The 59,349-nt window shown below is 41.3% G+C and overlaps 4 protein-coding genes across 5 annotated transcripts; 2 read left to right on the top strand and 2 right to left on the bottom strand.

The window, feature by feature from the left end:
• The first annotated feature begins 17,609 nt into the window (after positions 1–17,609).
• On the top strand, positions 17,610–23,366 carry LOC124690321 (BAG-associated GRAM protein 1-like). Its single transcript, XM_047223716.1, has 17 exons — positions 17,610–17,879; positions 17,982–18,041; positions 18,161–18,334; positions 19,522–19,650; positions 19,773–19,819; positions 19,901–20,021; positions 20,104–20,220; positions 20,630–20,659; positions 20,750–20,849; positions 21,264–21,370; positions 21,445–21,591; positions 21,677–21,781; positions 21,897–22,043; positions 22,137–22,190; positions 22,558–22,621; positions 22,730–22,791; positions 23,259–23,366. Exons 1-17 carry the CDS (start codon positions 17,610–17,612, stop codon positions 23,364–23,366), a joined length of 1,842 nt encoding a protein of 613 aa, XP_047079672.1.
• A 259-nt stretch (positions 23,367–23,625) lies between these two features.
• Positions 23,626–25,864, bottom strand: LOC124687740 (TNF receptor-associated factor family protein DDB_G0267744-like). The gene is made up of 2 exons (XM_047221489.1): positions 24,881–25,864; positions 23,626–24,082 (listed from the first exon to the last, which is right to left on the bottom strand). The coding sequence occupies exons 1-2, from the start codon at positions 25,799–25,801 to the stop codon at positions 23,924–23,926; spliced, it is 1,080 nt and encodes a 359-aa protein (XP_047077445.1). The 5' UTR covers positions 25,802–25,864; the 3' UTR covers positions 23,626–23,923.
• Positions 25,865–26,853: 989 nt separating this feature from the next.
• Positions 26,854–31,185, top strand: LOC124687741 (putative RNA-binding protein Luc7-like 2). 2 transcript variants are annotated; one of them, XM_047221490.1, is made up of 13 exons: positions 26,854–27,000; positions 27,107–27,159; positions 28,102–28,270; positions 28,375–28,438; positions 28,592–28,671; positions 28,788–28,947; positions 29,041–29,102; positions 29,266–29,319; positions 29,514–29,572; positions 29,881–29,962; positions 30,139–30,188; positions 30,294–30,536; positions 30,861–31,185. In XM_047221490.1, the coding sequence occupies exons 1-13, from the start codon at positions 26,854–26,856 to the stop codon at positions 30,886–30,888; spliced, it is 1,251 nt and encodes a 416-aa protein (XP_047077446.1). In that variant the 3' UTR covers positions 30,889–31,185. The 2 variants fall into 2 exon arrangements, with proteins under 2 accessions (XP_047077446.1, XP_047077447.1); XM_047221491.1 differs by lacking the exons at positions 30,139–30,188; positions 30,294–30,536; positions 30,861–31,185 and adding an exon at positions 29,695–29,740 and having other exon boundaries at positions 29,881–29,963.
• Positions 31,186–31,400: 215 nt separating this feature from the next.
• LOC124690322 lies at positions 31,401–34,102 on the bottom strand. Its single transcript, XM_047223718.1, has 5 exons — positions 34,082–34,102; positions 32,254–33,802; positions 32,059–32,152; positions 31,895–31,951; positions 31,401–31,582 (listed from the first exon to the last, which is right to left on the bottom strand). Exons 1-4 carry the CDS (start codon positions 34,100–34,102, stop codon positions 31,918–31,920), a joined length of 1,698 nt encoding a protein of 565 aa, XP_047079674.1. The 3' UTR covers positions 31,401–31,582; positions 31,895–31,917.
• Between the last annotated feature and the right edge of the window lie 25,247 nt (positions 34,103–59,349).

Here is a 59,349-nt window from a genome sequence, read left to right on the forward strand (position 1 = left end):
ATCTATTCCAAAGATAAAGAAGAACATGCCAAGCATTTGAAGATAGTTCTGCAGATTTTAAGGGAACATCAGCTATATGCAAAGTTCAGCAAGTGCCGATTTTGGTTAGACAAGTGTTGAATTTCTTGGACATGTCATAACCAAAGAGGGAATAGCAGTGAATCCAAGCAAGGTTCGATCGGTATTGGAATGGAAGTCACCTAAGAATGCTAAGGAGATCGGAGGATTCCTTGGTATGGCGGGCTATTATCGGAGGTTCATTGAAGGATTTTCGAAGATTGCGGGACCAATGACCAAGTTACTCAAGAAAAATACTCCATTTGTGTGGACGGAGGAGTGTGAAGCCGGTTTCCAAACACTCAAAGATAAGTTAACCACGAGCACCGGTGTTAGCAGTTCTCGAACTCGGAAAGGATTACACGGTGTATTGTGATGCTTCCAAGAATGGACTTGGATGTGTTCTTATGCAAGATCGGAAGGTAATAGCTTATGGATCAAGACAGTTGAAACCACATGAACACAACTACCCGAGTACATGATCTCGAGTTAGCGGCGATTGTGTATGCTTTGAAGAGTTGGAGACAATTTCTATATGGATCCAAGTGTGAGTTATACACTCGATCACAAAAGTTTGAAGTATTTCTTCACCCGAAAAGAATTAAACATGAGACGAAAGAGATGGTTGGAGTTGATTAAGGATTACGACCTTAAGATCAACTATACACCAGAGCAAGGCTAATGTAGTAGCAGATGCCCTAAGTAGGAAAAGTACGGAGAATCAACCTACGGAATGGGAGATTCCAAAGGAACTTCGGAAGGAGTTAGAAGATGCTCGAGATCTTGTTTATTCAAGGTGATATCAAAGGAAGTATAGCAACCATGAGGATTATGGATGAGATGTACTCGGACTTGAAATATGAGATTATCCGAAAGCAAGCGGATGATTTGTTCATTCAAGAGGAAATCAAGAGGATTGGCGAAGGAAAACCATCGGAATTCCACCTAGGGGATTTTGATTCATTATACTTCCAGAAAAGGATCTGTATACCGGATGATCCAGGAGTGAAGTCAATCATATTAAAAGAAGCACATGAAACCCCTTATTCCATACATCCGGGAAGTACCAAGATGTATATGGATTTGAAGGAGATGTTCGGTGGAACAACATGAAAAGAGAAATAGCACAATATGTCTCGGAATGTCATACATGTCAACGAGTGAAGGCGGAACATCAGAGTCCTGCGGGATTACTCAAACCACTAGAGATACCGGAATGGAAATGGGATGAAATCGGAATGGATTTTGTTACTGGTTTACCAATGACTAGTAAGAGAAAGGATATGATATGGGTAATAGTGGATAGACTTACCAAGAGCGCTCACTTCATAGCCGTAAACACAAAGGATACTGCAGAAAAACTTGTGGATATATATGTAAAGGAGATTGTGAGTAAGCATGGAGTACCAAAGAAGATAGTCTCAGATAGAGGTTCAATTTTCACATCGGCATTCTGGAAACAACTACAAGAATCTTTGGGATCCAAGCTGGATTTCAATACAGCATATCATCCACAAACCGGAGGACAAACCGAAAGAACCAATCAGATACTTGAAGACATGCTTAGAGCTTGTGCTCTGAACTTTGGAGGTTCGTGGGAGGATCATTTACCTTTAGCGGAGTTCTCATATAACAATAGTTATCAGAGTAGTATTCAGATGGCACCGTACGAGGCATTGTACGGAAGGAAGTGTAGATCACCAATTTGTTGGTTTGAAACCGGAGAAAACAAGGAGTTTACACCGGATTACATCAAGGAGAGACAAGACGTCATCGAGGTAATCAGGGATAGACTCAAAATAGCTCAGAGTCGTCAGAAGAGTTACGCCGACTTAAAGAGAAGAGATTGGGAACCGAAAGTGGGAGACATGGTATATTTGAAGGTTAGCCCAATAAAAGGACTCAAAAGGTTCGGAGTAAAAGGAAAACTAAGTCCTCGATACATAGGACCATTCAAGATACTCAGTCAGAATCGAGAAACAGCTTTTGAGTTGGAACTACCGGAACGGCTCGGTCTAATTCACAATGTTTTTCATGTATCACAACTCGGAAAATGTTTGAAGGCACTGATGATCCTATTACACATGAAGAAATAGAGCTACAATCGGACTTAACTTATGTGGAGAAGCCCGAAAAGATTCCGGAAGTACGAGTGGAAGAAGTTAAGGAATAGAGCAATCAAATACCGCAAGATACAATGGCAACATCATCACGAACGAGAAGCAACCTCGGGAGACCGAAGAAGAGCTCGGAAGTCCTACCCCGAGTTATTCGGGTACCAATCTTAACTTCGGGACGAAGTTTACGTTAAGGGGAGAGGTCTGTAATAACCCGAACATAGGAACAACGAAGGGTAGATTTAGAAATGGGATGTGCATTTCATCGCAAAACGGGGGAAATTTTCGCGCCTTATTGCAACTAAACCTAAGAGGGATCGAGGTTCTCTCTCATTTTGCACTTAGGGTTAGGCAATGTGAGTTAGGGAAATTTCGACATGATCTCTTTTGTATCTTGTTGATTTGGGAAATTGATTTTATTTGACAAGTGTTAAACATTAAACAATAATCATTACACAACATAAATATGAATTTACAATTCAAACACAATATATTATTCAAATCCTTTTGGATTTCAAAGTGAGTATCAAATACAATATTTAATCAAGATTATACACTTTACATAATGCAAAAGCTCATAAACAAAAACTTGAGCTTTATTGATAACACAACACAAATTACATTGTCTTTACGGAATTCTTGATACAAGAATTGATGAATAATAAACAGAAATAAAAATAAAGATTACAAATAGTTCCTAAACTAAAATTTAGACTATGTGCCTTGAAGTATCTCTTCATGGCCATGTCCATGATTCAAAACCTGCAAAACATAAAAACCAATACTAGACGAGAATGTTAAGTGTAGAAATTCGGTTTGGACGATTAGTGTGACAGATTCGGTTTGGACGAGTTAACCAAGTGTCATAGACACTTGTGCTTGTCCAAAACCCGGACAACACCGAGGATAAGAAGGAGCGGACCAAAGCCGAGCAACCATCGGGGCTCAAGTTTCGGCATATGAGCACACTCGCTCATGTGTGCTGTGCACACAACGACAAAGGCGATGCACTAGCCTAGTCATCAAGCAAACCAGGCTTGTGTGTCAAGGCCGGAGAGGAAGTAGAGACCATATAAATAGCACACAAACCCTAGAACCATGACGATCGACCACATATGCAAATCACCGGGTAAGGGTGAAGCGGAACAAGCTCGAGTTCATCCAGTTCTTGAGCAAGAACAGAACCAAACCATACAAAACCACTCAGCCACCGAGGAATCATGGTGACTTGAGAAGATCATCCAAGACCTGGAGGTGGAGAGCTGTACACAAAACCCAAGTCTGCATCAACCAAATATTTCTTTCTAGGAGCTGGAACAAGGTATACCTAGTTCCTGGAAAAGATCCCATGGATCTAATCCATCATATGCATGAGCATGGGATGAGCAGATGCTCATATGGGTAGATCATCACTTGGTTTTCACCAAGGATTACTCGCCGATCAAAAGCCACTAAAATATAAAGCATCTAGGTACGGATCCTATGCACAAGAAACTAGCACATATGTACGGATGCACACACTAGCCGATTTGATGCATAGGTAGCACCGAGTAGATGGCAAGGATTAGCAGCCATGACTACACAATAAATCCTAAGCATACAACCATCGAAACCCTAGATTTCTTCACGAGGCAAGTATATTGGCATTCATAGTTTCTATGATTCCCAAATATACAAGCAAAGATGAGTAGCCAACAAGATCCAACCAACCAGGTGAGCAACCGGTCGGTAGCAAGGCTACCGAGGTCACTTCACACTTAGCACCAATTGAGAGAAAGCCAAATACAAAGCATCACTATCCGGAAATGGATTCAGACTTTAATTGCTTGATAAATAATCATGAACAGCAAATTCATATCAAGCAAGTCATTTAAAATCATCACTGCATAAGCAGTTCTTCATAATCAAATTAATACAAGCATGAATTTATTACAGATCCATGCTTAGTACTGACAGTAGCACACTATTGAGCAGCATAGTTAATTTATAGCCACAGTATTAACCAGTAAGCCATCACTGGCAATCAATTGATCAAATGGATCAATTATAGCAAGCCAAGTTACACAGAGAGGTTAGCCAACAAGCAAGGAATGATCCAATGGATCATTGGCTTACGAGAGTAGCACTAAATCATATCACGAGCACCTCGGCACACACACAAGTGTCACGAGATGCAAAACAAGTACACCTAGACAAGCAAGCACGGTAGAGCATGGCAAGTATAGAGCATGCTAGGAGCAGCAGAGAAGCAAGAACAACATGAACGAGCATGTCGAGCAGCGAGTGCCGGTACCGATAATGGTAATTGGACCATGTGCTTGCAATCAATCCAAACATAGACGAATTGCATCGGAATAGCAAGGCTGCGGGTGATCACGGGATCACCGGAGAGCAGCGAGAGCTTGAGGAGGAAGAAGAACAGCACCAAGAGGAGGCGCACGAGAGAAGAGGTGGATGCAACACTTACTTGCGCTGGAAGCAGAGGCTAGGGCATGGCGAGGCAGTGCTCGCGCGGCCCTAACGGCTGCAAGTCCAGGGTAGGCGCCGGCGTTACGCCGACGAGCACAAACACCACCACAGCACGGCACAGAGACGACGGCACAAGTACTGCAAGCAGCACCTGCGCCAGGTCAGTCTCGGAGGCGCACCCGTCGTCGGCGAGGACGAGATCTCGCCGGAGTTCGTCGCGGCGATTCTACCCGAGATCCAGATCGGAGGCGATTCGCCAGGAGAGGAAGAGAAGGAGAAAACCACGCGGACAGATCGATAGATCTGCTCGCGGCGGTTCTGATTCGGTAGGTGGCTACGGCGGAGGAGCTCGGAGTCGGCCGGAGCGCGGCGGCGGCCATGGCGGCGACGCCATCGCCACGGGCGTCGCGAGAGAGGAGCTAGGGTTAGGAAAAAGTGAGAGAGGGCCGAGTGAGTGAGAGCGGTGGGCCGTTCGGCTCCACCGAGCCGCTATGGGCACGCCTTAGTGGGCTGTCCCATGGGCTTAGGTTAGTGGGCTGGGCCCAATATGGGTCCAGGGGGTATTTTAGTATTTTCACAATTTAGAAAAGGCCATTATTTCACCAAATTTTAATAAATAAAATACAACTCTAAAAATCCATTAAAAATTGGATTGGTGAATGAAAAATTATTCTTAATAAGAATAAAATATGAAATAAAATTTGATGAACAAATTTAAATTTGTGAATTTTATGAATTTAAAATAAACATTTGGAATTTCAAATTATATTTCCTTGAATTAATAAATCAAGGAAAAATCCCAAATAAGTTCAAATACTTATTTTTAAACATTTCAAAATGAGATTCTATTATTCCAAATCATTTCTATTTGAAAAAGGTATTTTCCAAAGGAAGATATTCTATTCCTTTTTATTCTCAAAAATATAGAGACAACTCTATTATTTCAAATTATTTTGGAATAAATAATAAATCACCAACATAAAGTAGTTTACTTTGAATTATGTTACCTTGTGTGAATTAAAGTGTTTTATACATTAAAACAATTGCAAATTATCGCCAAAGGCATAAATCTTAACTCAACCCTAAATTGTAATAACTCATCGGGATAAAGGGATTCAACAAAAAATAATACATCCATGCATGCATCATTTGGATTTTATAACATTGTCCTTACCGGACAATGATGCTTCTTTACAGAACCCGAGGTCCAGGTTCCATCCAACGCATTGAACTGCACTATCTCGCAGTCCACAGGCAAGTTCACCCTTGCTCATGTCAAATTTGAGTATTTTCTATTAATTTAATGCAAAGCTATATGACTTATCATTCCTGCATTGAAAATGAAATGTTACTTTTCCAATTATGAATATGACTATGTGGTTGGCAATGGAACCAAGGTATGTGTTGATTGGTGGAGGTTCCATTGCATGGGTACTATTCATCTAGGACTAAGTACCAATGCCGTCCAGTGATTCTAGCGCCGTACATATCGCGTTGACCATAAGATCTATAATGGCCTGCGGGAAGCCAGCTGTATCTTTTCCCTCTCGCATGCCAACGGATTGGTAATAAGGGTTGCCCGGATCAGTCTATCTTTGGTAAAGGTGGGGACCTGTGGTCCTGCACAGTCTACCATTAGATACAGGAGAGGGTAGACTTATTATTGGTCTATGAAGGATTGTAAGGGTTGTCCGGATCAGTCTATCTATGGTGTATAGAACAGGGCATATAAGTTGTTCGGCTCAGTCTACCTTAATGGTATAGGAGAGAACAAGTGCCTGGGTTAGTCTACCCATAAATATAGGAGAGGACAGACTTACAAAAGGGTGGGTCTGCGAGGTCGCGGAGAAGGCGGTGTGGGCTTGGATCTTTATACCTGGCCTCACACCAAGGAAGTGTGAACGGGGGCAAGTCCTCGCGGATGGCAAAAAGGGTGAGATCTCTTATGGGAAAAGTAACGCACCTCTGCAGAGTGTATTAAATTGTGGCTGTCACTCCCTGTTCGGGAAGGGAACTGCGAACGCGGCGAGGAAAGGAACTCCGTGAAGTTCTAGTCAACTCCGTGAAGACCGACGGGCATAGTTTTCAGAATAAAATAAACCTTTTGAAGAAATGATTTCGAAACATGCATTGACCTAAGATTTTCCGATCGAAGGTCGTAGCTAGTGCATCAAACACCTTTTACTCTTTTGAACTTGCCGAGTACCCCTGTACTCACTTTATTTCGACACCCTTGCTAGACCGTGATACGGAAGTGGAGGCCATGACCGATGGAGCACCGGGAGGAAGCTACGAGCTGGTCTACGAGGAACCTGATCTTTCCGGGGGAGTTGAAGGCGTAGACTATGGGATAGTCTACGGACCCGATGACATGGAGGTGGAGGAGTAGTGATATACCCGAGTAGCATAGAGCCGAGCAGCGTAGTGGCATACTTAAATAAGTTGCTGAGCTCTTTTCATATCTAGTTGGTTTGTACTAAGTACCTTATGTTGTAGGGTGTTCTCATCGGACTCGTGAGAATACCAACTTGTTAAGACCATGATTGTAATATATTATCGAGTGTTATGACCTGCAATGTTTCTGTTGTACCACTCTGAGGGATGTGATATTTGTGAAGAAGTCCCTTCATGAAGATCATATCAACGACTTGTATACTACAACATGCAGTGGTATGCTGGGTCACCGCAGCTTTAGTCTCGTCCAATTCTAAGAATATTTCCTGTACCACTTTTCTGAAATACAAAAACAGCAGAAAACATGGAACTGGCACTGTGACATCTTGTTAATAGGTTAGTGCCGGAAATCATATAAAAGTGCATTGAAGTGTAAGCAAAACATATATGAATTGGTGTAACACAAGCATGTGGCATCAAAAATTATAGATACATTTGAGATGTATCAAGCATCCCTAATCTTAACTCCTACTCGTCCTCGAGTAGGTAAGTGATAACAAAATAATTTTTGAGGTGACATGAATCCAACACAATCTTTATCAAGCATGTAAAGCATTGTGAGTTGGGATCAAAGTACTCTAAACATAGTCATGATAGATATAATTCAGTAGAACTTAGCAACTATGTTATAACATGAAGAGTAACGCAAACAAAGGATCATGAATAATAGTGCATTGAAAGCAACTCTTTGTTTATGAGCATAGAGTAAACATAACCAAGTGGTACTCAACATGTCCTTTATCGAGTAGCAAAACATAAATGTTAGGACATCTTTAAAGTTCAGAGGGTGACTAGATACAAGTAATTTAAGAACAAGCAATAGCACTATCATGAATCATTCAATAATAATTATGGGACTATGCACATTGCACTAAGAATGACAACTATGATCTCTTAATCGATGCATAAAGTAGAAGATGAAGACTCAACATAAAAGTAAAAGAGAGACTCTTTGCAGAGTAAACAAGATAAACAAGTTTTATAAACCTTCCAAAAAGTATAGTACTTATTAGCTTTGAGCTCTCATTGCCCCTATCATAAGCATGTTGAATGGTTAAAGTTAATGTGAGTCAAATATGAGCTATATGCTTGCAAATCACAAGTTGAAAATCTCATGTCCCTTGAATGCGACTACCTAAACCTCATGCTACTCAACTTAGGTCCCAAATAAGTTCTTGTCATTGTAAGTATACATGTATCATTGAGAACCGCCAACGGGGTACCTCTTTCCCGATGATATGGAGGCACTCTTGTAGGAGCAATCCCATGCCAAAGTGACAAGACAAATAGACAATGAGCATCTCAACAATTTTTTTTATTTACTATGAGTATAGCTTTTTATTGCAAATGCTTAGAATGCTCACTATGGTTTAGCTGTAAATTTCCACCATGAATGATGCATGGCTTAGATTAGCGGCCCAGGTGTTTCTCTAAATCATATACAAACTCCATGGACTTACAAGTTTCCATTTTATTTCGCACCGCTAGGCATCCATAAACAAAAGAACATGACATCAACTAAATATAAGTGCAATGTCGAAAGTGTTCCCCATGAAAGCATGGTTATACTAAGAGAGAAGTCCATATTACCCCCCTAAACTTGTCATCTGGTTCAGTTTACAACCCCAAACTTTAAGTTGGTTCGAATTTCACCCTCAAACTTGAAAAACCGATCGGATTTACCCCTTCCTTTAATTTAACCCGTTTTTTCCTGCCAATACAGCTTTTATTAATCCCAGAACATAACGTACTGTACATGTGTGTCTCCAGAGCACACGTTCCTTGGCGTACGTATGTCGTTCGTCTTCGTTGCCGTTCGTGGGCGCCAACGCTAGAGCCGGACCTTACTAGCACGCTGCCCTCCCTGCTCATGAGCCACCTTCCAGCGGCCGACGGCGCTGCCGCCAATTCAGTGCACAGGCTGCATCTATCCATTGCCCAGGCCGCCATACAGATACCTGAATATCTTCTCCAGGTGTACTAGACGGTGGTAAAAAAAACTGAGAAAACAGTGTATATAATCAGGATGCAACGCCAATAGCCATGGTGGTAGTTGCAAGCAGAATATTCATTTGTAATACATCCAAGGAAGTGAACTGAAACAAGAATTTTTAATACATCTAGACGTGGTTCAACAGAAGAACAACCAAATAAAATCAGCCACACACATTCTCGTGGTGCAGCCTCAAATGACGATGAATTTCTTCAATCTCACATTTCTCACGGAGAATCATAGACATAGCATCTTCCCCACCGACATATTCCAAAGTCCGGCCGTCATTGAAAAATTTTCCGTCGAAGTGGAACCGAACAGACAAATAATCCTTCTGAGACATCTACAACCTATCAAACATATACAAACAGATGTTATGCCAAACATAGAAGAGCATTACTACATGATCCACATATGCTACTAGGCAACACTACAATGTTCATGTTTCTGCCTTGTACTCGCTGATCAATCTTAGTACATGGGCCGATCAACAATGTATTGATCTAGTGGAGTCACTATATTAATTGAACTGATCCATGCATGCTACTACACAACGGAGTTCAGACGCGAGCTAGTTCATACGTACGTTTCTTCCTAATCTCTTTAGCATTCACCTAGCCAGCGTAGAACGGAAAGGACTACAACATACCAGATCTTGGGCGACGTAATACCAGCCCTAGCGGCAGCAGCCTGGGGAAGGGCGGACGACTGCCTACGTCGACAGCCTGGTAGGAGTGGGCGGCGGCCTAAGCAGGGCGGCCTGTACGGCGGACGGCGGCCTTGGTAGGATCCGGCGGCGCCGTGATCTGGCTGGCGTGCCGTGGAGACGGCGGCCCAATCGATACTGGAATCGCGTTAACACAGAAGAGTAGACTAGGGCGATCTCCTCACAGCTTTTCTACCGTATGCATGTACGAGTACAAGGGATGTACGCAAATACATGTACATTTTTTTGAAGGAAAAACCGGGTTAAATTGAAGGAAGGGGTAAATCCGATCGGTTTTTCAAGTTTGAGGGTGAAATTTGAACCAACTTAAAGTTTGGGGTTGTAAACTGAACCGGATGACAAGTTTAGGGGGGTAATATGGACTTCTCCCTTATACTAACTCCCAATTTGCAATTTGCAAACATACAAACTTCATAAGATAGGCATAATGATCAAATTTATTAAGTGCAAGAAAATAAATGTGCCATCAAGTTCGTGGGAGCTTTACTGACTAATTTTCTCATGCCAAAATTTAATTTGGAAGATAAATAAAAACATGATGAATTACTTCAAATAACAATAATGCTACTAGGCAGATATGGTGGACACAATTGGAAAACTTTGGTCTTTGTGGTGGTTGGATGGACGCCTAGATTTCATACTCAGGACAGGCGAAAGCTAGCAAAAGACTGGAAGCCACCAACTAAGAGAGCAATAATGGTCATAATCATGCATAGCGACAAAACATTATCAATAAAAGAATAAAGTGATATTACAAGTCAAAAACTAAATGATCATAGATGCTTTAGTTGACTGGTTATAGTCATAACATGGTATAAGCATGCGCCAAGTCAACCCAATAAAGCATCAAAGGAGAATACCACAATATTATGCTTTTATGATGGAAACAACACATTATTATTTCAATGACACATTATGCACTCTCAACCATTTGACATAAGTCATGCTACAACAATAAATACTAAGCATATGACAAGAATAACATCCAACATGACATCCCAAAATCTATGCCACAATCTAGACAAGCTTCCTTTTGCATCACTATTGTCATGAAATATTTTACTCGTATCCAACACAAATCAACTTATTTGAAATAGCTCTCGGAGATGAAATACATTATGTAATAGAGATATAATAATAAATAAATAATAATAATGATCTCTAAACAAAATTCAAGTGAAAGAACAAGAGCTAAACGCAGTACTAGAAAACTAGAACACTCACAGAACAATAACAACGAAAACTAGAGTGTTCTATGCAATTAAAACAGAGCGGGTCTTTCTCCAAAACAAATGTGCCGGGATCCAACATATGATACAACAAACAAAACAAAATAAAACAAAAAAAACAAAAGTGAAGCTCCAAGAATAACACATAGCGTATGAAACAATAAAAATATAGTGCATAGAGAGATGACATGTTGCTTTGTTGATGAAGAGGGGATGCCTTGGGCATCCCCAAGCTTTGACGCTTGTACCTCTTGGATATTTCTTGGGGTGCAGGGGCATCCCCAAGCTTGAGCTTTTGTCCATACTTCATCTCATCACATCATTCTTCTCTTCCTACACTTGAAAACTTCCTTCATACAAAACTTCGCAAAATTCTTTATTAGCGGCATTAGTACAATTAAAATAAATAAATCCACTTGGGTTCAGTTCTAACATATATCAAACATCTATTAATGCATTAGATACTGTATAAACCTTTCAAAAAGCTCTTTGATCAAAAGAACTAAAAAAGAAAGAGATTTAAGTGGTAAATGCAAATAGTGCAGAAATCTATCAAAACAGAACAACAGGTAAAAATCGATTTTTTTCTAAAATCCTCTGTTGCTCATCTTGAAAAGTGATAAACTAACGAAAGTTAGATAATAACCTGGGGAATATGCATAAACAATTGCAGATCAAAATTTCGCTCTGGCTATTTTTATGTTTTTTTGTGGTAACAGCACAGAATCTATTTTCATGACAACAACGTCTGCAAATCTTAATTTCTTTCTATTAGAGGCTATTCTTGGCACAAAAACGAAATACAAATGATAAGAAGAGGTTATTACAGTTGTAATCTAAGACTCAACAAAAAGAAAAATTACAGTAAATAAACATGGGTTATCTCCCAAAAGTGATTTCCTTTAACGCCTTTCAGCTAGGCGCAGAAAAAGAGCGAGCATCAAGTATTATCAAGTGAAGAAGCATCAAGAAGAAAATTCAAAACACATTTAAGTCTAACCCACTTCATATGCATAGGAATCTTATACACAAATAAATTCACAAAAAAAAGTGACAAGCATAAGAAGATAAAACAAGAGTAGCTTCAAAACTTTCAGCATATAGAGAGGTGTTTTAGTACCATGAAAACTTCTAAAACCATATTTTCCTCTATCATAATAATTTTTAGTAGCATCGTGAATAAAATCAACAATATAGCTATCACATAAAATATTCTTATCATGAGTCACATGAATAAAATAATTATTACTCTCCACATAAGCATAGTCATTCTTATTAATTGTAGTGGGAGCAAATTCAACAAAATAGCTATCATTATTATTCTCATCACCATAATCATCAGATATAAGGAGACATATTGCAATCATAATTAATTATCTCCTCAATAGTAGGTGGACTGAAAATATCATATTCATCATTGTAATCATCATAGCAAATTTTCTCCTCTAAAGCGGGGGAAGTAAAAAGAACATTTACATGAAAACTAGCTTCCTCAAGCTTAGAATTTTTCGTAGCATTAGCAATAATGGCGTTCAAAGAATTCGTACTAATAACATTGCCATTAGCATGCAAATAAAGTTCCATAGGTTTTTTAATTTTCTCTTCGAACACTTCATGTCATAACTCAAGATAAATAGTATAAAGCTCTCTAATTTTTATTAATTTTCCATTAAGTCTAACTAGTGAAAATAAAAACAAGAAACATCAACATGGTAAGTGAGCATGGAATAAACTAAGCAAAACTATAACAAAGTAAAGAGATTGGAGATGAGAGAATTCCCTTGCAGAAATTCTCTTTCTCCCCAGCAACGGTGCCAGAAAATCTTGATGGTCTCTGGTGATGGCGCTAGCCAATCTTGTTGAGCGTTGTTGTGGAAGCGGTTGGAAAATCCCAAGAGGAATGTGTGATGAGCACAGTAGAAATTTTTCCCTCAGTACGAAACCAAAGTTTAATCGACCAGTTGGAGAAAAGCGTGACTTCTGAAGGTGTTGCTAGCTGACTAGTGGCAGGGCGCACTACCGGCGTCAGCAACAACATGGAACCTGCATATAACACAACCAAAGTACTTTTCCCCAAATTACAGTGAGGTTGTCAATCTCACCGGTTTGCTCAACACAAAGGATTAGATGTATCGAGTAGAAAGAGATGTTTGCAGTAATTAAAGAGAACATAAATTGCAGTAAGTAAACAAAACATGATGATTGTATCAGTGTAAAAGAAATGACCGGGGTCCACAGTTCACTAGAGGTGTCTCTCCATAAAGATAAATAACATGTTGGGTGAAAAATTACAGCTGTGCAATTGACAGAATATCGACCATACATGACAAGATGATTACTATGAGATTTGATTGAGCATTACAACATAATACATAGACCGTAATCCAACTGCGTCTATGACTAATAACCCACTTTCCGGTTATCGTCCAAACCCCTTTCAGTATTAAGTTGCAAGCAACAGATTATCGCATTAAGCAATGTGTGTAAAGTAAACAATAGAATTACCCTCGGATAAAACATTGTTGTTTTCTCCCTAGTAGCACCAACACATCTACAATCTTAGAAGTTGTTGTCACTCTCCCAGATTACTAGAGGCATGAACCTACTATCGAGCATAAATACCCCCTCTTGGAGTCACAAGCGTCTACTTTGCCAGAGTATCTAGAAGCAACGGAGATCATGCAAGGTGACAAATAACATATGACATGAATATATAATCGACCTTAACATAGTATACAATATTCATCGTATCCCGGCAAACACAACATGTAAGAATACATAAAGATGATCTTGATCATGTAGGGCAGCTCACAAGATCTATACATGAAGCACAAATTGGAGAAGACAACCATCTAGCTACTGCTATGGACCCATAGTCCAGGGATGAACTATTCACGCATCACTTCGGAGGCGTGCATGGTGATGCAGATGCCTTCGGTGATGATTTCCCCCTCCGGCAGGGTGCTGGGAAGAGCTTCAGAACCCCCCGAGATGGGTTCTGCGATGGCGGCCGTGATGGAACTTTTCGTGGATGGAGGCTCGGGTATCCAGGGTTTTCCCGAGATCGTGAATAAATAGGCGGAGGAGGCAAGGTCGGTGGCCGTCTGGGGGGCCCACACCACCCCTAGGCGCGGGCCACACCTAGGCCGCGCCTAGGGTAGGTGTGGCCGCCCTGTGGTGCCACTTCGTCCCCCCTTCGGACTCTATCTTTGTTACGGTAAAATATTGACTTCGGCTTTTGTTTCGTCCAATTCCAAGAATATTTCCTGTACAACTTTTATGAAATTCAAAAACAACAGAAAACAGGGACCTGTCACTGTGGCATCTTGTTAATAGGTTAGTGCCGGAAATCATACAAAAGTGCATCAAAGTGTAAGCAAAACATATATGAATTCGTGTAAAACAAGCATGGAGCATCAAAAATTATAGATACGTTTGAAACGTATCAGTTCTCATCTCTCTTTTCCCTGAATGGAGCAAGAATCATGGGGGAGACTCGCCTGGGGGCCTGGAGACCATGGACCCCTATACTGTGAGCAAGGCACACTTCGAAACAAAGAAAAACAGGTTTCAATTGGAGTCTTCGGCCCCCCAAGACCGGAGTCTCTGACCCTAGGAAAGACAGAAATAGCTGATACCAAAACGGTCATAACTAGAGCATCCAGACTCTGATTTTGATAATTTTGGGCTTATTTTGAAGATAGAAAAAAGCTCTAATTATCATGCATAGAACCATAATAGTCCAACAAGGGAGGGTAAAACTAAAAATGAAGACAGGTTTAACATATCGATAAGAGACAAATCAGTAAAACCTCTAATATGGAAAACACAATAAGTTGAGTTAGGAAACTCTGATTTAGGTGAAACCAATTTTGTTGGAAATAGGATGACAAGAGATACCCCACAAAGAATGAAAAACTTAAGTAAAAGTGGATTATATTTTTCCACCAATTTAGATGTGAAACCTCTCAACGCGAAGAACTGGGAAAAACTCCAATATCAAAAACGCAACAAGTATTTTATGTGAAATCCGTTTTCGATAAACTAGAGCTTGTCATGAGAATAAGAACAAGCAATAAAAACCCATATGGATAAGATACAAATAATCAACCAATACATGTGATGCAATAATGCAAAGGTTTGAGCTCTCTCCGAACGATATGATTGAGTTACTCACTCGAGAGCCCTCTGATAGTATGGCAACTAACTTATAAGCCGGCCTCCTAACTAAACCACGGGACCGGTAAGAAAGAAAACCTATCAAGAATAAATCTTAACCTTGCGCATTCCACTTGAGCTAGATGATGATGATCTTGACCGCAATAAGATGGAATGCCCTTCTTGATTGTTCTTGCTTGATGGAGTCTTGTGGATTGCTCCCCATACTCCACTATGGGAGATCTCCTTCTTTGTCGCATATTCACATATCCATGATCACCATATGGATGGCAAGCTTCAAGCTCATGATCCCTTCGGGATGGCTCATCTTGAACTTGCACACAGTTTCTTACTTCTTCATCTTGTTGATGTCTTGAAGATACACATGAGAGCTCACTCAATCTTCTTATTCAAGACATACTTGTCACTTGATCTTCTTCTTGCAACCTCAAAGCGAACATATGCTTCAAGCATTGCCTATAGATAAAACCTACAAATATAACTCAAAGAAAATATTAGTGCACATGGATTGTCATTAATTACCAAAACCACACATAGGTGCTCCTTGCGCTTTCGAAAGCGCCGCTGGCCACCGTGCCACCGGTCGCCAATGTCGAAGGTAGGTTACCGTTGCACAACATCTCCACCTCGCCACAGCGCGATGAAACGGCACATGGAGCCATACTCGATGGATGAGCGCGCGGGACATGGTCCAATGCACGCTCCTCTGATCAGCACCGCCACCACATAGACATACAAGACGGAGCACGTCATCACCTTCGATTTCGCCTCTCTCACTCACAAACTCAGCTTAATCGCGGGAGGTGGAGGGGGAGAATGTCGCTAGGGTTTTGATCAGCCGACTAGTTTTGTTCGGGCTGTAGTTGTTCTCGGTCGTCCGATCGATCAGGCGGTCCAGATCGCTGCGGGGAGGTTTCCCGGGCCGTGTGGTTTACTGGGCCTTTTCTGAGGGTGGGATACGACCCATGTTTCGTCATTCCGGCAACTTTTGGGATGCCGGGACAAGTGGTTTACAGAAAATCATTTCCTAAAATATGATCACGAAGCATATTATTGTTCTGGACAGAAATGAACCAAAAAGATTTTTTTTGCTTAGAATATTTAGTATATTTTAAATGTTGTACGGTCAATTTAAACATCAAATATGTTGTTCCTTAAATGTTTTAATGTTATGTTTATTTTGAGAATGTTATGTTTGCGAATTAATTCTAACCAACGTTGTATTAATTCTGCATGTTCAACCCTCTAATGTTTATGATGAAATCTAGAAATCGATCACTGATCCAATTTAACTACCTCTATGGGATAGACCTCAACACAAAACTTTTGAGTTTCTACTCGTGGAAGTGATGTTTTGGCACATGGGAGCGTATGCTCCCTTTATTTTGAAATACATGTTAGGCACATTTTAAAATGTCAAAAAAATTGAAACAAAAATTTCCCACGTACATCTTCATGTGCTACGCGCTCACAAAGTCGTTTCATGAAAAATCGACATATCATGTGATGTGTGTAAAAAAGACAAAATTCGGTGCTGAAACAAAGACATTGTCACAAGATAATTTTTCTCTTTTTCGCTTAGACTACAAAAAATATCATTTTTTCGTGAAACTTGACGAATACACATATATTATGGAGATGTACATGTAAATTTTTTTGTCAAAATTTTTTGACACTTGGAAATATGTTTTTATGGTAGAGGGATCATACGGACCCGGGAGCCGAATTGAGTTTCTACTCGTAGAAATTATTGACTCTAGAGATATAGTAATGTGGACAAGACAAAATTGTCACATGTATGAAAAAACAAACTATCGTAACTGCATTGGGCATGTCCGCCCCCCCCCCCCCCACCATTGTTGTTTAGAACGATGTAATGGTTTTGCTACTCCTCTGTACATGTTCAATTGACTGAAGGTATGTCCGTGCATAAGCTACTTTGTCTGCACAATTCGTATCAATTTAATCCAAACGGATGCAGTATATGATTCTGAGTTTCATGATGTCAATTGCGAAATTATCAGTTTTTTTTTGTTCTTTTAGGATTTTTTTATTTATTTTCAATGTTGACGCGAGCCATCGTAAGACCTCTGTGACATGGGAAGACTGATATGTTAGGCTAGACATAATTAAGAGATGTTTTGGTTATGCTTAACTTTAGCTTTTTGCTCTAGGCTTATAAGTCGTAAGCTAAAACCAAAAGCATCCATCTCAAAGAAAAAAAACAAAAGCACCTATTTAGGTGTTTTTGTGGCTTAAGCCAGAAATAAGCCAAGCTTAGCACTCCTGACTGCGAGCCAAACCGAGGGTGACGGTCGGGGCCGCACTTTTATAACCGGTCTTCGCTTCCCTCGACATCTAATTTGCAAGAGATGGTGGCGACGATGGGCGCTCAGTACTGCTCCTGGTTGCTGCGCTTCCTCCTGCCGTCGCTGTGGGAGGCGGAGGTCGCCATTTCCGCCGCGGCGCTCCTCGCCACCGTGGCGCTCCTCGTCGTCCTCGACCAGACTGCGTCGAGCACGAGCGCCACCTCCTCCCCGCCTTCTTCAGCAGCTGAAGCCTGCGGCCGGGACAGCCGATGCCGGAGACAGAGGCGGAGCCGCCGCGCAAAGAGAAGCAACAAGGCGGCCGCCGAGCCCGGACTCGCCAGCGAGGTGAGACCGTACCGATCGTGCGCGGGGTGCACCGCGTGCATTGATCCGCATTTCCCCACTCAAATGGCAATGCTAACTTGGTTCCCTGATCAACCCCCGCAGATTGAAATCGTGGCTGACAGCTCTCCCTCTCGGGGCACCACCACCGTGTACGTGATCAAGGTACGCTTCGTCTCGATCAGTTCCAGCGTACACAGCTAGCTAGCACTAGCAGAGCACTGGTGGCCTGGTGCGGCGTGTGTGTGTGTTCATACTTCATACTATGATTTTGCTTGCGTCAGGTGGAGCTTGTGTCCGCCAAGTACCTGATCGGCGCCAACCTGAACGGGACCTCCGAACCTTACGCCGTAATCTCCCTCGGCGACCAGAAGCGCTTCAGCTCCATGGTGCCTAGCCCGAGAAATCCTGTGTGGGGCGAGGAATTCAACTTCCTGGCCGGAGAGCTACCAGCCGAGGTATGAACACAACAGTGCGCCGTCTACTTTACAACATTCTTTGCTGATGTTTCTTTGAGCAGTTAATTAAACAAGATTTCTTTAGAACAAGAGTTCTTTTTAAATACTACATAATACTCCCTATGATATATAATAAGTGTCGAGAGATTTAGTTCAAATTCATCTGACACTTATTATGGATCAGAGGAAGTACTAGTTTGGTAAATTTGCTAAAGCCCCGACACTTACTATGGATCGGAGGGAGTACTAGTTTAGAAATTATAACCCATTCACAGTAAGCCCCTTTACCAGCCAATCATTTTCATGCTCAAATGGTCCACCTACCACCAAGAGACCCTAATCATGGATGTCTCAGTTCAAAACTTCAAACTTGAACTAATAAAAAATATTTTATGCGTCAATATATAGGAGTTAATTAACTAGCCCACTCCTTGATGATCCACAAAGTGCCGTTCTAGGTTTAATATCTCAAACGTGAAGGAACGGCGATAGAGGGAAGAAAAAGCACAGGGTGTATGCCAGCCTTGATCTTACAAAGCAAAATGCTTTTGCACTCTTGCTATACTGCTAGTTTTTTCCATTCTCTCGGAGAATCTTCAGAGAGCACGGTATATAGTATAGTACTGGCTTGCCGACGAACTTTCAGCACCGTTGCAGAAAGTAGCATCATAAAAATTTCAGAGTCACTTTGCTTTGCCATAATCATGTGGCAGAATTTTTTTCCCCTTTTCTCTAGATATTTTCCCCACAAAGGTAGTGGTCCAAAATTACGATGCACCTGACGCGTCCCACATTCGAGTTTTATATACTGAACTGAACGACGGAATGGAAAAGGTAATCTCTAAAGTAGCAAGCAGCATGATCAATTCTGGCAGAGTACAGTGCGTGCATATGCTTGCATGTAGGTGCAGCATCATATAGCTTCTCCGAAGCAACAATCCTTGCATTTTCTCCTGTCAGGTGTCAATGATTCACAACCAAAGGTGTTACCGGGCACAAACAGTATATGAACTGTATGGAAAAACCTGGCTGGCTAGATTTGTTTCATCAGCGTGTTTCTTGACTATCCAGTAGCTGGAAGTGACACATAATTTCAGCACAAATGTTAACAAGATATGCTGCTGCGCACATTTGATGCCAGAAACCTGCTTGCCTAAATTTGTGATATATTTCTGTTTTCTGGATAGGTAACCATAACAATATATGACTGGGACAATGTATGCAAATGCAAAGTTATCGGATCTGTAACTTTAGCTATTCTCGGCAAAGACGAAACAGGAGCTACTTGGTACGACCTGGACAGCAGATCTGGTCAGGTAGGATATGAATTGATGAATAACCGCAGTCTTCGTCCATCTCAGTGCTTCATACAGTATCAACCATGTTTATGCTTCCATCAAGTTAAGCATATATTTACAATGCCAAATCATGCTTGCAGATCTGCTTGCGCATTAGCTCAGTGGAGGTGCTTCCGACTTCTGATAGGTAACATCGATTTGAGGAAAAAAAAAAAACAGCAGTATTTCTGATGATAAACATCCTTCTAATTTCATCAAATGTTTCCAGCTTCTTTAAGCAATATACTGAAACTAACTCCCATAGAAAGATGCTACTCAATAAGCAACGGTTGGCGAGGATTGAAGACAGTGGTCTTCTGCAAGCTATAACCGAATTTCCTCATAATGAAGTACTAATTCTCAACAAATGATAATTGCACATACAGCATTGCATACTCATCTGAACCGACAGATTGCCTCGTCTACTTGCAGATTGTTCACCACAGTTATTCGTGTGCTCTGGAAAGGTCCTTCTTGCACTGTGGGCGTATGTGCATCTCCTCATGGCATCTCTGCTTCCACTCTAACGTATTCGCCAAGCAATTGAATGTAAGTACATGTTGTGAAAATGTGAAGCCCAAACTGATCCTTGTACGGTTTTAACTAACGAGTAAGATAAGGAACATCAACCACGTCAGAACTGTTAAGTATATTATAGCTCCACTTCCTATCAGATCGTTCTTTTAGATTAGTTGGTTGGTAGGTGTATCCTAACAAGAACATCCAAATTAATAAATTATTACTCCACTACACCAACCTTGGTAACTAACTAACTAACACAAATCAGGTAATTGCTGCAGCAAATTAGGAACAGTAAATAACACTGATAGTATGGAAATATTGACAGGCAAGTTCAGTTCTTTTTTTTTTCAAATTCATCCTCATAAGGATTTCTTAGGTTCCTTTTTTTCCTTTGAGAACTTTGGGTTCCCTTTCTAAGGCCTACAATTATTTTTAGGTGATTATTCCATTACAAGACATATATGAGGTATGAAACCTACGAATCTCTTTATTATGACCTTAGTATTTGGTTTTAAATGGTTGAGATGGTTGACACATGCATGATTTTACCCTGCAGATAAGGAGGAGCCAGCATTCCCTTATAAACCCAGCTATTACTATATTTCTTCATACCGGTGCAGGTGGTCATGGAGCACCTACACTGTGCTGCCAAAATGGTAAACTATTTTCAGTTGGCGTGATCTTGGAGATCCTCCCTGAAGCCAAATTTACTAATTATTTTTCGACGGCATATTTTTTACAAAGATAGATAAACCGCATGCCGAATTGCAAAACTAAATACTATTTATGGATTCAATTTGCTCAAAACTTGTATGATTAAATCGCATGCCTATTTGGAAAGTTATGTGCCATTATGGATTTTATTTGTATGATTTATTAAATTTCAACATCAGTGAGCTTGAACTAGTTCATTTTCAAGTTCATACTCCTTCATGAGTAAATATTTACTACTGAAGGCAGTAAGAGCACAACAAGTCCTAGAAATATAGTCTACTGTGTCACTTTCATCTTCCATGTTGGAAAACTATCTATAGATCTCTCAATTGAGCATTCCTGGTTTAATGTTTCAGGAAGCATCAGGTACAAGTTCACATCCTTCTGGAACAGAAACCGTACATTTCGAGCTCTAGAGGCAGCATTACAGAGTTACCGAGCAACCTTGGATGCTGAAAAGCAGGTATTCAGAAAGTATTCTTGTTTCGTATTTTGATTTGATGGCAACCACCTGACAATCTGTACTGGTATACAAAGGTGAGATCACATTTGCTTCCTAAAGCAGAAAGTATGAATGTTATTAGCAGCAGAACAGACAGCATAAAGACAGAGGACAGAAGCATTGAACTGGCTATCACATACCAACCATTCATCAATGAACATGTTCTTGTAGATGTAACCAGTGTGAGCATCCCAGTTCAATTTCCAATTTTGTAATATGCATAATTTATATTTCTGTTCCTAATTGTCAATATGATACTGTCTTCAGGATACCTTCCCTGGTACAGCTAAGAAGTTTTTCACTGTGATACTAGGTGACAATGCAATGTTTTTTCAGCAGTACCGAGATGCACGAAAAGATACAGATTTAAAGGTGCACATTTAGTCAACTGCACTATGGCATATCCTTTTCATGGTCTCAATTTTTTCACCAAGTAAGCTGCTGCCAGCATTACCAAACATGACAGTTGAAGGTTTTTTTTCTCCAGCTGAGTAAGTGGCATGTCTCAGATGTGTACGGTGGAAATTTCCGGGAAGTAACTTTCAGGTCGCTGTGCAACAGTCCTCTGTGTCCTCCGGACACTGCGGTAACAGAATTGCAGCATGCTTCTTTCTCGAAGGACAAAAGAAACTTGGTAACAAAAAAAAACTGATAGGTTCACTGCAAATCAACTTACATGGTGTTATTTCATCCTTTAATGCAAGCATACGTCCCTATTTGATTTCAGATCTATGAAACAAAGCAGCAGGCACACGATGTCCCATTTGGCTCTTACTTTGAGGTATTTCGCATACATGTTCTGAAATATCCTACGTCCCTGATTCTGACATAGTAAAACCAGAATAGTATCTTTTAAAGTGTTTCAAAGACTAACTTGTGCCCTTCTGGACCCGATTTAATAACATTAACCGCAATTCAGTTAATCGTGTATAATATTTAGAACCTACACCTTAATGATTTTTTATTAACCTAATAATGTACTCATATACACCCTAAGATAGAAATGGTAGTAAACAGCAAACAAAATTCCTATCTTAACCACTTTATTCCCTATGTCAGCCCACAAAACATTTGGTTTTGCTAGTAGATACGTAAATATTTTTGCCTGCAGGACAATTGTAGCTGATGCTTTGGTTTTACTGTTGCAGATCCACTGCAGGTGGTCTCTAAGAACGACCTCTAGTTCAACATGTCAAGTGGATATAAAGATTGGTAGGTTGAATTTCAATCAAGTTTACTTTCATAAAAATTACTCCTGAGTTTATGCAGCACAAGATGCATCAGGTAATATTATTCATTTAAACTTTGTGCACTTAATAGGTGTCAACATGAAGAAATGGTGCATTTTGCAATCAAAAATAAAATCAGGAGCAACTGACGAGGTACGTCACACCATCTTATCCATTTTAAGGTCTCCTATGAACGAACAAGTGCTGGCAACATAGAACACCGATAATATTCACATCTGTAACATGAAATAAATGGCATGGTTTAGAATCCTAACCGTTTACCCTCTTTATATAATTGTTGCATCAAAATCCAGCATCAGAAGCTAATTCATTATAATCCAGAGTACATGGATCAGCCTGATAACAATTGATGAAAGAACAAAAAAAATTTGGGCTTCAGGAAAGCTCTTCGGTTGTTAGGCATCACTTGTCTTTAAGGTATAAAATTAAGAATATGAGAAGAATATGATAATATGACTCCACGTTGATCTGCAGCAGAAGCATGCAAACCTCAATTAATGTAAACCATAGAAACCATATACGAAATCAGGAACCTAATTTGATCTTTTATAAACAGTATTTGACTGTCTTCCTAACATGACCTGGACCTTCTGGTACAGTACAGGAGAGAAGTTTGCAAGATTTTGGAGGCTGCCAGTGATTATACCCTCAGAGCCGAGTCAAATGGCCCAGCAAGTGACGATACTGTGGCGATATCCTCGGCATAAAGACCCGCAGAAGAAATCCACCTGCATAGTTCCATGGACATATACAAACAAAACATATTTGCAAGATGTGGAGGCTTCTTGCACCATAACCTGAAAGCTTCATCGAAGAGTCAAGACAGTAATGCTATTGCAGCCTACAATCTTGAAGACAGTCAAATACAGTTGAAACGACCAAAAAGGTCCACCTAGCACACCAAACGCTTCAAAATGTGTTGACTGTCAAGAAGGAGAAGAATTACTCCTGTAAAGTAGCATATCATTGTGAATAGGCCAACCTAGGTCCAAACCAATGAAAAAGAGAGGGCAGATGATCCTAATCCATCTCATCCCTGTAAATCCATGTACTTTCTCTGTTATATAAGTGACAAAACAAAAATTACATCAAATTATCGACTGACCTAAAAAAGAAGCTGACTTTTCTACACCCTATTTTTGTACATGGACAACGAACAACAGGATGGTAGACCTTATGGTAATGCTATCGATTATTTACATATACTATAAAGTGCGCCACCTGGTTTCCCGTAAAGGCTGCAATGATGAGTTCATGACAATAATCATTTCCGTGACCTGAGATCATTCTCAAGTTTTTTCATCTTTGTCTCTTGCGCTTTGAGATCCTTTTCAAGTTTATTGATCTTCGATTCTTGTTCTTTTGTTACCAGAGTGAGGGTCCTGACATCTAAAGCCCCAGAGAGTTCATTCAATGACTGGACCTGCAATAAGGTTGAGAAGAAGAATTAAGCCGGATTTACTTTCCGAAATGTTTATGAATCATACACATGTCCCATTGAAAACTAGTCACCATTTCTATTCACTACTCATAATCAACTAATTATTATAATTGCAAGTGCAACAATTACAATTTGGGGTAGAAAATATTATCCACTCTTTGTAATGTTAGATAATAGTGAAACACGATGTATAGAAGGTATGTTTTAGACACTGAATTCATTATATATGGTACAAGTACAAACTGTTTGGTTAGTTTTGACACAAAAACCGAGGAAAATACATTGGGTATAATCGTGTAAGGGCTCTGCAAACAATCCACTTTTTTTTTCGAGAATACAAAACAGTCCACTTGTGATATTGCTTTCTATCTGAGGTCTTGATGAAATAAGTTGCAGTTTGAGTTTAGCAGGTGTTGGCAACTTGGCATTCCCTGGCTGTTGGGTACTCTTAAGAACCTGAAACTAAACTTGGGTGGAACTCATGAACTAGTGAATTTTGTGGAAGTTAACCCAATTCAATAGTCTTGTCTTAAGTTATTCCAGCACGTGATACTAGAGCAGGGGGCATAAAATTGCCTTATAACAGATCATTTGTACTCATTCAAAATTTCTAAGCTGCTGAGTTAAATAACTTTAGTTGTTTCTCATGTTAGATTATGCACTGGGAAACACAGAAACAAATTGAGAAATGACTTTTCATTATATCTTGATATGGTCATCTCAGTCAAAGATTGCTTGAAAGGGTCAATAATAAATCGTATCATTCTAATGAGTACTAACCTTCTCAAGGAGTTGCAACCGTTGATCCATATCATTAACAGAAGCGCCCTGTCTTGTAATCACGTGGACGACATACATCAGGTGGGTTTGCAGAAACCCCGAACAATGCCTATCAAGAGAACACTGCGCAAAGGCTGTTTCACAGCCAACTCCATAAAACGGGCAGTTGATAAGCTTCATAGGGCAGACTGTTTCACAATGTTTGTCCATCTTGGACCGCATAACCTGTTGCTCGCACAGCTGCTCACATGGTAAGAGCTTGAAAGGGCAGATGGAGTCATGCTTTTCGATATGAACAGCACAACAAGAAACTGCACATCCATCATTCGTGCAGTTAACTATCCTAAATTTGCATTGACTTTCGTGCTCAGCTAGCTTCTCTGGTGTGTCAAATCTCTCAGGGCAATGGAAAGTGCATTTCACGTCGATTTTCCTCAGAATAGCATCTGTGGTCGCCTTCCTTTCATCCTCGGCCCACACGTTTTCCGTCTCTAACTTTTGCACGAAGTCTTTAATTTTGTTGAGGCGGCTTTCGCTAGAGAAAAAACCAGAGACATGGCTCATCATATTCCTCTTTGAGGTCACAAAATCATCGACCAAGTCCGACAGGAACTCCGTCGGCAAGGTGGATGCTTTTGTTAACTGATCTGAACGAACCTGATGTCCGTCCATAGATTCGGGAAGCGGTTCACATCTCTGAATCATGTACCCTGCTAGCTCTGTCTTCATGCCACCAGCAACAGACGATGGGCTCTTGAAGATATCGCCAGTGGTTTTGTCCACTGAAGCCGTGGCCAATGCTTGAAGTAAGAGCTGTGTCATGCTATGTACAACCTCCGTGTCACATAGATTGCACTGAAATTTTAGGAGCTTGCCCTCTTCCGTGTCCACAAGCTCTTCCGGGTCCACGAGGTTGTCCATTGGAAATGCAGCTAGTTATGGTTGAATCAGTAGAATTTCATCCTGAAAAATAAAGGGGGTTGGATGGATAAAGAAACAGTTAGTCTGTCATGTCGTAAAGCGATCTGTTAAGGGTGGTGCACTGTAGCTTTGCATGTCGTAAACGATTGGCCCTGATGCAATCTAGGTTTCTATTAGCAACATGACCCACTATGGAGAATTCAATTCAGAATATCTTTAAGGGAATGCAGCCTACAACCTGTACAGCCGATTTTTATGCAGTCACCATGAAAATCACACCACAGCAGGCCAGCAGGTTCAAGGCCAAAAGGACAAATTGCTGAATCCGTAGCAACCAGGAGCTGTATAGTTAAAATGGCTCTGTACCACTCTTCCGATAAGTAGCCAAATTCCCACAACAGAACGATTTTTTTTTTTTCCTTTTAACGAAATTTCAACTACAGAACTACGGCACAATCAAGCCCCGAATGGACAGAATGTTGAGGCAGTGGTCATCCCACAAGCAATCAGTAGCTGAATTAATATGGCCTTCCGTGGTGTTAACGCTACCCTAGCGGACGGATAAATTCGCCTCCGACGGCAACGCCGACTAACCTTGCACAGCCACCGGCGAGGAGTAGGAGGAGGAGGCCTCGAGGCTCGAGGAGGATCCACCGGGAATCAGGGGCAGCAGTTCACGGGCCACCGGGCCAGGACGGCTCGCCGCCGGTAAGGAAACGATCGGCGGGGAGCTTGCGGGGCGTTGAAGAGACCTGAGAGGAGAGCGCGCCGCTGCGCCGGGGAGAGAACCGGTCGCAGTACGACTGACGACGTTCTCGCCGCTGGAACTGGGCTCGTTCTCCAGGGCACTGGGCCGCGGGCCCGCGGGCCGCATCTATCTGGGCCATTTATCGGATCGGACGGCGAAAAAAAAATCCCCACCGTGCTGCATTTTCCGTCGGCAAGCATCCAGGACCTTCCAGAAGACCAGAACCCGTCGCCATCGCGCCACCAGAGCCGAAAACCCTAGCCCCGCAAGGGAGAGCCCCGCCGCGCCGCGCGGGCAGCCAGCCATGGACGCCGTCCGGAAGCAGCTGGACCAGCTCATGGGCGCAAACCGCAACGGCGACGCCCGGGAGGTCAGCCGCAAGTACTACGACCGCGACGTCTGCCGCCGCTTCCTCGCCGGCCTCTGCCCCCACGACCTCTTCCAGCTCACCGTGCGTATATATCCCCTTCCTTCATTGGAATGCCGATCGGGACTTAAAACTCCGGCTCGCCTCCCATCGCTGATACGTTTTTTGTTTGTTTGTTGGTGTTCTGCAGAAGGTGGACATGGGCCCGTGCCCTAAGCTGCATTCGTTGCAGCTGCGTAAGGAGTATCCTGCTTACCCGAATTCCATCTCGTTTTTCTGCGTCTAATTTGAGTAATTTCCCCTTATAATAGTTCGCATTGGATAGATATTTGGCTCGTTGATTTTGCTGGGCTTGGATAATGGAGTGAACGGGGTCATGGATCATGTAGTGTGGGCGACATATACTCATTTTAATTTTATTAGTACAGACCTCCATATTAGTGAAAATGAAGCTTTGTAATATTATTTGGGTGTTTTGTGGACTGCTAACAACAGCATACAGTTAAGCTTGAGGTTGGCATCAGTATAATGTGCAGGGTAAGGAAATTTATTTGGTTGGATAATAAGATTTGAGATGAAGCCTCCTGTTGTTCTGGTGCAAGTCCAGAGACAAGAGCAGGCAATGAACTTTGAAGCATTAAACTTGTGATAGTGAGGTTCTAAAAACCATGGGCGGGCCCGCGTCCCTCCTGCCTCAGCAGTTGCCTTGACTCGCCGCCAGCGCAACACTATACCTCATGTAAAATTTGTGGCTACATACACAAGAAAATGGTATTTTAGGCACTGCAGTTTGTGCTTTCCCCAGGCTTCGGAAAGTTTCTAGGTCTGCCACTAGCTCCAACATAGTAATTGATAGTATGTTTCAACAACACTAATGCTACATTCTTTCCCAATCAAACAAATCTCCATGCCTCCCTTATTAGGGCAAGATTAATGGCATGGTAAGAAGATGAGGTTTGCTTTATCTATGTTGTTTGCTCATGCATCGTTGTAGTAATCTTGAGTTAAACAGGGAATTCCTGAGGAATTAGTGATGGTTCTTTAGTTGTGCGCAGCTGTTATCATCAGTTACACTGAAGCACGTAGAGGCTTCCTTTCTTTTTATTGCCATGTACATCTCTATTGTAGTATGTTTGCAGCTGGGTAAAATGGCTATCTTCTGTTTCTTCCTGAACTAAGTAATAGGTATGAGGAGGCCAAAGCCAAAGGTATGGATAACTATGATCGTGAATTGGAAGAAACCATAGAAAGGCTTATAGCTGAGTGTGAGAGGAAGATTCAAAGAGCCCTTCAGCGTTTGGAGGAGGAAGACGCCAAGGCAGCTATTGCAATTTCTGTCACTGCGGTTACAAAGGTACCTCCTGTTAATTAGTTACTCGTTTGGTCACATTAATACTCTGTTTGATTATTTCATTATAGAAACTAAATTGTTAAATGTGATAAATATTTGTAAACCAGAGTAAAGAAGTAACTGAGCTCTCCAAACAAATTAAGGAGAAGATGAAGGAGATAGACACTTTTGGTAAGTCCTGTCTTGTTATTTTATTAAGGTTCTGTCATGTTGACGTGACAAAAAATTCCTTCTCAGTTCTCACATAGTTATTTGTGGTGAAACTTTTCAAGTTTCTTTTATTATTAAATTATATGTGTGTAACTTTGCATTTTGCTCATCTAGATCTTGAGGGAAACACTGAGGGCAAAATCCGGGCTACTGAAGAGATTGATAAGCTCAAGGAACATAGGGCCGAAGAGCAGGTATTTCTGGTGCCACTATAAAAAACTTACCACATTGGAGTTGCAATAACTTATTTATATAGCTGACTTTATCTCTGTCCTGCTGCTTGCGTAACAATTTTATTATTATTTTCAAGGCAAAGCTGCTGCTTGAAGATTTTAATAAGGACCGTGTTCTATTGGTGAATGCTCTCCAAACTGCTACACAATCGACCACACATTCTGCTCTTGCTGCTACTCCAGATGCACGCACACAAGAAATGATTAACGAAAAGCTCAAAAAGGCAGAAGAACTAGGTGTGTTTCCTTAACCGTGCTTCCTACAGCCTCCTTTGCTTGACTACTACAACCATGTCTTATATGATTTACATACAACATTATTTTGTACAGGTGAGAGTGGGATGATTGATGAAGCTCAAAAACTGTTCGATGAAGCAGAAGCTCTTAAGAAGGTTGGCATCTATCTTTAGTGTTTAAATTTATTGGAGCAACTAACAAGAATTTATAGTAGGTCATATGCTTAAGGAGCATGTGACTAGAATTGTAGTAGCTTACTGCTTCAGTTGTCAAAGTACTATTTCATATCTTATGTGTTTTGTGTTGATCTTTAACCAGCTGGGTGCACGGCCACATCCTGTTCCAGACTCTACAAAATTGTCGGTGCAAACTGTAAGTAGCTCGACTTTTCTGCTGCGACCCACAATAAAAATTCAATCCTCTTCTGAAGAGAGTTGCCAACCGAATGGAGACATTTGATTCCATATGTCATAGGACCCTATTCTAGTCAGGAAGCTTAGCAATAACTACATGTTTAGTTGTTTTATTTATATTGATGATTTGGTGCATTTGTGTTCTTTGTTCAGACTGATCAGAAGTTGCGCTTGTGTGACATATGTGGAGCATTTTTGAGCGTGTATGACAGGTAATTTCATCATCTTTGGCTTAACCATGAATTTCCGCCATGGGGTCATGAGTATAGCGGAGTATGGGGTTTCAAGTGTTTCAATTTTTGACAGACGCCTATGCCTCCCTTTTCACCAGCAGGCTTTTGGGTCCAGTTTTACGAGGATTACTTTTGCTGCTAAAGAATGTGCGTGTTTATTTTATGCATGCTTTTATACTTGTGGATTGTCGATGCCTTGTAAGGGCATATAGTTATTACTTACGAACTTCTTGGAAACAACATTGTTATGTATAGTTACAGCCTTGTTAACTTTTTCTTTCAAACAGTGAACGGCGTTTAGCAGATCATTTTGGAGGGAAACTTCATATTGGTTATATGCTAGTACGTGAGAAGTTGTCCGAACTGCAGGTTAGTTTTCACTTTTCAGAATAATCTTTTGAGTGAAGCTTATTCCTGTAGAGTCATGTGTTAGTTCCAGATTTTGCTAACATGTCTTGATTATGCACTTCCTGTGTTAGTACCTGAAATGGCTTGTTTATTTGGGGATTATGATCGGAATTTGCTTCTGTCCTTTTTGTGAGCAGGAAGAAAAAAACAAAAGGCGCAAGGTGGACCGAACTGAATATGACAGAAGGTATTGTTATGCTTCCTAACTTAAAAGTACCCTAACAGTGCAACATTATATTATTAATTATCTTGCTAAAAATCATGTTGGAATGATGACTTCTGCAACAACTAGATCCAGGGAAAGGAGCACCGAACGTGATAGAGCATCAAGCAGGGACCGTCATAGAGGAGAGCGTGGCAGCAGCAGTGGCAGGGATTATGACCGTAGAAGTAGCCATGATCGCTACCATGACCGAGAAAGTAGATATGACAGGGAAAAGGACAAGGAATCAGGGAGATCTCGTAGTTATGATTCAAGGAGTCACCGAAGGTCACGTTCCCCTAGGGATAGTTCTAGAGACTATGATCGACATGGGTACGCTCACATTTATTCTATTCCTTGCTTGCTATCTTAAGAAGAAAAATTTGAACCTAAAGAAGACAACTAAACCCACAAGGTTCTGTGTGAAACTTAAAATTACTAAGGAAAAATATATGTTCTTATTACTTGGTGTGTATAAGCTTTTAGATTTATTCCTGTAAAGTTCACTATCGATCTCTAGCATGTGAATATGACTTCATTGCATTGATAACCTGCATCATTGTACGATCTTGAACTAGTGGAGTGGGTACTTTGCTAGCTGCAGCACTCATGATTCTCATGAAAATGCATCTGACCTGATTTCGGTGTTTTCTACAGGCGTCATGACCGTCGAGATCGGCACTAGGTGCAGGCTTGTTTCATTACATTTTCGGAGGGTTCTGCAATGCAGTCAATGATGCTCTCATCATTGAACTAGACAGTAAAAAGACCAGCTTGCGAGTGGAGGGTGAGGCACCTGTCATTTCTATCCTAGTTATATATGTGCATCTTCCTTTACCCCAAACTAATGAACATGACCTGGTGTAACATATATATTCTGTTATGGTGTTAGCCGGTGTTGATCTTATGTGTGCATGAAACGTGCGTTATTTCTAAGTTGCTCTCCAATTGCCAAAACATGTCTGTTGATTTCCTGAGTGTTTCTTCATATGTTTGTGCGTGAGCAGGTTATGGAAGCGTCATATTGTACTTACGCATCTGATTGATGAATGCATTAACGTAAGGTGACAATCCTTGAAAATTTTGTAACACCTCCTACATCCAGATTTCCTCTTACAAAATACTACAACTCCTGTATCTGAAGGAACCTTATGTAAGCGTCATATAGTACAGTTGAGATAATTTCAGCCGGGTTGATCTGCTTGTATTTGTGAATAAGCATACGCCACCATATGTAATCATAAGGAACCTTTGAATGCTGGTGTAGCAACACTGCGTACTGGGGCTGACCCCAAAGGTGTAATGATCTTTTGTCCCGAGGGAGGCTTGGGTGAATTAGACGTATATCCTTGAAGATTCAGAGTTGTGACTGTCGGCACCTAGACATTTGTTTTAGGCTCATCGCTCGTGAAAACCTAAAGGTTAAGAACATTTTTTAGGTTTGACTGTCATTGTAGAAAGAGTGGCCAATGTTTAGAACACCTGACTAACATTAATATACCAATCACAAGATATGCCTTCACAATACATAATAGACTAACAGTTTCTATTTAAACCAGCATATTTTCAAAGAAATTGATGGTCATAATTAATGTCTCGAGGCGACATGTATAATGTATTTGGAAACCAACTAGTTACACGCTAGCAGGTTAGAATGTGCAGAAACGAGTCATCAAGTCCCTATAGTGCACCTGCAGATCGCCGTCCGGTGCTCCTAGCTCATTAGCCTCTTAACTCTTTCAATGCAACTGCACGAACGCAAGGTATTACATTTTGTTATTTGTGTACTTGCATCTCTGAAAAAGTTTAAAAAAAAATACGGTATGTGCAAGGGAGGTGCAGTAAAGGAGAAAACCTTCTCGTCAAATTGGGCAAGATGCATTCCATGGCGTCAACTAGAATGTCACGCTTCATGTTCTTCTCAGCTACATTCAGGGATTCGCTGGTGCCTAGCAAAGGAAACAATAAACCAATAAACTTATACTTGGCATACTGAGAGAAGAGTCATATAATGGAGAACAGACAGGTGGCAATGATATTAGCAACATACCTAGTCGACTTTCTAAACTAAGCCCCCTCCAAGATGATGTTTTGTGTGCTTCCAGCTCGCCATCCTCTATACGCAACCATCTATCTAAAATTTGTCCAATGATCATGTGGGCGGCTGTTGAAGTCCCATCACAGATCTCGGAGAGATCCTTTGAGCAGATTGACCTCTTCCAGTGATCCGTATCAACAGCCGTCTCTAAGGCAATGCCATCCCTGTAATAATGAGTGGCTCCGGAGTTTTTGGTCTTTTCACATTGTTTCCTGAAATCCTTCTCTACTTTTGAATCTGAATGTTCAGCTTCTGGAACATGGTGTGTAGCTCCGGTAGATTCACTCGAACAACAGTCGTCCATATCAGCAGCTTTTGGTGTATCGTTTGAAGAACAAGGCTCATCCATATGTTGCTCTGAGTTGCAGTGAAAATAGTTGGTCTCAGGGAGTATGAAATCATTATCCTCACCACAGTTGACACTCCCTAAGCTCATCAACCCATCATCATCTGAGCAGTCTTCTGCATCATCATATGCTAAAGCTCTCAGTTGACTGCTTACAACCAAAACAGCATCTACTTCTGCATACTTCCCTTGTTTACTGAGGTCAACACTTTTACACCGAGGACCCCGATTTATAAAAGCTATGGTTTGAAGGGCCTCACCTGGCAAATCACCTTCGTCACATTCAAACAAACATTCCATCAAGTACCTCCTCAAAGCTACTCTAAATTGCATCTTTCGAAACTTAGAATCTGGATCCAGTATGGGATGCAGCAATTTCAGGTCATCATGCTTGACGTTTGGAAGCAACCAAAGAGCATTCAGGACATCATTTTGCAAAGATGCTGTTTCTTTTGGAAAGGGAAAGAACTCTAGTTGTGAAATACCCATGGATCTCGACTTCTGCTTCCAGTATAGGTTTATTACTGACATTGCCTTGGCTAGTCTCTTTGGCAAGTAACCTTCATCAAGCTGCTTTATTGTCATTTTGCATCTTTTCTTCACCATTTCAATGAGATGCCCTCTACTGGAGGACCGAGGCACATGTCCGAATTTTGGCACACATGTTTTTCCTATGAGTTTCCTATTCACTGCGACAAGAGGTTGGTCAGGAATCCCATCAAGTCTATCCAAAGCTTGGTTCATAGATGACAAAAGTAGTGGCGACACAGGTGTGACAAGGCTCAATGAATCAGATTGGTAGCTACAATGATTTCTCAAAACTTTGGACAGTTGAGACATGGCGGCATCTTCATTATCCAACTTGGCTAAGTAACATGGAAGATGGTCTGTTACTATTTGACTTAATATCGGTCTACTCTTAAGGAAACTACACTTTGTGTTGCTTGTGATACTAGCCACTGATTGAAGTGCTTCATTGCTTAACTTATTGATTGTCCTATGCATAATATTCAAACTTTCTGGGCACAGTGATCCATCTTCACCTCTTGGTAAGTTCAGAAGCCTGAGACCATCCTGAACTAAGTGATGTTTGTAGCTATCGCTCTTCAGAGTAGAACTTTTTGCAACACTAGCTTTCACTTTTTCACAAGACACCTGAAAGAAAGGTTCTTAATTAAATCCATATGTATTTCATGGAAGCGTGAATTCAACAACTGAACTAATGCAGAAGAAGTTGCTACTGTGAAACTACATGTCAACATGTTTGTATTTGTAGTTTTATGGTAAGTAAATAAATAAAAGAACAACGCTGGTGAAATTTTGCCAGACTGACTAGAATGTAACTATGTACAGAAATCCAGAACAATATGGTACAGATCACAGATATGCCACATACAAGAGATTCCAGCTAGACAGCAACAGAGCATTCTTTACCTTTGTTCTAATCATTCCCATTTTAAAAATCAGATAACTGAATATACATATGAGTTGTGTAGTAAGATCCATATGAAGCTAAGTTTCTCATTTGATTACGTTGCATATTAAATGTTCTCCTGTAACTTTTATAGCCCTAGAAATGAATATCCATGACATGTTCTTTTCGACAACTAATATCCATGGCAAGTTTCATTCACATCAGTATGTGTACAGGTTAGCCCAAACAGATAAAAGATATAGAACCTATAATGTAGAATCTATCGTTGTTCTTACAAGACCAGTGGCTTACTTCTGTACTCCTTATATCTGATTCAGCCAAGTACCTGTATAAGCAGAGAAAGCTACCAATTAGACCTTTCCTGTCACTACATTGTTAGCCAAAAAAAAAAAGCATGCATGTTTCCAGTGTGGTGGAGATAATTTTTCAGAAACAAAGGCCATAGGCCCGCGATCTTTTGAAAATGGCATTACCTAGCTGCATCATATTTAGGCTTGGAAAAACGAAACTATCTAGAGACAAATACTTCCCCTAAACCATGGAAGCAGCCAACAGAATTTCTTTTTGATTGCATAATACAGTGGTGGACGAAGAAACGAGCATTACGCTTATCAGCGTCTTTGTCGTTTTGAGCAATCTCCAGAAAAATAAAGAATTGATATGGCAATGAAGAAGGAACTGATGCGCACTTACGCATCCGCCAAGAACTTGGGTCGCTTGAGACGCCTGCTGCAGCAGCTATCCGGTGCGTGAATCATCGACTCCAACCACCTCCGTTTCTTGTCGGCCAGGGCCTCCTGCCTCCGAACAAGCGACCACAACCTCTTCCCATCCTTGACGGAGAAGTCCATCGCCACCACCGCCTGCGCTTCCTCGCCCTTCCCGGCTTCGTCCCCCGCTCGTCGGACGCTGGTTCCGCCTCGCTGCTGCGCGCTGCTGGTCGCCCGTAGCAACGGACGGCCACGCGCCCGCACGTCTCTCATGCCGCTCAGAGGCCGGTGGCTACTCCGGCAGACACCGCCGCGCGGATGCGTCCCGCCCTTGCCCCTGCGCGCCGGCGTCGGAGCGGCGGCTGCTGTCCCGATTCAGTTTGCCGATTGGAGAATTGCAATCGGATGGGCTTCTTCCGGGGGAGAAAGCTAGATGGCCTTGGAGCGCAGTGCGAGCTAACTACTCCTCCGTTCCACAAAAATGTACGGAGTATAAAATTTAGCATCTAAATATATCTAAATTTTGACACTTCTCAAATATTCTTCTACGAAGGGAGTATGTCTGTTGTTTTTGTTGGAAAATTATTTTCTAAAGATTTTTATATACCAATCAGGTCGGTGCTTAGGTATTGAGCCTGCTAAATTTTGTTTTTCTTCATTTTTTCGTTACCTATTTTGTTTGTTTGTTTGTTTGTTTGTTTGTTTGTTTTCCTCTTTATACCAATCAGGTCGGTGCTTAGTTATCTATGTTTAGGACGGTATTTTTTTACAACATCTCTTCTTTCTAGCTACCCGCGATAATTTTTTGACACATCTTCCAGCCATAATTTTCAGACCATGGTTAGCCTATGGCAGCATTTTTTAGCTATCTTTTTTTAGTTAGTGGATGGCACAAGTTTTTGGCCGTTATTTTTGACTGCAACATTTCCGGCAATAATTTCCCGGTGGTAGTTACCTAGTTCTTACGATGATATCTTTTATGTCTTTGCTTTTTAACTACTTGAATGCAATTCTTTGACACATTTTTCCGACCGTCGACGGTAGTCAGTCTACGTCTACGATATTAGTTTTCTCAGCTCCTTCTTTTAATTACTCAACAGTAATTTTTAAACACAGCTTTTTGGCCAAAATTTCCCGGTGGTAGTTCCCCTACGGCAAATCTTTGAGGGTGCGCAATTCTTTTTGCCGTAATTTGTGGCAGTTGTCAGCATTAAATTTTCTCTTTGACAGTAATTCTCCAACACCACTTTTTAGCTATATTTTTCTTACATAGTTTCTATACATGATTACCCATCGGCAAGTAAATTTATGTGTGTTCATATATACAACCTTTTCATATCTACCTGTGGATATATCCACTACTTCTCTTATATCATGCATATTGACTAACATATAACAACTTCCGAAAGCATGCTGATGTCGAACCTAGCCACGTACACAAGTAAATCAACACAACCGACGCGGCGTGTTGCCATGCCAACTTCCCTAGTAGTTGTTCTAAAAAAAAACTTCCGTAGTAGTTCTATAACTTACAATTTGGTCGAAATTTTCTCTAGGACTAACACGTGGCATTTTTATTTTGGCAAAAGAGATTCCGGATATTTTGCAAGAGCAAACACATCCTTCTCCTTTTGTCCTCTAATCCACTGATGCGGAGCCATGACCCGGTGGGCGTCCGCCCCAGCGACATTGCCCTCCTACTCATGATGAAATATGTCCCCAAACCTCTAGGGTTGGAGGGTCACACGACTGGATCGTAATAGGGATTGGTTGGTGCCTGTATGGAGTCAAGACAGTCCCGATGGTGGCCAAATTTGGGCCAATTGGATGCATGTCCATCTTCCACATTGTGGCCCGCATTCCCATCAAAGCATATCCGGGCTAGGCCCTTGGGGAACGACTTACTGAGCCATTTCCAGCTAACCACCCTCACAGCGTGCATTTTAGACAATGTCGTGTATGAGCATTTGCTAACCACAAACATGATGGGAGCTCTCTTGGTGCATTGATAAGCGCAAAAGCAACATGTTTTACAACAACTAAATATCTAATTTCATATTTTTAGCGGTTGGCGTGCACCTACTCTATTTGTTATAAGATCTTAAAAATAATGAGGAGGATTTGCAACTAATGCATACCGAACCATATATGCGCAAAATAATGATGATTTGGAGCATGAAATACCTTCCAACAACAACCCATATGAAGCCAAGGCAAAAATTCGCGAAGTGGTGATCACATAAGATTTAACGACAAGTGGTACAATCAGGCACGCATGTACCACCTGACCGTACCCCTGTCATTGATACCGCCTCGTCAAATATATTCACCCGAGATCTGAGAAACGAGACATAGATCTATCAAAAAACAACGAAATCTAACCTTCGAGAGGGATTCGGAGGGGGAACTCACCGAAGGAGGTCCATCATCACCACTGCTTGGATCATTGGAGGCCAAAACATCAATCTTCATCATCTTCAACATCATCACCATTGGTCATCCCGTTGTAATCATTAACCTTGAGTGGGATTCATATTTGAATTCATTCGATCTTTCATTTTCCATCCATAGATTGATGATGATGTTATTTGCCTCCATGTGCGAGTAGATTCATTTGTTTTGGGGGAGATGGAAAAATCCAAGCCAAATTATGAAATGAAATAAATTTTGCTGATTGTATAATAGTTATGAAGTGTTTTGGTTCTTATCAACGATGTTGTGTGTTGTCGACCATGCAACATTTTCCCAAGAGACGTTGGTAAGGATCATCGTTGTATATGGTTGGTGGTACGTGGTGTACATGTCACAAATCTCCATCACATTTGTCAATCATGTATATACAAGGATAACAAGGATCAATACCTATAACCATGACCATGGGAGACCCATAATTATATATTGGACCTGTGCGGCATGCGATGGGATAAGGTAGTGGTCATTAGGGATGTAAAAGAGTACTTCTAGGAGCATACATATAAGGAAGCTTGCCAAACACAGACATATATAATAGAAAAAAATTGATATTCCTAATCATCATACATAGGCTAGTGGTTCATCCGCAACCCCGAAAACGCTTTACCCCTATTGAGTTTCAGTCACTTTACTATCATCTGCATAGTCTCGTTTACTTTAGTTTACTTCATTTAATTTGTTCGCAAATTCTTAAAAACATTTAATTTTATTCTTGCTTTGGAATTAAAGATAACTTACAAGTACTTTTAAGTGAAGATAACAAGAGGCAATAAAACCATTGCAAATCAGCTCACCATGGATTCGATACTCTTACTTCTGGAAACTAGCTAGCTGCACGCAATCTGTAACGTTGCAGACATCACACATCGAAAGTGAGGTGGGACAATTTTGGTCACTGCCTGCCTATAATTGGCCATATTTATCTCTACTCTCACTGCAAAATTCCAAATCCAACATTTCCCCCATTCGAGTTGTCCCCTCTTTCGAGATCCATGGTGATGGCGGAAGCTTCTTCACCAGCTTGGACCAGGAGCTCGGTGGCGGTCTTCGCTAGCGTGCCTTATCCATATTCCCCAAGCCGTGTGGTGCTGAATCCTCTTCTGATGTTTGTAAGAAAGCTCGAAAAATGTATGTGTTAGATTATATCTCCAAGCATGCTAGATTCCCGTCTATTGGATCTATCGCCATGCTTGATGCGCATAGATTTGTACCGATTGACGGATTCGTGATGCTCGATGTAAGGTTTCAGTTCCATGGTTAAGGTGTCAAATCTTTTGTAGGCCATCATGCCTTCTTCTTCGTTGAGCACATCGATGGTGATCCTTCCTTCTTCTCCATCGATCGCACAACAATGGTCCCACCCTCTTCTCCACCGAGCATACGGACCTTTGCGCCAAATCCTACTCCTTTAGTTGTAAGAACCTCTTTGCCTTGATTGTGTTGCTAAAATGCAAGCATGTGTGTGTTTGCTTGCTATACCTTGATTGCATCACATGCGCAACATATTGTCATGCTTACCATAGTAGTTCAATGAATAATGAGTATCTCTTGTGTACATCGCCATGCCTTCTCCCGACCTGATGTGCAAGCATGATTTGTCATGGATGCTGCATGACAACGCAATTCTTCATCAAGCTATATATTGCCCCAAACCTCCAATGGTGTGGGATTCGTCCATGTTAGAGTTCGTCCTGAATAGGGTTTGTGAGCAAGTCAGTAGTGGGGTAAACTAGCCCCGATGCTTCTATGAATAACACTTGAAGAGTGTTTGCAATGATGTTCTTTTAGGTCATAAAGTAACCACTACTCAGGTGAACAACCACCCGAGGAAGTCGAGATAGACGTGGGCACTAGTGTGCAAGGTTAGGAATGTTGAAGGAGTGGCATTTTGCAAGGGAATCTCGGCCTTGATGATGACAAGTTGAGAGCACACCTCATGGTTAGTTTGCACATCACTGTTTTATTGTTTTACTTCTGCATTTCCGTCTTAGCTTGGTGAGTTGAACTAATACAATATCTTCTCGATCTTAGCATTCCCCAAAGCACAATGATTTGAAGAACAAGCCCATATCAAACTATAGTCAGATGAAGACGATCTTCGAGCCTACGTATTTGCGTAATGAGACTCTCTTCACTCTGCGGTTGCTATCAACTAGCTTGCGGACAACAAGGCCCAATGTAGAAGCTATGCTGAGATGACAAGATCAAAGAGGAGGATCTGGCTTAAGATCTAGCTGCACAAGCACTTTTAGTTCTACTACTTTGCTGATGTGTGTGATGATGGTCCTGATCTGCTGAGGTTATGCATATTTTTGGAGATGTTCTTATATCCATTCCACTAGCTAGGAATCGATCAAACTGATGCATGTACTATAATATTTTGGGAGGTGCTATATACTAAACCCTCCAATGATGAACTTGTGATGCATCACAAGCTGTAGTTTTTTGGTTAGCTCGCGGTGCATCGGTAACTATGGTAACTTCTAGTAGGTGATGTCTACGCACGCTTCTATTCCTGTAGACGGTGTTGGGCCTCCAAGAGCAGAGGTTTGTAGAACAGCAGCAAGTTTTCCTTAAGTGAATCACCCAAGGTTTATCGAACTCATGGAGGTAGAGGTCAAAGATATCCCTCTCAAGCAACCCTGCAATTACGATACAAGAAGTCTCTTGTGTCCCCAACACACCTAATACACTTGTCAGATGTATAGGTGCACTAGTTCGGCGAAGAGATAGTGAAATACAAGTAATATGGATGATTGTAAGTAGTAATTGCAATCTGAAATAAAGATGGCAGCAAGCAAACATGTAACAAAACTTGTTGGAAACGGTGTTTCAATGCTTAGAAACAAGGCCTAGGGATCATACTTTCACTAGTGGACACTCTCAACATTGATCACATAACTTAATAAATAAATGCTACTTTCTACACTCTCTTGTTGGATAACAAACACCATTCATTGTGTAGGGCTACAAAAGCACACCTCAAGCCGGAGTAAACAAGCTCCACAACATCCGGAGTTCATATTAAAGTAATATCTAGAGTGCATAATAGACCATTGCAATTTAGACCGAGTACTAACATAGCATACACACTGTCACCAATAGCTATGAAAGGGGGAATAGATCGCATCAATACTATCATAGTAATAGTTAACTTCATAATCTACAAGAGATTACAATCATAACCTACGCCAAGTACTGCATGATGCACACAATGTCAACATTACATCATGGAGGAGGAATAGACTACTTTAATAACATCACTAGAGTAGCACATAGATTAATAGTGATACAAAGCTCATGATCACATAAAGATCACACCATGGGAGAGAGAGATGAACCACATAGCTACCGGTAGAGCCCTCAGCCTCGGGGGAGAACTACTCCCTCCTCATCATGGGAGACAGCAACGGCGATGGAGATGGCGGTGGTGTCGATGGAGATGACTCCGGGGGAAATTCCCCGTCCCGGCGGCGTGTCGGAACAGAGACTTCTGTCCCCCGAAACGGAGTTTCGCGATGACGGTGGCGTCCCTGGAGTCTTTCTGGAGTTTCATCAATTGGTGTCGGGTTTTTAGGTCATGAGGGATTATATAGGCGAAGAGGTGGCGCAAGGGGGTGCCTGGGGGGCCCACCCCATAAGGCGGCGCCCCCCCCCCTCTTGGCCGCGCCGGCCTATGGTGTGGGGGCCCTGGGCCTCCACTCCGTCTCCCCTTTGGTGTTCTTGTCCGTCTCGGTAAAATAAGATGTTTGGCTTTTGTTTTGTCGAATTCCGAGAATATTGCCCGAACAGCCTTTCTGGAACCAAAAACAGAAGAAAACAGGAACTGGCACTTCGGCATCTTGTTAATAGGTTAGTTCCGGAAAATGTATAAAAACATTAAAAAGTGTGAGCAAAACATGTAGGTATTGTCATAAAACTAGCATGGAACATCAGAAATTATAGATACGTTGGAGACGTATCAGTAGGCAATACCACCCCTTATGATGAATTGTTTACCTGAAATACTTATTCTGACAGCATTATTGACTGATATGTGATGGGTAACCTCACCACTCAATGGAAGATGTTACCACATCACTGGTTTGAGTTGCAACCAAACAATGGGGAGTGGCTTTTATCTTCGATGGAATGTTGTAATGTAGCCAACCAAACACCGGTGATACTATTCCTAGACTCATGCAAGAAAATGCTTTGTGGTCAACCAAACAAAGTCCACAACGTAACCTAGAGGCCACCCCCCCCGGACATGCCCCCCTAGGGACATGTGCCCGTGAGCCCCAAACAACCAATCACGCCCCTAGAGTCTGGAGGCCAGGTTGCACAAAGCAATCCACTGTAGCTCGAACTCACAATAGGGAGTCACTCACGGACTACGAGAGTGTTTTCAGCGATCTTATGTTCTCACCTACCGAGATAGGTGACATGTGTCATTTAGAAAATATCTTAGATTAATCTAACTTGTGCAAATTTTGCATCGATTGTTTTTGCCCAAGTGATGTCTACGCACGCTTCTATTCCTGTAGACAGTGTTGGGCCTCCAAGAGCAGAGGTTTGTAGAACAACAGCAAGTTTCCCTTAAGTGAATCACCCAAGGTTTATCGAACTCAGCGAGGTAGAGGTCAAAGATATCCCTCTCAAGCAACCCTGCAATTAAGATACAAGAAGTCTCTTGTGTCCCCAACACACCTAATACACTTGTCAGATGTATAGGTGCACTAGTTCGGCGAAGAGATAGTGAAATACAAGTAATATGGATGATTGTAAGTAGTAATTGCAATCTGAAATAAAAATGGCAGCAAGCAAACATGTAGCAGAACTTGTTGGAAACGGGGTTTCAATGCTTGGAAACAAGGCCTAGGGATCATACTTTCACTAGTGGACACTCTCAACAATGATCACATAAATAAATAACTTCTCTTCACTTGTGCTACTTTCAAACACTCTCTTGTTGGATAACAAACACCATTCATTGTGTAGGGCTATAAAAGCACACCTCAAGCCGGAGTAAACAAGCTCCACAACGTCCGGAGTTCATATTAAAGTAACCTCTAGAGTGCATAATAGACCGTTGCAATTTAGACCGAGTACTAACATAGCATACACACTGTCACCAATAGCTATGAAAGGGGGAATAGATCGCATCAATACTATCATAGTGATAGTTAACTTCATAATCTACAAGAGATTACAATCATAACCTACGCCAAGTACTATATGATGCACACACTGTCACCTTTACATCATGGAGGAGGAATAGACTACTTTAATAACATCACTAGAGTAGCACAGAGATTAATAGTGATACAAAGCTCATGATTACATAAATATCACACCATGAGAGAGAGAGATGAACCACATAGCTACTGGTAGAGCCCTCAGCCTCGGGGGAGAACTACTCCCTCCTCATCATGGGAGACAGTAGCGGCGATGAAGATGGCGGTGGTGTCGATGGAGATGACTTCCGGGGGCACTTCCCCGTCCCGGTGGCGTGCCGGAACAGAGATTCTGTCCCCCGAAACTTGTCTTCGCGATGGCGGTGGCTACAGAACTCTTCGTGGAATATCATCGGGTGTTTTAGGGTTTTTGCGACGGAGAGAATATATAGGCGAAGGGGCGATGTCGGTGGAGTCCCGAGGGGCCCACACCACATGGCGGCGCGGGCAGGGTGGGGCCGCGCCCCCCTAGGGTGTGGCCGCCTCGTGGCTCCTCTTCGTCTCCTCTTCGGTGTTCTGGAAGGCTCCGTGGAAAATAAGACCGTGGGCTTTTGTTTCGTCCAATTCCGAGAATATTTCCTATGTAGGATTTCTGAAACCAAAAACAGCGAGAAAACGAGAACCGGCGCTTCGGCATCTTGTTAATAGGTTAGTGCCGGAAAATGCATCAAAATGATATAAAGTATGAATAAAACATGTAGGTATTGTCATAAAACTAGCATGGAACATAAGAAATTATAGATACGTTGGAGACGTATCAAGCATCCCCAAGCTTAGTTCCTACTCGCCCTCGAGTAGGTAAAGGATAACAAGGATAATTTCTTACGTGACATGCTACCAACATGATCTTGATCAATACTATGTAAAGCATATGAGATGAATGAAGTGATTCAGAGCAATGGTAAAGATAATGACTAAACAACTGAATCATATAGCAAAGACTTTTCATGAATAGTACTTTCAAGACAAGCATCAATAAGTCTTGCATAAGAATTAACTCATAAAGCAATAGATTCTTAATAGAAGGTTTTGAAGCAACACAAAGGAAGATATAAGTTTCAGCAGTTGCTTTCAACTTCAACATGTATATCACATGGATAATTGTCAATACAAAGTAATATGATGAATGCAAATAAGAAAGTATGTGAGAATCAATGCACACAGTTGACACAAGTGTTTGCTTCTAAGATAGAAAGAAGTAGGTAAACTGACTCAACATAAATTAAAAGAAAGGCCCTTCGCAAAGGGAAGCAGGGATTACTCATGTGCTAGAGCTTTTTATTTTGAAAACATGGAAACAATTTTGTCAACGGTAGTAATAATTCATATGTGTTATGTATAAAACCTCCTATAAGGTGCGAGCCTCATGCATCGAATACAAATAGTGCTCGCACCTTGTCCTAATTAGCTCGGATTTCCATGGATTATCATTGCATTACATATGTTTCAACCAAGTGTCACAAAGGGGTACCTCTATGCCACCTGTACAAAGGTCCAAGGAGATAGATCGCATTTGATTTCTCGATTTTGATAGATCCCAACTTGAGGACATCCATACCGGGACAACATACAAAAAAATAATGGACTCCTCTTTAATGCTTAAGCATTCAACAGAGGATAATATTCTCATAAGAGATTGAGGATTAATGTCCAAACTGAAACTTCCACCATGATACATGACTTTGGTTGGCGGCCCAATGTTCTTCTCTAACAATATGCATACTCAAACCATTTAATCACGATAAATCACCCTTACTTCAGACAAGACGAACATGCATAGCAACTCACATGATATTCAACAAAGGTGTAACAGGTTGATGGCGTCCCCAGATAACATGGTTACCTCAACAAGCAACTTATAAGAAATAAGATACATAAGCAACATATTCTTTACCACAATAGTTTTTAAGCTACTTTCCCATGAGCTATGTATTGCAAAGACAAGGAATGAATTTTTTTTAAGGTAGCACGCAAGAAATTTACTTTGGAATGGAAGAAAAATACCACATAGTAGGTAGTTATGGTGGACACAAATGGCATAGGTTTTGGCTCAAGGTTTTGGATGCACGAGAAGCATTCCCTCTCAGTACAAGGCTTTGGCTAGCAAGGTTGTTTGAAGCAAACACAAGTATGAACCGAGTACAGACAAAATTTACATAAGAACATATTGCAAGCATTATAAGACTCTACACTTGTCTTCCTTGTTGCTCAAACACTTTTACCGGAAAATATCTAGACCTTAGAGAGACCAATCATGCAAACCAAATTTCAACAAGCTCTACGGTAGTTCTCCACTAATAGGTTTAAACTACATGATGCAAGAGCTTAAACATGATCTACTTCAGAGCTCAAAACAATTGCCAAGTATCAAATTATTCAAGACAATATACCAGTTACCACATGAAACATTTTCTGTTTCCAACCAAATAGCAATAAATGCAGCAGCTTTTAACTATTGCCATGAATATTAAAGTAAAACGAAGAACACAAGTGTTCATATGAAAAAGCGGAGCGTGTCTCTCTCCCACACATAGATTGCTAGGATCCAAATTTATTCAAACACAAACAAAAGTAAAAGCACACAGACGCTCCAAGTAAAGCACATAAGATGTGACGGAATAAAAATATAGTTTTACTAGAGGTGACCTGATAAGTTGTCGATGAAGAAGGGGATGCCTTGGGCATCCCCAAGCTTAGATGCTTGAGTCTTCTTGAAATATGCGGGGATGAACCACGGGGGTATCCCCAAGCTTAGACTTTTCACTCTTCTTGATCACATTATATCATCCTCCTCTCTTGATCCTTGAAAACTTCTTCCACACCAAACTCAAAACAATCTCATTAGAGGGTTAGTGCATAATCAAAAATTCACATGTTCAGAGAGGACACAATCATTCCCAACACTTCTGGACATTACCCAAAGCTACTGAAAGTTAATGGAACAAAGAAATCCATTCAACACAGTAAAAGAGGCAATGCGAAATAAAAGGCAGAATCTGTCAAAACAGAACAGTCCGTAAAGACGAATTTTTTAGAGGAACTTAACATGCTCAGATGAAGAAGCTCAAATTTAATGAAAGTTGCGTATATATCTGAGGAACATGCATGAATTTTGGCAGAATTTTTAGAGTCTCCTACAGAGAGATCTACTCAAATTCGTGACAGCTAAAAATCTGTTCCTGCGCAGGAATCCAAATCTAGTATCAACTTTACTATCAAAGACTTTACTTGGCACAACAATGCAATAAAATAAATATAAGGAGAGGTTGCTACAGTAGTAACAACTTCCAGGACACAACAAAACAGTAGCAAAATAAAAACTTGGGTTATCTCCCAAGAAGTGCTTTCTTTATAGCCATTAAGATGGGCTCAGTAATTTTAATGATGCTCGCGCAAGAAATAAGAGTTCAAGCAAAAGAGAGCATCAAAAGCAAATAAGAAACAGTTTTAAGTCTAAGCCACTTCCTATGAAAAGGAATCTTGTAAACAAACAAGTCATGTAAGCATAATGCAATAAGCATAGAAAGGCAACACAAGCGCAACTTCAAGATTATCAACATAAAGAGGGGAAACTTAATATTATTAAGATGCATATAACCATGTTTCCCTCTCTCATAATAACTTTCAAGTAGCATCATGAACAAACTCAACAATATAACTATCACATAAAGCATTCTTATTCACATGCATAAAAGTATCATTACTCTCCACACAAGCATAATCAATTTTATTAGTAAAAGTGGGAGTAAAACTATCACAACCATCATTGTAATTATCATAAATTGCAGGCATGGTATAATCATAATAAAATTTATCCTCCATAGTAGGTGGCACCAAAATACCACTATCATTATAATCATCATAAATGGGAGGCAAAGTATCATCAAAGAAAATTTTCTCCTCAAAACTTGGGGGACTAAAAATGTCACAACCAGCTTCCCCCAAGCTTAAATTCTTCCATAGCATTAGCAATAATAGTATTCAAAGAGTTCATGCTAATAACATTGCTACAACTATTTTGCAAACAAAGTTCCATGGGTTTTTTAATTCTCTCTTCAAACACATCATGTCCTAATTCAATATAAAGTTCATAAAGATCTCTAATTTTGTTGTTGTTTTCCATTATGCCTAACTAGTGAAAATAAAAACAAGAGACAAAAAAATAAAATTGCAGAATCTAAAGGAGATAGCTTCGAGCACTCACACATCGGTAACAGTGCTAGGAAATAACTTAGTAGTCGGAGGATGTGAATACCTTTTACCTTACCTCCCCGGCAACGGCGCCAGAAAGTAGCTTGATGTCTACGCACGCTTCTATTCCTGTAGACAAGGTTGGGCCTCCAAGAGCAGAGGTTTGTAGAACAGCAGCAAGTTTCCCTTAAGTGAATCACCTAAGGTTTATCGAACTCAGGGAGGTAGAGGTCAAAGATATCCCTCTCAAGCAACCCTGCAATTAAGATACAAGAAGTCTCGTGTGTCCCCAACACACCTAATACACTTGTCAGATGTATAGGTGCACTAGTTCGGCAAAGAGATAGTGAAATACAAGTAATATGGATGATTGTAAGTAGTAATTGCAATCTGAAATAAAAATGGCAGCAAGCAAACATGTAGCAGAACTTGTTGGAAACGGGGTTTCAATGCTTGGAAACAAGGCCTAGGGATCATACTTTCACTAGTGGACACTCTCAACAATGATCACATAAATAAATAACTTCTCTTCACTTGTGCTACTTTCAAACACTCTCTTGTTGGATAACAAACACCATTCATTGTGTAGGGCTATAAAAGCACACCTCAAGCCGGAGTAAACAAGCTCCACAACGTCCGGAGTTCATATTAAAGTAACCTCTAGAGTGCATAATTGTAATGTCCCAGGTTTAGAGACAATTGAGGGGTAGATTTTAGAAAGGGGTGTGCATTGCATCATAAATTCTGGAGAAATTTCGCGCTTTTAAAAGAAAACTGCATCGAAGGGGGACAAGTTTCTCTGTCGGCACCTTACAGGGTTAGGGTTTCGAGAGTGCGATAAATTTGGACCTCACTTAACTCAATTAGGTTTTTGAGAAGAGAGAGAGAGGTTAGTGCATCACAACTTTAAGTTGCATGATTGAATTCAAACAACTTGTGTTTGAATTTCAAATTCAAACATCACATGATTATTTCATAATTCAAATTGAGGTAATTCATTAAACAAATATGAATAATCAAGAATATAAATAGTACAACTATTAAGTAAAGCTCATTAGAGAAACTTTGAGCTTTATTGATAATCACACAAGATAAAAAGTCATTTACAATATCCAGAATTGAATTATGAAATATTACAACACATTACAAAAATTGAAGAAATAGAAAAAGAAAAAAGAAAATTACAAGTTAATGAAATGTCCTAAACTACACAAAATAATCTTCTTGAAAGGCTTGATCCAGTTGATCTTGATCTTCAGCTTGATCATCTCATTGTTCCCTACACAAACATGAAACAAACAAAGGATTATGCCAAGTGGCATTGCCACTTGGCAGGTTAGCAAGAAAATGAGAAGTTGAGAGGATATTATCAAGATCGGCGAGGCTGATCCACCAAATGGACCAAGTTCCAACCAGGAACCACACAGGCAGCTCACAAGGCAGTGTGCATGCCCACCAGCACACACAGCCTGGGAGAGTCACCAAAATGACCAGGCCCTGTTGTCGACCAGAGAGGCAAGGGCAGGGCATATATAAAGTTTTCACAGCCAAACCCGAGCCATTTCATCGACAAGCATCACCAGGGTAAGAACACAACAAGAACAGCAAGAACAGGAAGAACAGCCACTGCTGTTCAACCTATTCCAGTAACCACAGAAATTAACCCAAGCATCACAAGCTTGCAAGGAGGAGAAGGGCAAGCAAACCAACCAAACCAGAAGCAATCCTCTACACCAACAACTTAATATAGGAGCTGGAGTGAGGTATACACAAAGAATCATGGGCAAACATCTGTTTTGCTCATAAATAAGCATGTGCATCAAACACACATAAGCCATAGGGTGTGAGTACCCTGTTTGTGTCATCATCTGGCTACCAAGTCAGATGGTGCAAGCAAATATGGTTGAAGCAAATAGGAAATCACCAAGGGAACACTGGTTAACCAAAATAGTGGCTCAACTAAGGCAATCCATCAAGGAATTGATCCTATCTATTCAACCAGAGTCACTTAGCACCTAAAACCTAGCACACCATCAGACAGATAGACAAAATGTGTCTATTCTTGTTTGTCAACATCAAAGATCAATGTTAATTCAACAAGGAAATTAACCAGTAATGCATTCACTAAGCCACAGCAAGCCAACAAAGGTGGGAGCTACCCAAACAGCAATGAATTGTTGTCAAGGTCACCTCAACCACTGAATCACTCCAAACTAATAAGCCATGCACAGTTATCATCACCCTGTAGGGTTCAAAAGGAGGGCTAGGGTACACAACCAAGTGTTGGCATCCATCTAGCCCTGCCAAACTCAATGAAATGATCACTACTGCAAGTAGTTCACATCACTTATCCATTTTAGTAAAACCAGGTAATACAGATAAGTGAATTATACAAGTAATCAAAGCATCAGAACCTTGCAGATGATCCAATGGATCATTACAAGCATCAGCAACTGCTTGAGCAAGCAAAAGCATGCACCAATACAGATTTTGGTGTCACACAGACACAAGGACTAGCAGTAATAAGGCACAGTAATAACACAACAGCTTTTACAAGCAACTGATGATCACATGATCATCAGAAGCTTGCTAGAGCATGTCAAAGCCTGCTAAGGCCTGCTAGAACCAAGCCTAGCACTAACACAGTAACAACATGAATTAAATAGCCATATAATCTGAACAATTGCATCACAGATAATTAAATAGAAGCATTACAATTGTATCCAGAATTACACCATCAAGGGATGGTGCTGCCTAGCCAACAAACATGCTAAATGGAGCATTTCCGGGAATTATAACACAAGGGATAGTACACCATGAGCACTGGCACTTGCATAATGCAAGGATCATGCATCATGATCAAGCCAGGGGCAAGGAAATGCACACACAGGAGAGGCAAGAGCCATATAGCAACAGTAGGAACAATTTAATAGAGCATAAGCATCACAGTATGCTCTTGAGCAAGAGCTCAAGAGTTACAATAGCAAGATATAGAGAAGAGCAGCACACACAGAAGCAGCTTATGCACAACAGCAGCATACGCATGGCAGCAGCACAGCACAACCGCTAGAATCCATGGCAACAGCAGAGAGCACAGCAGCATACGCGCATTCACAGCAAGCACAACAGCAGAGCACAAGTGAGGAAGGGGGCGACTGAGTCCGACCGAGCCGGTCGGTGCGGCTCGGGTTAGACTCAACCCGATGGGCTCCACTGACAGGTGGGCCCAAGGGGCAAATTAGCCATTTCACAATTTCATTTAAATCAGAAACTTTGAAATTAAATAGAAAATTGATAAAAGCTCTAAAAAATAATTAAAAATATGAAAACTGCCCAGCATAAAATTCTCTATCAGAATAAAATATAAACAGGAATTTTTGAAGACCAATAAGATTAAGTCCTAATTTGATGATTATAATAATCATTAAAATCACACTCTATATTTTCAATGATGAAAATAAGTCCATAACCTCTTTTGGACTTTAAAAACACCTTGACAACATTTCAAGGTAGTATTTTACCCTAAACAGAGGATCCCTAAATCATTCTTAGTATTCACCTCTTACATGAAATAATAAACACCGGAAGGGGGGAAAACAAACCCTAAAAGTTGAATCATGCATAATTGCTTCTTTAACCATTGCCCTTATCGGACAATGATGCTATTTTTCAGCAACAGAGGACAAGGGTCAGTCCACACCATCCAACTGCAACACTTTGCAGTGTTCAGGCAAGTTCATCACTTGCTCATGTCATTTGAGTATTTTTACCAAATTACGTGCAAAGTACTATGTTTATCACTATTGCATAAAAAGCAAAACCACTATTTTCATAACTATGAATATGACTAAGTGGTGGGCAATGGAACCATGGATTGTGTTGATATGGTGGAGGTTTCTTTGCAAGGGTTTATATCCATCTAGGATTAACCAACAAATGTCGTCCAGTGATTCTTGTGCCGTAATACCCGTGTTAACCATAAGATCCGGAGTGGGACGGAGTAGTCAAAAGTGTTTCCACCTCTCGTTCATCAACGGATGCGCTTTACCGTAGTACACTTGTAATCCAAGGGGGCAAGCGGTGAGGCTGGGGAGTCCTAAGTCCCCACGGCATTGTCCGTAGTACACTTGTCGCCCGAAGGAGCAAGCGGTGAGGTTGGGGAGTCCTAAGTCCCCACGGCATTGCGGTCTATGATGGGTTGCAATGACCGGCAAAGGTATCAGGCCGTCGTGCCTGATAGTGGTCGAGGTCGGATGGTATCCTTGGATACGATGGCCGGCGAGGACACATGGTCGGAATTGCAACAAAGCGTGGGTGTTCGAGGTAGCGGAGGAACATGATTGGCTAGACCTTATACCGGGCCTCACACCAAAGGAAGTGTGGACGGGAAAGCTGCCCGGTTGGCACCAAGGTTAAGATCTCTTATGGGTAAATCAACACACCTCTGCAGAGTGTAATGAATCGTGACCTGTCACTCCTCGTTCCGGGATTTGGAACTGCGAACGCTACCAGAAAGGAACTCCATGAAGTTCTAGTAAACCGGTGAAGGCTGACGGACATAGTTCTTCTGAATAAAAGCAACCTTTTGAAGAAATGATTATCAAAACCTGCATTGGTATTAGACTTTCTGGTCTGATATCGTAGCTAGTGCATTAAATACCCCTTTTCTATATTGAACTTGTTGAGTACGCTCGTACTCATACCACTCTTAAATCCCTTGCTTAGATTGTCTGAATCGACTTGAGGAGGACAACGACGACCCTGAAGGAGCAGAAGTCATCGGTTATGAAGAACCAGACCTCTCCGGAGGTATCGAAGGAGTAGACTACCTCATCGTCTACGGAACCGGGGAGGGTTCACGAGGAGAGCAAGCATATACCTACCTAGTAGTAGTAGTATCCGAGCAGTACGAACTCTTAGTACTCCACTGCTCGTTGAGAATAAATGTATAACCTAGTAAGACTCTTATATTGTAAGTTGAGTCGGGTTCGCCTCGAACCCAGGAGTATTCCTCTTAGGACCCAAGAGGAACTCCGAGATGATATGTACATGTTGCTTGTAATAATAAATGAATGAGTTATGGACCTGCTATGTTCTGTTCTACTACTCTAAGGGATGTAATATTTGCGGATTGGTACTTCGTGAATGTTATATCAACGACTGGCATACTACAACATGCAGTGGTATGCAGGGTCACCACAGTTGGTATCAGAGCAAAAGCTTTGACCTTAGGTTGGAACCTAGTAAATGGGACAGAACGTTAGGAGTCAAATAGGATTAGTAAAAAATTCTCAAAAAATATGGTGTATATTCACTTGAGAATAAAACAATCATATCTTTTAGTGCGATAATTCTTTATTATCTCTATTATGATGCATCATTACTAATATTATATTCTTTCTATTCTACAACCAACTATGGCAAGTTCACGTTCGGGGCGTAACGTGAAAGTGAAGGAATCAACCTTGAGTGACTATGACGGAGGACTCGCGGACATTCTTCGTGCTATGTTACTTGAATTTGGGTGCGATCCCTAGATCCAAGTAATGAAATACATGTACTACGATGGTGCAGTATTGGCGAAGTGTAGGGTAGGACTAAGACTTCCAGAATCCCTAGGAATGAGTGTAGTGATGCCAGCAGGTGAGGCTAGAACCATTAATACAGCCTACCACATAGCCATAATGAAAGCCATCACAGATATTCGGGAACATAAGTTTAAAGAGCTTATCGGTTCCGAATTCGCACATATTCCTCATATGGAGGAGGAAGATGATCCTATGCTTAACCACTTCAAGCTTGCAAAACGAAAACCAGCAGAAGCAGCTAAGTACATGGATAACAGCCGCAACCTACTGACATTGTTTTTTCAGTTGAACCGACATTTGTCGGGAGCAATTGACACAATGTTGGAAGAATTCACTAAGCCCAAGGAGGAGACAAAGGGAAAGGAACCAATGGAGGGTGAGGTTCACACACCAGTTTATTCAGCTGGTGACTTCATTAGTATTGACCATCCAGAACAACAAACCACACCCATTACATCTAGGTACTTTCCTAGTAGTTCCCAAGGAGGATATGAGGGTGGAGATGAATCCGGAAACCATCAGCGTTCCGAGACTCCTATAGAGAACTTCACAGGTTGGCGTTGGGGATCATTCATGGGAACCTATAGCGATCCAGTCAGGTGTAATCCTGAGATGGATGAGTGATACGTCCCAAACGTATCTATAATTTCTTATGTTCCATATTACTTTATTGATGATACTCACATGTTTTATACACATTATATGTCATTATTATGCATTTTCCGGCACTAACCTATTGACGAGATGCCGAAGAGCCGATTGTTGTTTTCTGCTGTTTTTGGTTTCAGAAATCCTAGTAAGGAAATATTCTCGGAATTGGACGAAATCAACGCCCAGGGGCCTATTTTTCCACGAAGCTTTCAGAAGACCGGAGGAGATACGAAGTGGGGCCACGAGGCGCCGCCACACTAGGGCGGCGCGGCCTACAGGGGGCCCGCGCGGCCCTAGCGTGTGGGGCCCCCGTGACGCCTCCTGACCTGCCCTTCCGCCTACTTAAAGCCTTCGTCGCGAAACCCCCCAGTACCGAGAGCCACGATACGGAAAACCTTACTAAGACGCCGCCGCGCCAATCCCATCTCGGGGGATTCAGGAGATCGCCTCCGGCACCCTGCCGGAGAGGGGAATCATCTCCCGGAGGGCTCTTCATCGCCATGATCGCCTCCGGATCGATGTGTGAGTAGTCCACCCCTGGACTATGGGTCCATAGCAGTAGCTAGATGGTTGTCTTCTCCTCATTGTGCTATCATGTTAGATCTTGTGAGATGCCTGATACGTCTCCAACGTATCGATAATTTCTTATGTTCCATGCCACATTATTGATGATTTCTACATGTTATATGCACACTTTATGTCATATTCGTGCATTTTCCGGAACTAACCTATTAACAAGATGCCGAAGTGCCGATTCGTTGTTTTCTGCTGTTTTTGGTTTCAGAAATCCTAGTAACGAAATATTCTCGGAATTGGACGAAATCAAGTCCCAGGGTCCTATTTTGCCACGAACCTTCCAGACGACCGAAGAGCATACGAAGTGGGGCCACGAGGTGGCGACACCACAAGGCGGCGCAGCCAAGGGGGGGCCCGCGCCGCCCTATGGTGTGGGCCCCTCGTCGGCCCCCGACTACGCCCTTCCGCCTACTTAAAGCCTCCATCGTGAAACCCCTGATGCGAAAAACCACGATACGGAAAACCTTCCAGAGACGCCGCCGCCGCCAATCCCATCTCGGGGGATTCTGGAGATCTCCTCCGGCACCCTGCAGGAGAGGGGATTCATCTCCCGGAGGATGATGTCTACGGGAGCTTCTATTCTTGTAGACAGTGTTGGGCCTCCAAGAGCAGAGGTTTGTAGAACAGCAGCAAGTTTCCCTTAAGTGGATACCCAAGGTTTATCGAACTCAGGGAGGAAGAGGTCAAAGATATCCCTCTCATGCAACCACTGCAACCACAAAGCAAGAAGTCTCTTGTGTCCCCAACACACCTAATAGGTGCACTAGTTCGGCGAAGAGATAGTGAAATACGAGGTGGTATGAATAAGTAGTAGCAACGGCACATGAAAAGTGCTTTGCCCGGGACGATAAACAAGCGAGTAGTAATGCAGCAGTAGTAACGCAAGTAAAACGATGAAACAAGCAGCGATAGCAGTATTTAGGAACAAGGCCTAGGGATTACACTTTCACTAGTGAACACTCTCAACATTGATCACATAACAGAATAGATAAATGCATACTCTACACTCTTGTTGGATGATGAACACATTGCGTAGGATTACACGAACCCTCAATGCCGGAGTTAACAAGCTCCACAATAATGCTCATATTTTAGTAACCTTTAGTGTAAGATAGATCAAAAGACTAAACCAAGTACTAGCATAGCATGCACACTTGTCACCTTCATGCATATGTAGGAGGAATAGATCACATCAATATTATCATAGCAATAGTTAACTTCGCAATCTACAAGAGATCATGATCATAGCATAAACCAAGTACTAACACGGTGCACACATCGTCACCTTTGCACACGTGCGGGAGGAATAAAACTACTTTAATAACATTGCTAGAGTAGCACATAGATAAATTGTGATACAAACACATTGCAATCATAAAGAGATATAAATAAGCACCTCACTATGCCATTCAACGAGTGAATAAGTATTCTGTGAAATATAGCCTAAGAGACCCACACGGTGCACACACTCGTCACCTTTACACACGTGGGACAAGGAGTCTCCGGAGATCACATAAGTAAAACTCACTTGACTAGCACAATGACATCTAGATTACAAGCATCATCATATGAATCTCAATCATGTAAGGCAGCTCATGAGATTATTGTATTGAAGTACATAGGAGAGAGATGAACCACATAGCTACCGGTACAGCCACGAGCCTCGATGGAGAACTACTCCCTCCTCATGGGAGCAGCGACGGTGATGAAGATGGCGGTGGAGATGGCAGCGGTGTCGATGGAGAAGCCTTCCGGGGCACTTCCCCGCTCCGGCGAGGTGCCGGAACGGAGACTCCTGTCCCCCAGATCTTGGCTTCGCGATGGCGGCGGCTCTGGAAGGTTTTCCGTATCGTGGTTTTTCTTATAAGGGTTTTCGCGACAGAGGCTTTATATAGGCGAAGAGGCGGCGCAGGAGGGTCGAAGGGGTGGCCACACCATAGGGCGGCGCGGCCAGGGCCTGGGCCGCGCCGGCCTATGGTCTGGGTGGCCTGTGGCCCCCCTCCGGTCCTTCTCGGGTGTTCTGGATGCTTCCGGTGAAAATAGGAACCCGGGTCTTGATTTCGTCCGATTCCGAGAATATTTCGTTACTAGGATTTACGAAACCAAAAACAGCAGAAAACGACAAGCGGCACTTCGGCATCTTGTTAATAGGTTAGTTCCGGAAAATGCACGAATATGACATAAAGTGTGCATAAAACATGTAGGTATCATCAATAATGTGGCATGGAACACAAGAAATTATCGATACGTCGGAGACGTATCAGCATCCCCAAGCTTAGTTCTCGCTCGTCCCGAGCGGAGTAAAACGATAACAAAGATAATTTCTGGAGTGACATGCCATCATAAACTTGATCATATTGTAAACATATGTAATGAATGCAGCGATCAAAACAATGGTAATGACATGAGTAAACAACTGAATCATAAAGCAAAGACTTTTCATGAATATTACTTAAAGACAAGCATCAATAATTCTTGCATAAGAGTTAACTCATAAAGCAATAATTCAAAGTAGATGTATTGAAGCAACACAAAGGAAGATGAAGTTTCAGCGGTTGCTTTCAACTTATAACATGTATATCTCATGGATATTGTCAACATAGAGTAATATAATAAGTGCAATATGCAAGTATGTAGGAATCAATGCACAGTTCACACAAGTGTTTGCTTCTTGGGGTGGAGAGAAATAGGTGAACTGACTCAACAATAAAAGTAGAAGAAATGTCCTTCAAAGAGGAAAAGCATCGATTGCTATATTTGTGCTAGAGCTTTGATTTTGAAAACATAAAGAGAGCATAAAAATAAAGTTTTGAGAGGTGTTTGTTGTTGTCAACGAATGGTAGTGGGCACTCTAACTACCTCATCAACCAGACTTTCAAGAGCGGCTCCCATGAAGGACGTTATCTCTACCGAGCAAGGTAGATCATCCCTCTTCTCTTTTGTTTACACATGTACTTTAGTTTAGTTTTTCTTTATTTATGGATGACACTCCTCCCAACCTTTTGCTTACACAAGCCATGGCTAACCGAATCCTCGGGTGCCTTCCAACAATCACATACCATGAAGGAGTGTCTATTTGCAAAATTAAGTTGCTTAACGATGAATCAGAGCAAAACATGTGAAGAGAATTATTAATGCAAGTTAATTAATCGAGGCTGGGAACCCCATTGCCGACTCTTTTTGCAAAATTATTGGATAAGCGGATGTGCCACTAGTCCATTGTGAAAGTACTGTCGAAGTAAATGACAAGATCGAAAGATAAAACACCACATACTTCCTCATGAGCTATAAAACATTGACACAAATCAGAGGTGATAAATTTTGAATTATTTAAAGGTAGCACTCAAGCAATTTACTTTGGAATGGCGGAGAAATACCATGTAGTAGGTAGGTATGGTGGACACAAATGGCATAGTAGTTGGCTCAAGGATTTTGGATGCATGAGAAGTATTCCCTCTCGATACAAGGCTTAGGCTAGCAAGGTTATTTGAAACAAACACAAGGATGAACCGGTGCAGCAAAACTCACATAAAAGACATATTGTAAACAGTATAAGACTCTACACCGTCTTCCTTGTTGTTCAAAACTCAATACTAGAAATTATCTAGACCTTAGAGAGACCAATTATGCAAACCAAATTTTAGCATGCTCTATGTATTTCTTCATTAATGGGTGCAAAGTATATGATGCAAGAGCTTAAACATGAGCACAACAATTGCTAAGTATCACATTACCCAAGACATTATAGCAAATTACTACATGTATCATTTTCCAATTCCAACCATATAACAATTTAACGAAGAGGAAACTTCGCCATGAATATTATGAGCTAAGAACACATGTATTCATATGAACCAGCGGAGCGTGTCTCTCTCCCACACAAGCATGATGTAATCCAATTTATTCAAACACAAACAAAAATAGAAACAAACAAACAGACGCTCCAAGTAAAGTACATAAGATGTGACGGAATAAAAATATAGTTTCAGGGGAGGAACCCGATAATGTTGTCGATGAAGAAGGGATGCCTTGGGCATCCCCAAGCTTAGACGCTTGAGTCTTCTTGAAATATGCAGGGGTGAACCAACGGGGCATCCCCAAGCTTAGAGCTTTCACTCTCCTTGATCATAGTATATCATCCTCCTCTCTTGACCCTTGAAAACTTCTTCCACACCAAACTTTAAGCAAACTCATTAGAGGGTTAGTGCATAATCAAAAACTCACATGTTCAGAGGTGACACAATCATTCTTAACACTTCTGGACATTGCTCAAAGCTACTGGAAGGTAATGGAACAAAGAAATCCACCCAACACAGCGAAAGAAGCAATGCGAAATAAAAAGCAGAATCTGTCAAAAACAGAACAGTCCGTAAAGACGAATTTTAAAATGGCACCAGACTTGCTCAAATGGAAAAACTCAAAACTAATGAAAGTTGCGTACATATCTGGGGATCACTCACGTAAATTGGCATAATTTTCTGAGTTACCTACAGAGAATTAGACCCAGATTCGTGACAGACAGCAATGCTATTTCTTCGCAGCAATCCAAATCTAGCATCAACTTTACCATAGAGACTTTACTTGGCACAAAAACATGATAAGGAGAGGTTGCTACAGTAGTAAACAACTTCCAAGACACAAATATAAAACAAAGTACTGTAGCAAAATAACACATGGGTTATCTCCCAAGAAGTTCTTTCTTTATAGCCGTTAAGATGGGCTCAGCAGTTTTAATGATGCACTCGCAAGAAATAGTAGTTAAAGCAAAAGAGAGCATCAAAAGGCAAATTCAAAACAAATTTAAGTCTAACATGCTTCCTATTCATAGGAATCTTGTAAATAAACAAGTTCATGAAGAGCAAAGCAACAAGCATAGGAAGATAAAACAAGTGTAGCTTCAAAAATTTCAGCACATAGAGAGGCATTTAGTAACATGAAAATTTCTACAACCATATTTTCCTCTCTCATAATAACTTTCAGTAGCATCATGAGCAAACTCAACAATATAACTATCACATAAAGCATTCTTATCATGAGTCTCATGCATAAAATTATTACTCTCCACATAGGCATAATCAATTTTATTAGTTGTAGTGGGAGCAAATTCAACAAAGTAGCTATCATTATTATTCTCATCATCAAATATAGGAGGCATATTGTAATCATAATTAAACTTATCCTCCATAGTAGGCAGCACTAAAAGACCAATATCATCATAAATATGAGGCAAAGTATCGACAAAGTAAATTTTCTCCTCAATGCTTGGGGGACTAAAAATATCATGCTCATCAAAGCCAGCTTCCCCAAGCTTAGAATTTTCCATATCATTAGCAACATTGGTGTTCAAAGCGTTCATACTAATATTACTACCAGCATGCAAATAAGATTTCATAGGTTTTTTAATTTTCGCATCAAACAATCCATGTTTTAAATCGGGAAATAGAATAAGAAGCTCATTGTTGTCCATTATGCCAAACTAGTGTAAACAAGAAACAAAAAGATGCAATTGCAGGATCTAAAGGAAATAGCTTCGAGCACAAACACAATGGCGCCGAAAAAGTACTGTTACTCGGAACAAGAGTATGAGTGCCTTTTACCTTTCCTCCCCGAGCAACGGCGCCGGAAAAGTGCTTGATGTCTACGGGAGCTTCTATTCTTGTAGACAGTGTTGGGCCTCCAAGAGCAGAGGTTTGTAGAACAGCGAGCAAGTTTCCCTTAAGTGGATACCCAAGGTTTATCGAACTCGGGAGGAGGAGGTCAAAGATATCCCTCTCATGCAACCCCGCAACCACAAAGCAAGAAGTCTCTTGTGTCCCCAACACACCTAATAGGTGCACTAGTTCGGCGAAGAGATAGTGAAATA

The sequence above is a fragment of the Lolium rigidum genome, chromosome 2 (genome assembly GCF_022539505.1).
Source record: "Lolium rigidum isolate FL_2022 chromosome 2, APGP_CSIRO_Lrig_0.1, whole genome shotgun sequence".
NCBI classification, from domain to species: Eukaryota; Viridiplantae; Streptophyta; class Magnoliopsida; order Poales; family Poaceae; genus Lolium; species Lolium rigidum.

Excerpts from the sequence above, each read along its gene's own strand:
- LOC124690321 (XM_047223716.1), top strand. The coding sequence starts at position 17,610 with ATGGGCGCTCAGTACTGCTCCTGGTTGCTGCGCTTCCTCCTGCCGTCG. Across the intron at positions 18,335-19,521 it reads CCGGAGAGCTACCAGCCGAG|GTAACCATAACAATATATGA; the intron begins GTATGAACACAA and ends TTTTCTGGATAG. Across the intron at positions 22,622-22,729 it reads TCAAGTGGATATAAAGATTG|GTGTCAACATGAAGAAATGG; the intron begins GTAGGTTGAATT and ends TGCACTTAATAG.
- LOC124687740 (XM_047221489.1), bottom strand. The coding sequence starts at position 25,801 with ATGGACAACCTCGTGGACCCGGAAGAGCTTGTGGACACGGAAGAGGGC. Across the intron at positions 24,083-24,880 it reads GGTTGCAACTCCTTGAGAAG|GTCCAGTCATTGAATGAACT; the intron begins GTTAGTACTCAT and ends ACCTTATTGCAG.
- LOC124687741 (XM_047221490.1), top strand. The coding sequence starts at position 26,854 with ATGGACGCCGTCCGGAAGCAGCTGGACCAGCTCATGGGCGCAAACCGC. Across the intron at positions 27,001-27,106 it reads ACGACCTCTTCCAGCTCACC|AAGGTGGACATGGGCCCGTG; the intron begins GTGCGTATATAT and ends GGTGTTCTGCAG. Across the intron at positions 28,672-28,787 it reads AACATAGGGCCGAAGAGCAG|GCAAAGCTGCTGCTTGAAGA; the intron begins GTATTTCTGGTG and ends ATTATTTTCAAG.
- LOC124690322 (XM_047223718.1), bottom strand. The coding sequence starts at position 34,102 with ATGGGAATGATTAGAACAAAG. Across the intron at positions 32,153-32,253 it reads TAGTTTAGAAAGTCGACTAG|GCACCAGCGAATCCCTGAAT; the intron begins GTATGTTGCTAA and ends TTCCTTTGCTAG. Across the intron at positions 31,952-32,058 it reads TTGCCCAATTTGACGAGAAG|TTGCATTGAAAGAGTTAAGA; the intron begins GTTTTCTCCTTT and ends GCGTTCGTGCAG.